This window comes from Maylandia zebra, linkage group LG1 (genome assembly GCF_041146795.1).
Source record: "Maylandia zebra isolate NMK-2024a linkage group LG1, Mzebra_GT3a, whole genome shotgun sequence".
NCBI lineage: Eukaryota > Metazoa > Chordata > Actinopteri > Cichliformes > Cichlidae > Maylandia > Maylandia zebra.
In genome coordinates this window covers 11,465,517-11,537,605 of record NC_135167.1, presented here as the reverse complement: position 1 = coordinate 11,537,605, position 72,089 = coordinate 11,465,517, and the positions used below count along the sequence as shown (strand labels likewise).

General features: G+C 39.9%; 1 protein-coding gene across 4 annotated transcripts; it reads left to right on the top strand.

Moving 5' to 3' along the window:
- Positions 1–16,810: 16,810 nt before the first annotated feature.
- insyn1 (inhibitory synaptic factor 1) lies at positions 16,811–63,812 on the top strand. Of its 4 annotated transcripts, XM_076879251.1 has the most exons (4): positions 16,811–17,285; positions 17,809–18,495; positions 19,041–19,416; positions 62,868–63,812. In XM_076879251.1, exons 3-4 carry the CDS (start codon positions 19,273–19,275, stop codon positions 63,684–63,686), a joined length of 963 nt encoding a protein of 320 aa, XP_076735366.1. In that variant the 5' UTR covers positions 16,811–17,285; positions 17,809–18,495; positions 19,041–19,272; the 3' UTR covers positions 63,687–63,812. The 4 variants fall into 4 exon arrangements, with proteins under 4 accessions (XP_076735366.1, XP_076735393.1, XP_004539677.1 ...); XM_076879278.1 differs by lacking the exon at positions 17,809–18,495; XM_004539620.5 differs by having other exon boundaries at positions 17,809–19,416.
- The last annotated feature ends 8,277 nt before the right edge of the window (positions 63,813–72,089 follow it).

Here is a 72,089-nt window from a genome sequence, read left to right as displayed (position 1 = left end):
ATGTGGTTGTTGCAAGTGACACGATAACAACCAAGAGACTGCCGGTGGTTCCATGTCAGCTTGTTATCAAAAAAGCTACTGTAAATTTTTGGATGAGTATTATAGATAAGAACAAGAAAAAGTCCATCCATTTTGCTTGAAGATTCTACTTTCCTTTCCTGGCTGCTACATCTTTCAGCTTTAACAGTAACATTCAGCCCCTGTTTTCTCCTTCTTATTGTCTATATTATTCATGCTCTTATTAGCACAGTGCATGCAGGCATCAATGTCTGCTCCATGCATTTAGATATTTAAAATTTCAAATCCCAAAAGACAACACACAGTGGGTATTAATCTTTTTGTTTTTTTCCTTTGGTTACCCACTGAGATGTTGTGTGTGAGCTTTGCATGTGTGTGACAGAGAGCGAGCAGTTGCATTAGAGAAACTAGGTAGAGAAGAGCATGAGAGGTATTTGTTTTACAAAACTGCCAACTGAGAGTTTGTTAACTGCATGTTTTAAATAAAAATACATTTGAAGAGATTAAACTTGTTGCCAAGTTAGTAAAATATTTAAAGGTGTCACTAATGTAGTTTTAATGATGTTATTGATGTTAATGACGAAGGTGATATACACAAAATCGGTGCTATACATTTGTGGCACTGTACAGAATGCATGCAAAATATCTATTAGAAAGATAGATTAATCCTCTATAAATTATTTTGCAGGAAATTACATTCCCACCGGAGCATCAACACACACATAACACCACAGAGCCCAAAAAGCAAAACAATATTAATACCTAATCAAGTTAAAATCATATAAATGGGAAAAACATCAGTAATTAACACTCGCAAATATGCAAACATAATCATTGTCATCATCATCATTATTATTATTATTGTTGTTATTGTTATTATTATTATGCAATAAACAGTCTTATAGCAGCTGGTATTGTCCACACACACAGACATACACACAGTTTTGTCTGTGTGTGTATGGGCTCATGTGTTTGTTATTCTATACTATTCTATATTTAAAAGAAGCCACACACCATAAAAGCATGCGGCTCAGGATGACTAATCTCCTCTCACTATCTAAAGCCATGCAGCCCTCCAATGCATGGCCGGGGCTATGTTTCCTAGTCTCTGACATACAAGCAAGTGGCCTGTCTGCTAAACTACCCCAGCTCCCCAAATGGAGTTCTCATTTTCAAGGGGAACGGCTGCATGGCATAACGCACTTTGTCTTGGGAATTACTTTTTCTCTGCCTGTGTGGCTCCCCTGGATGGACATGGCTGGCTGGCTCTAGGGGAGACAGATGGAGGCTGCTGGCTAGCCTGACACATGTTGAGCGGCTGTGATGAGTCGGTGAAGAGGGGCGGCAGGATAGAGGGGCACAGCACTCTGTCTATGTGATGTGTTGATGAGAGCAGGGAGAATTGGAGGGTGGAGGCCTCACTTGGCCTGAAATCAGCTGCCGACAGACTGAAGCTTCACCAACCTGTATAGTGAACGTTATTTGGATCAGACTAACTGCAGTTTTTATCACTACTGGGGAGATTACCCAACTCTCAGGATTTTAACTGATATTATTATAATGAATATATAATGAAAATATTTATAAAACACTGTTTCTTTTTTAGTGATGTCTTTGGCAAATTCAACTTAATTTGATCTAATGACTACCTATACAAGCATGTTACTTGATGGTGGATTACTTCTACTTTCCGTGCTTCTTGTCAACTGTATGTAATAAAGAACTGCAGTAGGTGCCGACTCTTCTGACACATTCAGTAGGCACCGAATTGTTGAACCCAGCTGTGATGATGTTGTTGTTCATGGAGATGCTGTTACAAGAGTCTTAAACATTAATCTCCTGTTACCAGTGGCTATAAGACTGACGTAAACATGTTGTAATTTCAGCTGGAAATTAGTTAATGACACTGACAAGGACACCACAGACAACACCAGAAAGATCAGAGAGGCCGTTTACATCAAGCATGATCACTATTATTCATTAACAACTACTTCCACTCCATTCAGTGAACATGGACCATTATATATTGTTATTATAAGCTTAAAGTTCAAATTCTAGCAAACCGCAGGTGTGAGCCCCTTGATTGCAAGACAAGAAAAGCCAGATAAAGAAATGAGAAATGTCACAGCAACATGACAATTCTGTAACAATCTGTAATCTTGTTGTTGAAACAATTGGAGATATTTCATATGCCCCACAGGTGAGTCAGATCAACATTATTCAGAAATATTTTAGCTTTTTTAAGCTATGTTTACAGCTTTGTAAAGCTTTTACAAGAAAACTGCAACCATGTAAGTCAAGCCAAGGCAAAGATAATACTGATGTAAAGGAGCATATAGGCATTACTTTGCTTGTGAACATCATTAAGAAAAAACTTTCAAACAAAAGATTTTCCATGAAACCATAATGAGGCGGAGTGCGTGAGTAAAAAGTGAATTTGAGATGATAATGAATCCACTGATCCACTGTTCTACTGATTAATGTAATTCATGGCTGCCTGCAACCTAACAGTGCAAATGTTTATTAGAGGATCACACTTTTGGTGGTGTCTGGTGTTTCCTGCTAGATTCCAGACCATGGCAATGAGAGAAAAACTTGGGGTGCCTTAGGCCATGAAACAAAACTGGCAGTAGACATCAGGGTTGAGCTGAATAATTTAGCCTCACAATACATTTTCATATTCACATTCATTTTCACTGGCACGTTCACTTGAGAAGCTACCTCCTCTACTGCCTGACTGCATCTTTCCTTTCAGACCCAAAATAGCTGAATTAACTGACTCCTCTTGAGGAATAGAGAAGGCACCACCTAAAGGTTTGGTGTGATGTACTGTGAGGACTTTGTTGATGCTGATTAGGAAAACTGTCTCAGGGGTTGATCTGTTAGAGCAAAGCCATTAGTAATGACACCAGGTGCACATTTAATTTACAGCATTTCCCTGTGCACTTGTGCTTTGCTGAATAGTGCCAGCAAATTATTATTGCTGATATAAGACAAAGAACAACACAAAGTCAGAAATTCTGTAGCAGTTAAATGGTAATTATGGTATTTCAAGAGATCAGTGAGGCAGATAACACAATTCTACTGAAAAAGAAAACCCTCAAAAAGCCAATAAACACAATAACACTGGACGAAAGTATAGTTTAATTATCAATTAATATTTTCTGTCTCTGTACAATTACTAACAAAAAGACCTTTTAAAGTTTGATGCTAATTGTGTAAGCTTCAGATATTCATACTTGCAGTGGTGAGAAGTAATGAAGTGCAAATACTTTCTCTTATATTGGTAAGTACTTTTAAATTTTATTTAACTTTTTACTTTGAATCCCTAAATTTTAATATAAATATTTGTACTTTCAACTCCTCACATTTTCAATCAGGTTTGTTACTTTAGGTTTACAACATTTAAGGGGAGGTATTATTTCCCAACACCTCACCCCTTCAAACATCAAACCGATTTAAGCCTAAACAGTAACACATGAAATCAATCACGTGGAAAAAGATGAAGGAAGCAAAACCATATAATTTATGCATAATTTATAGAGCTACAGTCAGAGTGAGCTGGTGGCTTTTTTATTTTTTTTGGCACAACACCAGAAGGAGTGCAGATGTCCATAAGTTGTGGTTATGGTACTTCAGCATTTAAGGTCCTGCTACAGAAGAGGAGCATAAAGGGACTAATGTTTTTAAGTGGCAAGTAATTTCAAATGCAGCGTTTCCATCAGCTTCATAAACATCAGCAAACACACAAACTGTTTGTGTGCAGTTTGTTGCACACTGTGTCTACTAGCTAAATGTACAGCTGCCGTGTTTACTAGGAAGAGAAAAGAATGAGATATGACTTCACTAAGAGATGGAGTAAGATGTAAGTAAGACAGGAGAGGAAGAAGAGAGGTTATAGTTAAATGAAAGGACTGCCCTGCTCAGTGGTATTTGATCAAATGGAAATGTAAAGCGTACACACGTACACGATTTGTTAAATCGGATATTGGATTTATATATGATGAGAAGTTATGTTTTTTTAATATTGGGAACAAACTGAGGCATACAAACTTTGTGTTATTCAAATGCTGAATGTCAATGCTCTTCAGTTTAGTGCAAGATAAATATTATAGGTTAGCTTTCTGTACTTGGAGGAATTTACAGCAAAGCACTGTGTTGGACTGGTGCACAGCTGCTGTGGTGTTCATGATAAGAGTTAGGTTAGAAATGATTTGAATTTAAACTGCCGATGCTTAGATTCATTCATTGTATCTATCTTAATAGCATCTAGTATAAAGACAGCATAAACAGTATACTGTCAGTGTAGTGGAAATTAGCCAGGACAACTCATGAAACATCTGCTTACGTCGTGTTGAATTCAGTTGAGAAAATCCAGAAAGAGCGGTAAACCTCAGAGCACCTCAGTGCCCTAATATTATTTTATTAATATATTAATTTAGCAAAGGGTTCAGTTAGCTTTGCACAAAACACACATATCTATACTTCTACTAACTACAGATGCAGTGGTCCAACTAGTCAAATCTGTTTATTGGCATAAAAAAATCTGAAAACTCGAGCTTGATCGAGAAAAAAAAATATCATCTTGTAAGATTAGACAGTCAGAATGGCAGCATTAAGAACAGGTGAGTCTGAAAAATATTTTTGACGCACATAATATTTGCACATCCAGTCTGTAACTCTTAGATAAGACAAAGACTGAACTATTTCCAAATAGTTCACAATGACAAGAGGTAGGTTTGGAGGAGTAAAAGTAAGGTTTTGGAATCTTAATCAGACCTCATTTCATTCTGTCCCTTAATGCAAAGGATAAAAGATCAACACTGTTCAACACCTTTTTCCTACTTTTTATCAACAAAGATAAACCACGTTTGCCACAGCAGCAGTGCAATTCTATTACACAGGTAATGTCTGAATACCTGGAGGGCAGAGATGATTCAGTATGTTGGACAACAAATCAAACAGATCAAACAGATACGACACAAGAAAAATGACAGCAGTTCTCTCTCCTTCTGTTGAAGCTTTTCCCCCATAATATCCTACTTCAGAGCACTCTGTTTAATTAAGCTTGCGTGAACAGGTGACAAACACCTAGTGAGGATAGTGAGGATTATTTTCTCTTTGAGTGAGGTAGATTTACACAAGAATAATATTTGTCTTCTCAAGTCTTTTGCAGCAGTGAGACAAAACATACTTGTCAAATACGCAAACAGGTGTGCAAAAAGAAAAGTAAGACGAGGAAAAGGGAGAGAAGGAGGGGCAACAAGGAAAATGTGGAGACAGCAGAGATGACCCACATTGGTGCGAGTTGTTATGAATTCACAATGATGCTGCTGGGCTTGTTAGCACACGGCTGGGGAGCCAGGGGTGATGGGAGATGCACAGTCGGCTACCTCGGCTAACCCCTCTGCAATTCTATTACACTTGTTTATAGCTCTTGGCAAACCGAACACAAAAGATACTTTAGCTTCTCAGAGAAGGGCAGGGTTAAAGGGGGATGACTACTTAGCATTTCACAAGGAGACACAGAGGGCATCCTGAGCAAAGTGAACACGCGGGGGAAGTGAAGAAAGACTAGAAAGGAAGATACAGATAGAACTGGGCTGACTTTTATACTGATGCATGATAATAGGACAAAACAGTGAAACAAAAATTATGGGATTAAATATTACTTTGGCTTATGTTTTCTTCTAAGCTTTCTGTAAATTTGGGCCTTTATTACGTATGCTGTGAATGTTTTGGTAAACATGTCATTGGTTTCCATGAACACAATGTTTTTGAATGACAAATGGTCATCCAGTTTCTGTGGACGTATGAGAGATACCAGCTGTCACAACTAATGTAAGTGTTTCTGGGCAGCAAACTGGGGATGAGAGTAGCACCTGCAAATTAGCAACTCTTTTCATACACATATGAACACACACAAAAAAGTGGTTTTTGTCTGTTTACATCTGCAGGTGTCAACAGTTTTTCCCTATTAGTTAAACTGTGGAGGTTTCTTTACATTGCAAATGAAAGAAAATGACAAAACATACTTTGCTAGATTAAACAGCAATTTCAATGAATGAATGTAAATTGCATAACTTTATATTCAAGGTATTTTGTATGACCTGTAGTTTTGAATTCCTCTCCTTTAGATATCCCATTCATCTTTTGGATCACAGACAAAAGACAGACAATGGTTTGACAAGACATAAACACATGTGACAATGTAAAGTTTTAACACCATCAGAAGTGCAAGATGAAGAAATTTGCTACTGTTTTGCTAAATTGCTCAATTGTACATTTCTTAGAAGCTCATTCAAAACTCACTTTACAATTAGTAAAAGTAAGTAAAATAAATCAAAGACAATCTGCCAACACAAGAAAAGATGAACCAAGAAACCTACCGGTTATCTGCCTTAACCCTTTAATACACTATTACTAATGGTTTCAACTGTGTATGGGAAGAATTTAGTTGACTAAACTGTAACTTTTCCATGATTAAAAAACATCAAAACACCTAAACAAACAGGACCAGTCTGCACATCTCACATATAGATAGATGCAACATGGATTTTCAGTACAGCAGTAAATACATTCACAAGAGATACCTCAACCCATAGCTGGACTGGCCATCGGGCATACCGGGCATTTGCCCGGTGGGCCGATGGTGATTTTTCGTTTTTATGGGCCGATGTTTTGTTTTGTTTTTTTTCTTCCCCGTAACGATATAAACACTGAAAGGTGGTGGATTGGCCAGATGCTGGGAGGTGTGTAAAAATAACTCAATTGTTTGGTGGTGGCTATTGCAGAGCTTCCACAGATTCAGTAACATTAGCAAGTGGTGGAGGCCAGCAGATGCAACACGCTGGCAGGTGGATGATGGAAAGGCAGGAGGAGCAGAGACCCGAGGCGGTGAACTGAACTTCAGGTAAGAAGTTATGACCTGCAGTCTATCTGGGTCAGATATAAACCAAGTTTAGGTGTAGTTTATTTTCGTTATGCTGACTTATTACAGTCAGTTACAATAACTCGTACTGCGTACTAGCTAGCATGACGGAGTTTCTATACTGCTGGGCGGGTGCTATGATGTTATTGATGTTGAACTTGTTTTATCTTATTTTATTCGTAAGGTTAGTTATTAGAGTTTCCGTTTTAAAAAACGGAATCGTCTCGTATTCAGAGAAAATATTGCGCGTTTCGTGTTGAGGTGAAAAGGAACGCAGTTTGTCCCGGACTTCAGCTACAATGAAAAAGACACAAAGCTGGAGCTGCACAGCTGCCTCTTCTTCTCTCATTCTCTCCCTCTCCTGTTTCTACTTCAATCATGAAACTGATCAATGATCAGCTGATCGGCTTTTCTCTCGTTTGTTTATCGCTCACTTTGCGCCAGAAAGAAGAAACCAGTGGATGTCGCGCTAAACAACAGCAGCACGTTTAAGCTTGATCAGCTGTTGTTAGAATTTATTTAATATTAATTTCTAGTATCAGCTGATGTTTGCTGGAGCCACAGCTGTAAAGCTGCTGGTCATGATGTCGGTTTGGATATGTGGTGAGAGGGAAACATGAAGATGAAACCAGGAGATGTCCTTACTGAATCATCAGAGCTGTGATGGAGAAACAGGTTTACCTTTTAGGTGACATGAATGAGTTGAAGGGAAGTTATGAACTGTTTCTGAGAGACAAATAACACCAGGATCCTTTTCTAAGTAGCCAACAGCTGGTAACTGTGCAGGTGCGGGTCTAGCAAAGTTTTGCCAGGGGCCCAGGTAGGGCATTAACAGGGAAAAGGGGGGCACAAAGAAATACTTTTCTTTCTTATTCTCATTTAAAATGTCTTACTTTTAACAAATAATTATCTGAATCTTACAACAAACATTTTCATCTGATGTAAAATGTATAGAAATCCATTACTGCACATACTAATTTTTTTAGGGTCCCATCAAATTTTCTTCAGAAGTAACTAAGTACCGTATATGATGCCAGTATATTCCCACATTTTCTAGATAATGTACCAGTACTGTGTGTAAAATGCCATCAAAAAGTCAATTAAGTTTTATTCTTTCTCACCTGTCTTTCTATCTCCTTTCACTTTTTAAAGGTTGCCATGTTAGAAAAAATATTTTGCCCTACCATGCTGTTTATTGATGTGGCAAATGAATGGTTTATGAAAATATATCTAAATCTGTCATCAGTAATGATCATGTCTCACCTCTAGCCTTCTCTGTCTTAATTTCAGGTTTTCACCATGTGTTGTAGATAGTTCAGGAGGTTAACTCGACCAAGCAGTCTACTTTTCGGTACTGTTTAGAATACCAGAATAGGGAGGATGTTGTAGGTTTAAGTTTATTAGATTGATACATATATACCAACAAGACAGCGTACATCACTGTGACAACAGCGTTTGTTTTCATTCAAAGGCTTTATGGTTTTTCCTATAATACCTGGTGGGCCGGTCTCTAGTCAAAATGCCTGGGCCGATTTTTTGTCCCAGTCCAGCCCTGCCTCAACCAATGACAGTTACTGAAGGAAGAATACTGCAATCATGTTTTTCAGCGCATATGGCTTTCTATCCTTAAGGCAGTGAAAGCATATATAATGGAAGCCACATTATGTCTCAACGTGCTGGGCTCATTTCTATTTCCACTGCATCCTCACAGGAGGAGATAACCACAGTGACCCATAATAAGCAGGGAAGAACCATGACAGTCCCCATCCTCAATCGTGCTGTGTTCAAGTCACAGTTAACTGATGGGCTCGTCATGTGTGCTCATGCTCTTGTGGTGGAGTTAATGGGAGCGGAGCACTTTTTGTTGCCATTTCACATTAAAAGCTTCAAGTACAGTTTGAGGTACTTTTGGAATTCATTTGATTTAAAGCTCACAGGCAGATGTGGTACATTTCACTCAGCTACAGTTGCAGTTATTTACCACGTACATTTCTGTTCAAAATGTCACATAAAATCTAATACACTACTAAAGCCCACATCACAAAAAAAAAGCAATATGTAGCTGAGTTGTCATAATAGTTTATCTATAATATATATCAATACTTAATTTTCCACTTTATTTTCTGAAATTAACAGTAGCAACATTGTCATATATTTCAAGAAATAAGGAACACACATTAATTTCAAGAAACCCCATCCCGCCACACCACGCCCCCGCCCGCCCCATGGCAATGTTTACCACTTTGTAACACCCTTTCTTCTTTTAGCAACAGTCAGTAAATGTCTGAAAGCCAAGACCAGTTGTTGTTGTTTGGGAGGGAAATCCTGTCCCATTCTAGCCTGATGTACAATTATAGCTGCTTTACAGCCCCCAGGGCTCTTCTTTCTCCTAGTTTTGTTTCATGATGTGCCAAATTCTTTCAGTTGGTGAAAGTTCTGGACTGCAGGCAGGCCATTTCAGCACCTGGAGGCTTCTACTCCGAAGCCATGGCGTTTTACTAGATGCAGTATGCGGTTTAGTACTGTGTTGCTGAAATAAGGAAGGCCTTCTCTGGCAAATGTTGCTGGATCACAATTCAGTTCAATTCAATTCAATTTATACAGTGGCAAATCAAAACAACATCAGAAGAAGGCTTTTTTGCAGTGTGGTGAACCTCTGTTATAAGATAAGATAAGATAAGATAAGATAACCTTTATTAGTCCCACACGTGGGAAATTTGTTTTGTCACAGCAGGAAGTGGACAGTGCAAAAGTTATGAGGCAAAAATTAGAATACAATAAGAATAAATACAGTACACAACTGTACAGAATAGAATAAAATAAAATACTATATACAGTAGAATAAAATAAAATAAATATACAATAAGATAAAAATAGAATACAAATACTATATACAACTGAGTAAAAATACAACGATGACAGAAAGGATTATTGCACTTAGTATTATTGCATATGTATGGATGTGTGTGCTTGATCAGTTAAAGTCTTTATTATGGAGTCTGACAGCAGTGGGGAGGAAAGACCTGCGAAATCTCTCCGTCCCACACCGTGGGTGCCGCAGTCTCCCACTGAAGGAGCTGCTCAGTGCTGTCACAGTCTGCTGCATGGGGTGGGAGATGTTGTCCATCAGGGATGACAGCTTAGCCGCCATTCTCCTGTCACTCACCACCTCCACTGGGTCCAGAGGGCATCCTAGAACAGAGCTGGCCCTTCGGATCACCCTGTTCAGTCTCTTCCTGTCCCCAGCAGAGATGCTGCCGCCCCAGCAGACCACGCCATAAAAGATAGCAGAAGCCACAACAGAGTCATAGAAGGTCTTCAGGAGTGGGCCCTCCACTCCAAACGACCTGAGTCTCCGCAGCAGGTACAGCCTGCTCTGCCCTTTCCTGTAGAGGGCGTCTGAGTTATGAGTCCAGTCCAGTCTATTGTTCAGATGAACACCAAGGTACCTGTAGCTGTCCACAGCCTCAATGTCCATACCTTGGATGTTCAGTGGTTGCAGTGGAGAATGCTTGTGCCTGCGGAAGTCTACCACCAGTTCCTTGGTTTTACTGGCGTTGATCTGGAGGTAGTTCAGCTGGCACCAGTCCACAAAGTCTTGGGTCAGACCTCTGTACTCCTTGTCGTCCCCATCAGTGATGAGGCCGACTATTGCAGAGTCATCAGAGAACTTCTGCAGGAAGCACTGGGTGGAATTGTGGGAGAAGTCTGCAGTGTAGATGGTGAAGAGGAACGGAGCCAGAACCGTTCCCTGTGGGGCCCCCGTACTGCAGACGACCCTGTCCGACACACAGCCCTGAGTCCTCACATACTGTGGTCGGTCGGTGAGGTAGTCCAGGATCCAAGTAGTGAGGTGATGGTCCACTCCAGAGTTCACCAGCTTGTCCTTTAGAACCGAGGGAAGAATGGTGTTGAAGGCACTGGAGAAATCAAAGAACATGATTCTCACAGTGCTTCCAGCGGTCTCCAGGTGAGCGAGGGAACGATGTAGGAGGTGAATGACGGCATCATCCGCTCCAATGCCAGGCTGGTAGGCAAACTGAAGTGGGTCCAGTGATGAGCTTGTTAGGCGCCGAAGCTGAGCCAGGACCAACCGCTCCAGGGTCTTCATCAGGTGGGATGTCAGAGCCACCGGCCTGTAGCTGTTGAGGTCCTTGGGGCGTGAAGTCTTTGGCACTGGTACAACACAGGAGGTTTTCCAGAGCTGTGGGACTCTTCCCAACCTCAGGCTCAGGTTGAAGAGGTGCTCCATCACCCCACACAGTTGGTCCGCGCAGGACCTGACGACCCTCGAGCTGATGCCATCTGGACCCGCTGCCTTCTTGCCATTAATCCTCCTCAGTTCCCTCCTAACCTGGGTGGTTGAGAGAGACAGGCTGGAGCCTTGTGTTGAGTGTGTATTGGATGCTGTTGTTGGGGGTGGGGGGGAGTGAGCAGGGTGAATAGAGGAGGTGTGAAGTGTCTGAGGTGGAACAGCAGCAGTGGGGGTGGGTGAGTCTGCAGCCGATGTTGCAGACTGCCTCATGGCTGAGTCAAATCTGTTGAAGAAATGATTCAGTTCATTTGCCCACCTCACATCCCTCCCAGGCAGAGAGTTCTGCTGTTTGTGGCCCGAGATGGTTCTGAGGCCTCTCCAGACTTCACCAACGTTGTTTTGTTGAAGCTGGTTCTCCATCTTCTGCCTGTAGCTCTCCTTCCCATTCCTTATCAGTCCCCTCAGCTCTCTCTGCACCCTTTTCAACTCCTCTTTGTCTCTGGATTTGAAGGCCCTCCTCTTCTGCTTGAGGACGGTTTTAATTTCTGGGGTAATCCAAGGTTTGTTGTTGGAGAAACACCGTACAGTCCTGGTAGGTACAGTGTTATCCACACAGAAGTTTATATAGTCAGTAATGCATGTAGTATCTTACTTATCTTTACTTTTTAGATATTCCACCATTTTAAAAAAAAACAAAAAAAACCCCAGTAATGTTACTGACCTGTTGCCAATTAACGTGCTTAGTTGAAAATGTTCCTCCAGGTGTTTGTTTTTAGTACTACTTACATTTTAATCTTTTTGTAGCTCCAATCCCAATTTGAGACATGTTGTTGCCATCAAAATCAAAATGATCCAATTTTTTTCACTAAATAGTAAAATGTTTCACTTTAAACTTTTGATTTGTTTTCTGTTTTATTGTGAATAAAATATGGGTCTGTAATTTGCAAGCCATTGTATTCTGTTTTTATTTCCAACACAACACAACCATAGCATGCAAAAAAAAAATTTTCATTTGCTTTTAGCATGAAATTTATCATTGCTGTTAATGGCCCCACCCCAGCCAAGCCACACTGTAAATAGTGCATGGCTATAATTAAATACAATTAACAGACATAGCACAATTGAAAATTTCAACTCCAAACGTGGCTTGAATATGAAACAGGGCTATGGTTTATAATGAGACAACAGGTTTTCTCTTGCCAGGGCCCCTAGTGTAGCTGCATGCAACATCCACACTTTAAATAAGAAAAATCAATCAAACACTTAAGCTTCATTTCACTGTTTGAGAGCATTGCTCCATCACAGGGTTCTTTTGTCTACATGCACAGTTCTGTAGATGGGGGAAGAAAAACAACAAAAAAAGACACACACACACAGACACACAACACATACACCCAGAGATAGAACACACACAGGATGCCAGATGAAATATCAAAAGGTCAGTAGACAGGCAAGAGGATATGGTGGTGCCACTGTAAGACAGGCTGGGTCCTAGCTCTCTGTCCCCGAGTGTTTGTCTGTTTGAAAACAAGGACAACACTGGAAATTGTAAACAAGCCTTAATGTCTATGTTTATCCATGCATATTTTAAACGCCAGATGCGCCTTCCAATTCCTTAGATTCTCAAATCCGTCTCAGTCACCATAAAGCTAAAAATCCAAATACGGAACTATGATTTGCAGAGATTACATAGAAAAATACTTAAACCTCTTAGAGAGTGTGCAAATTATCAGTTGAAATGCTATAACTATACATACATTTAACAAAATTATGACACAAACTAAGTGCCAGGTGGCGCTTAATCCATGAGTATATGGTGAATGTGCACTGAAACGTCCATTAATCCCCAGAGTTCGTGCATCGTGGTTTCATCTGATTTATTAACACAGTGGATGTACCCTGTAACAATAATCACTTCAGGTCATCAGTCAAAAAACAAGAAACGTTCAACTTTTTTAATGTCTGTCGACCATTTTAGTCTTTAATCAAGGCAAATAAAATGCAACATGCCACAACTGCACAACAGCGCCACACAATGGTCAGGAGAGGGAAAAGCATAATGGATAAGGATTAATTAAAAGAACAATACCTTAGATTGTAGCTTATCACTTGGCAGATGAGGGAGGAGGCAGTGTTTTCTCATATGTCTCCAAGTGATTAAAAATCTCAAAAATATTACAACAAATCTATCAGAGTAGAGTAAAACACCAGCTCGGGATTTATTTGATGAATGATCAGAATGGGGGATCTCTACCAAAAGAAATTGATTGTTACTGCAGAGGTCCAACACACAAAGTAACAAACATAGTTGCTAAAAAGAGAATCGAATTCTGCTAGTTTATTTAAGCATCAAACCAGAAGGACCACTTTATTATGAATGGGCAGCTGCATAATTACATACTGTATTCTGAAATTCAATGGAATAGGAGAGGGACAATGTCAGCCACTGCTACTGTAAAAAAATGAAAGCATTAAGAGTTGTGGTCCACTAAAAAGCAAGATTTGTTTACGCACATAAGACTTATGTCTTTGCAGAAGGCATGGCTCCGTATCAGCAGTAAATAGCTGATAATTAAGGAAAAGAAAATTATTGCTAGGGAATGGAGGGTGTGCAATCAGAAGCATAGAGGGAGAACAAATACCATACAGATCAACAAGGTGATAAACAAAGTTACTTTTAAGATTTTTTCAGTATATGTATCTTTATTAAACTTAATAATATGTAAGTATATTTTCTAGTCAAAACACTTTGCCATCCAAGTTTTTGATGGCTTGATAGTTTTTTTGGCCACAACTGTTTGCACATCTGTTACCTTTTGGGGCAGTTTTCTCTGCAGATGTTTTTCATTATGCAATGCAAATCTTTTTTTCCCAGAGAGTGCTAGTGTTTTATCCAAGATGGGGTAGCCTATATGTACTTGCAGTATTATTGTGTAGAACTGTAAATATGAGACCAATTACAAGCCAGGACAAAGTTTCAAACAAATATGGAAAACTGAGGAAACAGCTAGCCTACCTCTATCCAAATGACAGTAAGTCTCTGCCAATTTCCTGGCAACCTCAAGGTGATGACAAGACTGCCAAGACTGAACCTGGCCAACAAAAAGAAACAATGCATTTGTTTTTTGTGGAAATCAAAGAAAGGAAAGACAACATATAATTTCTGTGGCACTGGTAGGTTGAATTCATTATTTTAGAATATAGCCAACCTCTGTTTCCTCCGGTTATATATTTTACTCCAAGATACTATAGTATTCCTCCTACCTAGACATCCAACTGTAATGAAGATATCAAATCCCCTCCACAGCCTGAAAAAAGCATCTTGAGTCTTTTAAATGAGAAATATTTTGACTTTACTGGTTTGGAACTTGTTTGGAAATACACAATGCAATGCAAATAAAATTTCTCCTGGCTTCATTCTTATGGTTGGAAACTATTACTATAGTTTCTCACAGATACTACCCACTCTGCTGTTTATATATGTATTTGGTGTGTACGTTTGTGGGTCTTTGCCTGCACGTATTCGTGTGTATCTCTGTGTATATGCATTTTTGTGTTTGTCAGCCTGTGCCCAACTAGAAAAAAATTACGTTCCATAAAACGTCTCTATAAACGGCATGGCACAATAAATCCAAGGCAGAAATATTAAGTGGAACCAATATTTTGCTGGACTCACTCCAGATTTCTAGTAAAACTCACAACTTGTGATGATCTTAGCATTAAAAATATATATTTTACAGGGGGGAATAATCCAACTCCATTCCAGCCAAGGCATCATTGTCATGGAGCTATCTGCGTTGTGCACCTGTGCCTTTCTACTGAGAGGTCATTAGTTTACATTCTCTCTTTTAGGCACAGCTCTATTAAATACACCATGCATACCCAAGCAAAAAAGGATTTTTGCAATGTCACGAAGAAAGAAAATGACTGGGGGGAAAAAGTGCTGCAAACTGTTGCTGTGTTCTAAGAAGGAAGCCTCCCATATGTGCAGAGAAACGAAGCAGTGAAGCTACAAAGGAAACATGCTCAAGGACACCTGTTCGTTGCAGGGAGCAGTTTGTGAGAAGCATCTTGTCTGTGCAACACTGCACCAGTCATGTGTGAATGAAAAAAGAAAAGGAACAGGATCCACTCCCTTATCGCCACATGGAACCACAATGTACTTTTGAACGTGACGACATATTAAAAATTTGATGAAGTCCTAGGATGACACAGCGTGACTGTGTACTTAGGAAAGTATAATGCAGACTTTGAAGCATTTCTTTATGACATTATTTTTAAGCCAAACTACATCACTTATTGATCAAAGAAAACAACAAAAGATAATTAATACTGTAATTAGGATTACAGCATCAGCATAATGTCTGTGATGCTGGTACTAGAAACCACAGAAGACTTCAAAACAAATTCCTCTGCATGAAAGACCCAAGTACCCTGAATCAACTCGGCATTTCCCATGACAGTTATACCAAAGAATGTGAAGCCATACGAGTATACTGAACATAGCAGCCTATATATACCAGTATAGACTGAAGAAGTCACTTGGATGAGCAACAAAATGTTTCTCCCACTGAAAACGCTGCGTCCAGATGAACAGAATCAACTTTTGGGGTATACTACTGTAGGTGGAAGTGATAGGGTTGAGTTGCTTGTTTACTGTAAGGGAGGTGTGTGAAAACAGTATCGACACTATGATTATGATGACTAAACTAACGTTATATGTTAGAGGTTACATTAGCTAGCTATAAAAACAAAATAAAAAGATTGAGGGCAACATCATTGCATACAGCTAATGTGGCTTAAAAATGCTCTGTAGACACTGCAGCTATTATCACTTTTTTAAATCAGCGTCACACAGTCACAGCTGATGATTTTAATTATTTTTTTAAATATAGTTGCTCTGGTTGTATTTCCGTTCAGACCTTATGTCTGAACTCTAAAAACAATTACCAGACCTCTGTGACCACAGAGCTATATATCAGCATCTGCACAGAGCCTCTGTCTGTTCGCCACAGCTATCTGCCAAAAACTGCATTTTCAGGAAGCTGACATTTTCAATTGGCTTTTAAAATATTAGTTTCATTTTAGGTTGATTCTGGTTGTGTTATGTGTGGCTATGCATTGTGTAGAAATATAAATTTTGATAAAGAGGACAAGGGAGGGGGAAAAAAGTCAGCTTGGTCCTCCCTTCCTATTTTTGTCTCTCAGCGAGATGAGGTCATCAAACACCAACCTGCTTTGTATATTAATGATGCAACAGCCAGGGTTCTTTGGACACCCTGTCCCTGGAGACTGCTTGTCTGGCAGCAGAGGAAGACTTCATCTTGATTTAAGAGAGATAACACCCTCGACAGAACTGTGACAAAGGCTAGATAGGCAGTGTGAGAGGAGATAGTGAGGGAGTGTCGACACCAGTAGAGAGGAGAAGACAGGACAGGAGGGAGGCAGAGGAGGGACTGTGTGATACACTGTGCCTTTAAAGCACCAAGCCCCTCCTCCACAGAGCCAAGCAGAAGAGCCGAGTGGTGCTGGCAGGAGCCTGAGCCCAACGATAAACTCTGGCATCAGCTTCCCTTCATCCGGCAGTGAGCGAGGACACAGTAGGGGCAGAGGGACAGGGATGGAGAAAGAGTGACAGAAAGAGAGGGAAGTGTGAGAGAGAGGCAGAGAGAGACAAACCAGGCCGATAGACAAAGAGGGAGAGGCTGTCATAAGAATCACACAGCTCCTTTTTCACAGTAGCAGCTCAGTTGATCTGTCTGCTGCCTCCCGATGCAGGCGAATGCTGAAGGGGATGACGGGTGGTGTGTTACGGCAGCATAGCTATCTGAGTGATGGTAGCGGCCGCAGCAGCATCACAATCCGAAGCAGGGGCTCTTCTTGCCACTCTGGCTCTTAGTCATCTTCGGCGTCCGCTCTCCCTTCTCAGAGTGCTATCAGGGCCATTCATCGTTCCCATCTCATGCCTCCTGCCTCCTCCTCCTCCACAGCTTCATCCTCCACTTCTACTCCTCCTCTGATGAGCCACAGCCTCAGAGTGAAATAACCCTGCTAATAGAAGCTTCTCCCTCTGTCAAGACAGTAAGTACGGGAGGAGGGGGGAGAACTCTATGTGTGTGTGTGTGTAAGGGAGAGAGGGAGTGTGTCTGCGTGTGTAAGACAGAGAGGAAAAAGAGGGAGTGAGAACGGCAAGAAGGAGAGAAGATGTTGGTGTGTGCGACACAGGGACTTCTAAAGAACCAGCAGGTTGTGTGTAGCTTCGGTGATTCTGCTGTGCCTGGACAGTAAGCTCTGGGCATAGCAACAGCAAAGTGATGCACAGAAAAGGTGAGTAGGTGTGCGTCCCAGCGGATGTGTGTGAGCGTGTGTGAGCGTGTGTGAGCGTGTGTGAGCATGTGGAGGTGAGGCAAGTGCTGCTGAAGTACGAGATGCATTCTAACAGAAGCAAGAAATAATCAACGCAGTTAATCCCTGACCATATCTGAGTCTTATTCACCCGACTGATGCTGCTTTTCATGCTGCTATGATTTAGAGCAAGCTTTAAAAAAGAAAAGAAGACGAGACATGAACGAATAAGTGATTGCTTTCCTTCCTGTATGACCAGGTGCCATGTGTGATTGGCCAGCATACCCTGTGGCAGTGGCATCGCCCTGGATTTGGCGAGAAGCTCTCCCCCCTGCTTGTTCTCTGGGGCTCCTTTGGGAAGCTTTCATGGGATTTATCTTGTCCTGCTGGATGGCACGGAGCTCTCTGCCTCTCTGAAAAGAGTCCACAGAGAAAACATACATTACACGGATAAGAAGTAAAATAATTATCCAATCACAGCACAAGCAGGCAGACCGGGTTCCCTTAGCAACAACTGAAGGAGACGAGAGAATCCTTTTCTCTTTCTGCTCCTTTGGTTTTTGGGCACACCCCTGTGGACAGCTGTGGGTCAGTCTTTTGAGAAAGGACTTCAAAAACATTTTTACATAAGACAAGCTATCACCGAAATTCCAGAGGAAGGTGCTCATTTGCCTTCAAGTCAGCTTGTTACTGTGTCTCATTGGCACAATGAGTTTTTTGTTATGCCTCCACAAATTCGCATCGCAAGTCACACTGCACTGGCTTAGAAATCACTTCATTTTGATCCCACGCCACCTGGAATGAGCCCTGCATTTTGGAGGAGATTTGACACTGTGTGAAAAGACCCACTTTTACATTTCTCCCTGTCATGGACAAGAAATGAAGGACAACATGATTAGGTCATCAACTGCAAAGAAAATGGATGAGAAGCAGAGTTTATTTTGATGTGAGTTTCTACTGAGAGTCTTTTTTTTCCTCAGAGGAGGTTACACCACACTTGACAGAGGAATAATCTCTTTTTTAAACAGGAGCTGTCCTTTCTGTCTTTTAAACAGTAGCCCTCACTAATGGACTATTTTTAGAAGGCAAATCTTGGCCCGCTACCAATAAAATAGAACACGATCATTTTGAGAATCGAGCCACTGCTGGGAGTTTTCTTTTTCTATTTCAAAAAGGTTATCGTGAACCCTTTTCCTGTTTTCACTTTTGTATGTTAGCCTGCCATTATGCCACTGTGTTTTACATGTAAAAAAGAGTGTTCAGGACAAATGGAAGAAAGAAAAAGTCTTTTCCCTGTATAGACAGGCATTTTAAATAGCATCTCCTTGAGAACAATTTCAAATATATACACTGACACATGAGATGAGTTGGCTCAACATGATTATGTAAGAGTTTCATACCAGCTTTAGCCCATGAATTTTCCCTCTTCTTTTTCGATGGATTTACAGCATTTGACTTTTCCCATGCTCCTTTTCTCTTCATTTTTGGAAGTGTCTTCAAGAAGGCATGGATGCCAGAGTGTGACCCTGTGCCGAGAGTGCTGGCGAGGCAAGGTGTTTTGGCTGCCGAGGTGCTTTTAAGATGTTGAGGTCTCCCTGCGTGGCCGGGGCCCCTGTTCGGATCAGTAGCACTGAGGCTCCTTGTAGCCAAAGACATGGACCCCGACTCGGCTCCCCCACGCCCTCAGCCTGTTGGCCACTGGCTCCACGTCACCCTGTAAAGGATGTCCCTCAGCAGAGCTCCGGCCCGGGACACCTCTGAGACCCCCAGCCCGAGAGAACGCATCCGCAGCCACATGAAGATGGTGATTGATCAGCTGGAAGGAATTCTCAAAGAGCTCAAGGATGTGGCCAAGGAACTCCGGGAGGTGAGCATCAAAATAAGTTTATAAATATCACGCTTTTTCATTTAGAGAGGACTATAGTAAGGAAGACAAGCAGGCAGGGAGATAATGGGTGCCAGGTGGGCGTGCTTCTCTTGTAAGCTGCATTAAATTAAGTGTAAAATTCTTTTTCTAGCATAGAGATATTGATTAAGATTTGACAGTGATGAGATCTAACTTTTCTGTGTGTTTGTAACAAAAGAATGTTGTTTATTACAACCACACCAAGGCTTTTCTGCTCTTACAATAAGCCCACAAGAACACAGTTGCTTATGGGCAATTACAAATGCCCTTCATGTGTTCACTGGCGTCTTGTGGGAGGTACAGTAGATGTGAAAAGCTGCTGAAAAGCAGCAAAGCCAGGCTGAAAGGAAATACAGACACAGGCTTAGATAAGATACATGACTTAGCGCTGCAATAGTTACATAACCATTTTGTTAAGAATCAGCTGGATTCTTACTGTATTTTTGAAACTGCCATGGTAACACTGTAATATGTGCATTTTAGTGTGTGTGCGTGTGTATACGCCACAAGGTCTGAACAAGGATCTTCAAAGAGACACTGTGAGTGTTGTTATATGCACGTACAACCACGTAGACTTAAAAAAAATCTGCGTGATGTTTGATAATCAGTAGTACATCTGTTTATGTGGGAAATCTCTGTAGGATCCTGCAGTGTCCTCAAAGATGTGAGCTCTTCTTGGAAAGCTCTTCTGCAGAAAGAGATGAAGGCAGATATAGACAGAGACAAATGAAACCTCAGTAAACAGTTTTGTCCGACCCATTCCATATCCTCCAAGCTCATGACATGATTAGCCTCCCACCTGCTTCTGGGATCGACACGTGTGTCTAAATGTGTTAAAAAGGCAAAATGGTGGATGTTGGTGCATATAATCACCCGAAGAAGGAGGGGGTGTGGGTGGCTATCATAACTGAGTTCATCACCCCACAGGAACCTTTCCCCCCCACATTCTCCCTGACTCCCAGCTCTGTCCTACTCACTACGCTCTACTTTATGTACTTGCACAGTTGGAGGTGCAAGGGCACCGCTTGCAGTGCACCTTCTCTCTGGTGAACAACAGAAGTCGGCCCATGAGCAGAAGTGATTGATGGTTATGGGACAACTGCAAGTGGAATAATGCTGGCTGGAGCTATTTATAAACAAAAACACAGGCTGTGCCTCTGCCAGCTCCAGTGCATATTACCATTCTTATCCCAGACCCCATTAGAGAAGGCTCTGCAAAGTGGCTCAAATGTCATTTTTTATTGGAAGAGCACATTCCCACATATTAAAATGGTTAAGGAATCATATTAACTGAAGTAGCAACTGTGATACTGGTATAAATATCCTACAATTAACTGACCTTTGGGGTGGGAGTCTGTATCAAAGGGAAATGGAGAAATAGAATCAGTGTTGTGCTATCAGATGCATGGAAGCCTAATGTTCCACAAAATCTCTCATTCTTGGCCACATGAAAGGAACACTATAATAGACAACAACTGTCATATAAATAAATGATGAATTGCAGTGTGAATGTAGTGAAATAAATAACTCAGTGGAGGAGCGGTAATGACTGATTATCACCCACAAGGTCTTTGGGGAGCTGAAGAAAGAGCTCTGAGGAGTTAAAGCTGACATTCTAAAGGAAAAAGCTGCCCAGATATTGGGAACCTACGAGTGTGTTACTAAACTTACTTCACGGTACCGCTTTCAAAGCTCAAGATCACATATGTACCATGTCACTGTGCCAGCTGGTCAAAAGCTGAAACCAAGAAGCGATTAAAACATCTAATTTTAACACATTATTAGTCACGTTGCCAAAAAAGAAAAAAAAAAAAAAAGAAATCTACCTACATTTAATTTTCTTTTCCTCCATATTGCCTGCAGTGTTCATTTAGATCATTTAGTCAATGACGTTAAATGTCACATGAATTAAAACACTTACTTTTGGGAGGTTTTCTAATTATACTGTCTGGATTTTAGAGCATTATGTACCTACAGTTAAATAATGTATCCTCTGCGTTTTTAGTCGATTACGGTAAAGTAAAAAAGGAGAACACTTTCAATACTCTATATAAAATAAGATTTAAAAAGCACCGAGGAAAATCCAAGAAAAATTCTAAGGGGAATCTCTTCGAGAACAATATAGGTTTTCTTTTAAAAATAAGTATCACTGCAGAATTGTAGCCTTCCACCAAGAGACGTCATCACCATCTAGGTTCTCAACTCAATATAACACTAGATAATTGGCACGAATAAACATCCATTAAATTGCTGTTTAAACACTAAACCCAGTCAATGTGCTGTTATACACGAGGAAAATAAGGCACAGTTTAAAAATGACTCAGTGCTTTTCTCCACCTTCACTCAGTCTTCCCACGAGTGACTACCATTTCTCATAAAGCGAGAAAAAGACTTAACATGGGGTAACTTTTGGGTCTTACTGGTTTTGACTTTCAGACCTCACCATCCCCATCAATAAGGATTCTTTCAACAGAGGATGTGCTCAACATCTTAAATGACAGCAAATATAGGTTCGCAATTGTTGATACAGTTTGAGCACCCATACAGCCTAAACAAACTCACCAAGTTTAATGTAAATCCGTATTATGCAAATTTACAGTATAGTAAGTGCATGCCATTCAGTTTTTTTTTTTTATTTGTTATGAAAACAAAATATTTCTGGAAACAAATTTCACAAAGATGGAGCTATTTCAGGAAACTTTCAGGAAAGACTCAATGATTGCTAAATTAAAAAGCAATCTCAAGCAAATTTTCATATAAAGGCATGCTTCTGCAAAATCTTCACACAATATACAGAATTCTTCTCCACGCTAGTCATTTGGCTCAAACATTAACACTACAATCACCTTTAAGTCATACAAATTAAATAACATGGCAGCCAGTGAAAAAGCACCAGCTGCACACAGAACAATACATATAGTTCCTCAGATCTTGTGTTAAACATTTTAGCAAACCATGCCATATGGTTATATACTCACATAAATATAACCGATTATGATAATACTACTAAAACTACCCATAAGCACATTCCAATATAACCGTGAACTTATCCAGTATAAATTCTGAATAATCCTAGTGTACATAAAAATGTGATTATGGTACAAATCTTGAAATTGGAAGTGTGTAAAACATCAAGGTTTTCCTTTCCATGCTGCAGCAATGTCTCAGGCAGCAAATCTTCCTCACATGTTGAAGAAAAATGTAACACGGAGCACGAGTAGTTTTTCAAGATTGCTCCCTTCAAAAGCCTATTACTGTCAACTGCAGCCTGTCTTACTTGTGAATCCCATTAAGGCTCCATGACAGGTAAAATGAAAAGGACCTAAAGGAAGGACATTGGAAGGTAATATACTGATAAACAACTCCATTTGTAGTAATAATACTGGCAGGAGTGGCGAGACTAGAGGAAATAATTCATTTGGATATCATGTCAACCTTGGACTTTTTGCGAAAATGGCAGCAAACAGAATGCAAAGTAACCTCTGAAAGTTATTGAGTTCTAACTTTTGCTCAAATAAAAATTTTAAAAGAAAAAAAAAGGCAAATATAGGAATGCAAATGTTAGAGTGCACCCGTGAGGGTTATTGGGAAAAATGGGGAAATTGGAGATTAAAATTAAAAGAATTTAATGAAGTGCTACAGAAATAAAAATGAGGCAGAGGAAAAGTGTATTGTATTTGTTTTAAATGCACTTATGTTGGTACATGTATTTTGACTTTTGTTGCCATGACGTCTGCCATGAGTCACTCTTGGGAATTCGATTTTTGGATAAATAAAGGACTAATAAAAAAGCACCAGTGGCATCAACTAACGTAAAAGGTTTTGGCAAATTATATTGAAGCTCAAGATATTTAAACACAGGAAGCTAATCAGGAAGAGAGCAGAGAATATAAGCTAGAAAAACAGGCAATTATCAGAAGGATAACACATCCAGAGAACTGGCCTCGATCAGTCAGCCTTTTCAGAATCAGAATCAGAAGACTTTATTTATCCCCAAGGGACAATTAACAAACAACAGAGCAGCATAGCGTTGAAGATAAGGACAATAAGAACAGGCAATAAGAGTGATGGTAGCTTTTGGTAGCTTTATGCATATGTTCATGTAATGCTTAAGAGCGACTAACTACCCTGAAGGAGGAGGACAGAGGCAGCAACAAAAGGCAAGCGTCAGGTGAAATCTGTGTACTCCAAATGTCAGCTTTTTTTCCCCCCCAGTGATGATGTATTAAGTAACAGTTCCATTAATGGGACTGGTCAATAAGCCGTTTCAGAATCTTATAATAAGGATTTCAGTGTGTCATTAAAGGCTCCAAGTGACCAAAAACAAACAAAAACAACAACAAAAAGCAGTCATCACCGTTTTTCCTTGTGATTAGCACCAGCATCTTTTACTTTTTAATTTTTGCTGGTTTTTTAACAAGAGAACTTGTGCTCAACAAGCTAAGTTCGCCTCTAAATGGCAGATGCATGCGGCACAAATGGGTGGTCTATTTAATTTCTATTCATCACCCAATACCATCTGCATGATCCCTCTGGCCTGGCTGTCAAATCAAGACATCTGTGCTAAAATGGAGTCTGTCAAAGAAAACTGCCATGTAAATTATCTGATCGGGAAGGCTACTATATTGTTTTCATGTGCGAGGCATACGTAAATGCCATGTTATTAAAGCCTGGTGTGGATAGTGAGGTAACCAAGCACCTGGCCTCAGCCTCAGAGCCATCTGCCAAGCCAACAAGCCAGTTGTGTCTCCTGATCAAGTCTGAAACCAGTTATGACACATGTCGAAGTGGGGGTGGGGGCACAGTGCCCCTCTGCTGAAGCTACCATGCTCAGCGCTGAATGAAATCTGTTCCAAACCCAGAGGCAGCCCAAGGGAGACTCAAACCAAAATCAAAGGGCCTTTTTTTCTCTTTTTTTAGAAGAAGAAGAAGCCATATCCTCTTCTCACTCTGTTCCCTCCCCTGCTGCTGCTGCTGCTGCTGCTGAGCAGAGCAGGGAGCAGAAAACTGCTTAGCAAGAACACTTCAACATTTAACCATAAGAGCGGCTCTTGCAATCACTAGCACTTTAACTCAGTGAGTAGAACAATATAGAGGACAGTGGTAAACACACTCTCATACCATAACATTGTTGAGCCTATTACTAGAGAATATTTGCAAAATTTAAGGGCATAGCAATGGCATTAGGAAATCCCTGTGTGGAAAATGGGCCACTGCAGAGTGATGTGATAAAATAGATGAGTTCCATTTATTTCCAAATTTTAGATCTGACCCCAATTGACACGTGTCTAATGAAATATCTTTACAACAAATTAAAAAATATAGCCGTAATGATAAATGAAATCTTGGGAAAATTCAGGATAATAACTAAAATGTTTTTCTAAGACATCCATGCCATCGTGCTGGACTTACTACAGAGCAAAAACCAAAAAAAACAGTCTATTTCTATTAATACTCATGATAGCTAATCAACTTGGCACGTGGATGGGATTCATTTTGTTTGTCCAAACAGACGCCTACAATAAGAAATTACAATGTAATAAGTCACAAAGCTGTGTTCTGATGTATCATTTTCCACAAAACAACCATTTTGACTTGGCTTACTGCATTGTGGATTTTACTACCCAGTTAACCACAGCCCAGTGATCTCCACTGAGGATGGCCCAGCCTGTTCTCCACTACAGAATCCATTTACTTTAGATTGAGGCAGGGTTGGGCCAAGTCTCTGACATGTGAACATGCCGACCAGCTGCTCCTTGCAGGTCAACGATACTCAGTTGCCAACAGTAAAAGCTTAAAAACACACAGAGAGAAAAGTGCCCTTCAACCTGACATACCTGGGCCAAAGTGTTTCATCTTATTAAAAGCCATTTGGAAGAAATGACAAGTACCCGCCTGCTGTGTCTGTCAATTTGTTCTTCCTTGACTGACCTCTTTTGTGTGTGCAAATTAAATTCCTAAATTAAACTTGGTGACGTGCCTCCAGCAGAGTTCTCCTTGCTCAGGAAAACAAGAAAAAGCAGGTACCTTTTTTTCGGGCTGAATTCAGAACACCCTGCCATCTCCACATCTGTGTTGCTGCCTTGAGCTGAGCTCCCCATGAGTTTGTCCATTCCTGGAAGGAAGCAAGGGTTCAATTATTCTCAGGACTGAAGAAATTGCTCTTTTGGATTCAGTGAAAAACCAGATCATCTGCTGACTGTGTTACAACCCGGCTCAAAATGACCGTAACAAGAGCGGGGTGTCCCGCGACTTCCCACGCCCAAACAGACACAGCATCGGACTTTTAACAATAATTTATTCACAGCAGTGGCACTCAGTACACGGTAGTGGAAGTGTATGATTTCAGGGTGAGCTAAGGCCAACACAACAAACAAAACCCAACCTAGGCTTCGGTTCCCCTTTGACCTGTTCAAGGAAAAGAAAACAAAGAAGTGACACAGTCTGACCTCCCTGGTCAAAGTACACAGGAGAAAAGAAGGTTTCCCAAAATAATCGGCAGCTCACCCCTACTTGATCCGCACTTCACACACATGCCCGACTTTAACTAAGTGGCTGCGGCTGCGGCTGCGGCTGCGGCTGCTCCGTCTGGACCTGAGGCAAGTGCACGGGAAGTTTTCCACACCCCCCACACCGCAGCTCTTCAGTCGTCCTTTTATAGTTACGTCCACGGCAGGAACCAGTTACATCAGGCCATTCCTTAGGTCCACCAATCACAGCCGAGCCCCTGCACAGGTGAATTTGCATACACACATTAAGAAACAAACCAACAACACGCGCACGTAACAATTGGCTGATTTTAAATGAATTCGGATATGTCCACAGTTGTTAGCAAGTGACAAAAAGATCACTGCTTTAATAAAAGGACATTACCTTTTGTTTTTAGTTTAATTGCACGATCACAATATTTAAAAGTAAGCGGTTTTGAGAACTGCAACGGGATCAAAGAAGGAAAGGACTAGTGGTAAACAATGTGTTAAGACTTAAACGGCATCTAACCTTGAAAGCTGTGGAAAGAATAAAAACTGCACCACGCAAAGCATTCCCCAGAGACTCTTTTACCTAGCTCTGCTGTGGAGCTCCAGCATTCTTTCGGATGCAGGCCCAGCATATTGACTAGCCCACCGTGCCTATGAGACCCACTGGATTAGTTGGCCCTTTGAGCTCTGCCTCCCTCCATGAACCCTGCACTCAGCACAGACTGTAATGAGGGCTTTAGGTTTGACCTCTGCTGAGATAAACACTCCAAAAATTGTGCTTGTTGTGTTCAGTGATTTTTATCAGCTAACACACCTACTGTGGGCTAGTTACAGTGAAAATTTTTACCATGCATGTTTGTACTTTGTGATTCAGCCACAAACCCTTTTGCTTGTCCCAAGGCAAGGATAGAGCCGAACAGGATGAAAAAAGGGTGTTACAGGCAAAGCAAAGAAATACTGAGGGGAAAAAAGAGAGAGAAAGGGAGAGATGAAGGGCGGATGGAGATAACGGTTTCTCCTGCTGCACAGAATTGCGATAGACTGGGTGGAACAGCTTAGATCAATTGTTGCAATTGTGCTCGTTCGTGGGCGTGTTTAGGATTGTTTTGGCCTATCTCTGTGCTGTGAATAAAACCAGTAGACTGTAGTTAATGGTGTGAAAAATGGCATCCATCGAAGTGCACAAGCAGCCTCCAAGAATAGCTACATCATTTCATTGTGTCAAAGCATACTGTATGCAGAGGGACAGCTTTCTCTCCATTAGGCCATCAGATTGCGTTTTACTAAGGTGTGGATATGTGATTTTATAACTGTTGAGATACACATAATGTAAAATAAACCGATTACTATTATGATCAGATTTTGAAGAGGCGCTATATTTTTCTCTATTTCCATTGCCTGTAAAAACGCTCAGGGCAGCATGGACCAACCCACTCACCAGCGGTGCAGCTTAATCCAGCTACAATCTTTGGAACTGTGTTATACTGAGGGATCATCAGGAGGCTTTTTTTGTCATTCCTTTTATTTTTAGCCATAGTCTGTGATGCATCGTAAATCAACCCAGTTTCGAATGAGATTGTTCAGTTTTCACTAGCAGAAATAGCTCAAGTTAGATGGCACACTACTAAGCAACTGGACCATTTCTAAAGCCTTTCAAGGGCTCAAGTCTTTACACATCCGTCCTGACACATAACACCAAACAGGTTCTCTCAGATAACACACAACAGGTGTTTTAGTGCTGTTGATATTCAGCATTTCTGATATTTCCACCATAGGAAAATTATTGTGCATCTGGTATTTTGTTATGCATGTTAGAAAATCCTGCCAGAAACTGTGTGACAAGTTACAACAGTATGACTCACTTCTAATTCTGGCTTGGCATGTGTAATGTTGCACACTGTCTTAGTATAATTAAAAATGTGTTGTTTACAATATAGAGCCAGAATGCAGCTGTGACAATGCAATTGGGTGTTTTATTTTTAATCAGTATCAGCTATTAGTTTGTAAAGCTATCTAACTTGATTTTTTCATGTGTACAAATATCAGAGGGACAGCTCAGGTTGAGCAATTTGGAAACCAAGTTCTGGAGACAAGACTGAGGTGGTTTGGTCATGTACAGAAGAGGGAGAGACGCCAGGGAGAAGGAAAAGAGGAAGACCACAGAAAAGAGTCATGGATTTAGAGAGAGAGGTACCTGCAATGGTTGGTATGATAGAGGAGGATGCTAGGGTTACATGGCTGCTGTGGCAACAAGGTAAGTCAAGAAGAAGATCCCTACTTGACTTACTAATTAGTCCAAAAGTAGCATTTTGTACAGTGGAAAGTTTACTGAGCAAAGTTTTTAATTGTAAAGTGCTCGAGCAACAGCCCACTTAACTGTATCACTCAGAATGAATCATAATAAAAAGGATTCTAAAATTTGGCAGTAATCTGTCACAATTAAACAAATAAGGTCTTGCACAAAAAATAATTATATAAAGGAACATTTATCATATTCAGGGACAAGCCAGTGTTGTCTTTACTTCTTTCGCTCTTTTATATAGTTGATGAATTTACACTTTGTGAGTTTAAGAAGGATGAAAGTCCTCTGGTAAGGTAAAGCCAGGTTTTATTCTCCATTATCCCATAAACACCTTTATGTGATAACTTGTACAGTTTTTAGTATCACAAAACACAAATGGTCAATTATTCTGTAAGAAAGTTATTGAGTTATACATTAATTTTGAATCTGGCCGTTTTATTACCATTCAAACATAAGTTTCTGACAATATGTACTCAAGTGTATTTTTTTCCACTATCTTTTTGTTTTTTATATTGCATATTTTTAATTTCATTACTATTACACAAAATAACTTTGGATATGTGATGAATATAGGTACAGAACCTGTAGAGAATTTTCTGGGGATAAATGACGGCAGAAAAATTACTGCTTCAGTACTATGATAACAGAGTGTATAAAAGAGGCATGTCTCCTATCGAAGGCTCAATTTGGCTCTTGAAAAGCATTTTGCCAAGGCAACATGAGAACACTATGGGAGTAAAAAGTCACTGAGGACACCATGTGCTTTTCCTCAACAAAACTACCAGACCCATTTCTAGCAACTGAGTATTTAGAATAGAAACAATTCCTCACTAAACTATACAATTTAAAAATGCTACGTTACTGTGCAATGCAGGCCTTATGTTCTTTTGAACATACACAAAGATCTGTTTCTTTTACTGATACAAATCACAGCAGATGTGGTGTACTATATACAGTAAAACAGATTACAAATACTATTAAAAAACTAGTTTAAATTCTTAATTCAGTGTCTGCTCAACAGGGAAATTAAATTACATCTTGAAAAATGTTCTCAGAGAAACACCCTTATCCTTTTTAATGTTTAAACACCTCAGCTACTTTATTTCCCCCAACGGCTAACTAGAAATGCAAATGTTCTTGAGGGATAAGCTTATGCCTAGTGTCATCCTGTTTGGTTCTTTCATGAAGTTCCTACCTAAAATGGTTGGTTTTAGTCGATGTTTGTCTCACTTTGGAAATGCTTTGTTTAAATTTGAAGTAGAAGAGCTTGTTAGGGGCTTTTCACAGTCTGAGAGTAGGTTTTTCTTTAGATCAGGATTTTAGTGGCCAGTTAAGTTTGTCTGGTAAGGTTGAAATTTAATTTAAGACTCGTAACATTTACTTCAAGTAGATTTTTTTTTATATTGTTTCCACTGTTTTGGAAATTCAGCATAAAACTGACACAACTGTGTGTGGTGGCAAATAGGATTAGCTGAATTTGCACTCGGTTCTGTGATTGCAAGATCACAGGCTCTGGGAATAATAGGAAATACAAAGGTAACACACCTTGCAATGTGTGCATCGGAACTCTACAAATACCATAACATTAAATTCTCTTACTGGGATTATTTTGAATCCCCTAATTAATGCCAACTAGCCCAGGATCCATTTAACATCTAAATGTCATTAATTACTTCACGTTGTAAAGAGTTGATCTGTCTGAATATTTAAGCAGGTGGCCTACAATGTCTGATGCTATGCTAATCTCCATTGTGGACCTATGCAGAACCTTCTTATCAAATAAATCTCAATTTTTTTGTTTTCATTTAGTATGCAAGTCAAGTTTTATATTTCACAATGAGAAAGAATGCAGATGTCTACTGACCTTAAGTGATGTGCAGTTTTTGGGATGATATCATTACCTTCCAGCTACACAGTGCTCCAAGTACTACAGAGCCAACCATATTAATCATCACAAAAACAGTGAATCCTGCAAAGTTGCCTCATAGACATCTTTACTAAATCTATGAATCACAAAATCTAAGCATTCATATAGAAAACAAGCCAAGCAAAACAGAATGACACACAGATCTTCATCAAGGCGTAGCACCTGTCCACTCAGGGAGCCTTTTTGCATGCTGAGAGCTGAATGAATTAACAAGTACTTAAGAGAGTCCGTGTGTATGACTCTACATTCCTACATTAATGCATTTTTTTTCCCTCTCTACTTCTTTGTGTACTACATCTTTAACGGTTTTGGCGAGGTGGCTAGTTGTTGGCTTGCATACCGGGTAGCTGGTATTAGGTTTTGTTGCGGATGGTATCCAAAGGGAAGCCATCTATCCAACATAGATTGAGGCTTGTGCCAGTAAGTGTTGGTGGAGCAGGTGCTGAGGCTGCAGGTGAATAAGTTGGCCATGAGAATGAGTTAGACTTCCAGAATAAATTCAGCTCTTCTGTGATAGAAGAAACACTTTGTTCTCTGAAAAGCAAGATGTAATGGCAGGTCATTACATCTCGGCTGTCTCATAATGTTGGTAATGTTAACACATACTACAGTCATTCTAAAGAACAGCACCTTCAAATCTCTTTAAATTCAATGCCTTCAAAAGCAGCTCTGTGTTTTTGGAGCCGTCCTCTGACTCTGTTTCTCTCATTGCTTTGCACTGGCAGCTCACACTGACAGAAGCACGGCATGGATGGCTGCCACCACTGTCATTGTCAATAGCATGACAACACACTATCTAATGCAGGGCAGGCAAAAATGAAACACGCACAGCAGAGAGGACAGGCTAATTATTCAGACACACAGCTAAGAGCAGAAGGGGACATAACTTGTCAACAAACTGTTTGGGTGATTAATTTTTTTTGTCATCTGCGCAGTCACCTGTGTAGTTGGCGGTTTATGGTGATAAGATGACGAAGAATACGGACTTTTATGCAATGCAGCAAGGTGTAAGAGGGTAAAAATATAATGAGTCTTAAGTCTGCTGTTATTTTTAAGGATATTGTCTGGCGAGGGGACTGCAGGTTTGTGTGGGCTGTGAGGACCATAAGTTACAAGGTTCTGATTAGAGAGATAAACACTGGAAAAATACTCATTATGATTATGCAAAAATAGATTAAAAATAACAATTATGTGTCTGCTCTATTTTCATAATTGTGCTATGCCAATGATATATTTTCATACATTTTTCATGTGAAAAAACCCCATATATATTAATTCCTAGAAAGAGGTTAAAGTAACAGGAAGATTAAAAGAAATATAATTTTTCCGTGCTTTATATCCAGAACCCAATTTTAATAAAATCGTGCAAATACTGAACCTCAGCCTTTTTACATGGCATCAAGCAAACTCACATTTGTAATTATCCACAGACCCAATGTCTGCATTATGTCAAATGTTTGACTATAAATAAAAACGTATACACTAAAGGACAACAAAACCCCTTTTTGAGAAAGGTGGGCACAGTAATCATTTGTTGTAAGCATTTTTATTCTTTTATGTCATGGACTCTTTTTTGATACAATAATGCTCATTAATGCATTTTTATAGAAAATATCTTCTGTCTCTTGCCCTGAGCAGGATTCAAATGATCCGGCGCTTCATTTCAGTGTGAAATAAGTGACAGCTGTGTTGTAGTGTCACATAAAGAAACTGTTTATGGCCACTTGTGTCTCCAGTGATCACTTTTTTTTATTCAAATCTCTGGGAAGCCCTTTCTGTTGTAAAATGACTCTATTATATACAAAAACTTTCAGCCTCATTAGCTAGATTTGTAATTATCAATTGCATGACCATCCAGCTATCTAAATTATTACTTAAACCATTAATGCATTTTAACATCTCTGAAATAAGGATTTGGAGAATATTAGGCATATAATCACTCAATGAGGTATCTTAATTTAAATAACTTACAAAGAAAGGAATAAATGCTAACGTTAATGAGAAGATGCTGATTAGTAGTACATAGAATACATAGAATGTCCCCAAACTAAATGTTACTAAATGTTTTACATGACAAAATGAATTCAATAAGATCTTGTGCTCTCGGGTAGTCAGGTAATTTAAAAATATTTTCCCAGATATTATATATTAAACTGAAAAAATTGTTGCTGAGTGCATGGGCTGATGTAACCCATGCACTTATGCATGCTCCAATAGAAAAACAGTGAACCCTTAATAACAACAGCTGCATTTTAAGGTCTTCTGGATGACTAAGTGTACTGATTTTAAGATAAAAAAAACAAACAGAAAAGCCACTTTAAGATTTTATTGATGTGATGTTCATCTTGATACCTGTCATTAAAGCTTGACTGGCTGACTGACTGATTAGCAGGATTGTACTGACCTCGTGTAATTAGTACTTTCATTTATTCTTTCAGCTTACACTGAAAATACATCACACAATATAATCAAACCCTCCACCCTGCTACGGTAGTCCATGGTTAACTGTGGTCATTTCATTAGAGAATTCATTATGCATGACAAATTCATATTCATAAACACCAACTCCGGTGTAAAGCCATACATAACACATACAATACATTCACTTTGACACAGTAAAATCTATATTTGCATGCTGTGTGTGGTAAGGAATGTAAAAAAAAGAAGAGCCTGACAAGTAGACCCTCTCTGCTACCCTCAGTTCAACTATGAGTCACAGTTTTGAGGCTTCTAGTCAGACATACAAATACAGATGGAAATCAGATGGTTGGTAGAGATACTAAGAATGACCTTTTGGCTGGAAGAAGATATGGACGGGTTTTGTTAAGTGTTAAGTTACTAAACCACACTTGCTGCTATGGTGACATATGATGACAATGAAGAAATGTTATATCCTATATTTAATCCATTCTGCGGTCTTTCTTGAAAATAAAAATGGTAGATTTATAGTTTAGTCATTAAAACAGTATGATTATCAATGTGTGGACCAGTGTAAAAAAATCCTTACAATCCATGTGATCAAGGACTAAACCTGACGCTCTATTCGCGTCCATCGCGTTCGGTGTGAACACACCGTAAGGGTCAATCATGACTGGAATGACTGTCATACATTTTTTTGTACTACCACATAAATCGTAAAGCTCATTCTGCTGCTTGAGGTTTATTACCAATTCTGTGTGCATCTGTGAATTCCCAAAAGGCAAACTACGTGACTAATTGTCCTAATGTTTAGAGGCCGTCCTTGTTTGGCTTTAGAGCCATTGATATGGATTGTAAGGAGGTGGTGAGGAATGATCAAGCAGAGTTGAGCTGCACTGATGACCTCAGGAGCGGCTGCTAAGGTCATAGCTGAAATTATAACTTCTAGAATCAGCTGTTCATTTTTGCAAAGAGGGCAGCTTGATGGAGTGGTTTGCCCAAAGTCAGGACTTTCAAAGTCAGGTGAGGGTGAAGACACAGGTCACCCGTTGGTGGTTTTGATTGGGGAGGCATCTGTCAGCACAAAACAAAGAAGACGAGGATACAGAACAGCACAGCATCCGACGTCCAAAACAGACTGTATAGGGGTCTGTCTGTGGAGAGAAAATATTTACAGACTAAAAATCAAGAGATGAAGTAGAGAAGGCGGCAGTGTGAAATCGAAGAGGAGAGAGGTGGAGCCACAGACAGACGGGGGAAAAAGAAAAGAGAGACAGACACAGTGAAGGCTTATCTCTTGGCCTGCAGACAACAGTTCTTTTTCAGAGCCGCAGCTCTGAAAAAGGGTGGGGGTGTCTCTTTGGGGTGCATGAGCCAGAGGGTCAGCAGTTCATCCCATAATTCTATGATTGCAAGTCAGTTGCAGATGCTCAAAAAATAATAAGAATAAAAATAAACAGCTATCCATTTAACACGTCATTCCAGCTTCTGACAACTAGAGGTTGTTAATCAAAGCATATTTGCCAGGGTTCACAAAGGAGAAAGAAAAAAATCTCTTTACCCATCTGTGCGCTTGCTTGTTTGTAGACGTTACTTATATTTTAACTGATACTGGAATTCACAAGTCCTTTGCCCCCAAGAAGCATCGGATCCATCTGTCTTGCGTCACTAATGCTTTGCACAGTCATTTGTAACAACCATAAATAGCAGTGGTCTACATTTAGTCAATGACATCTGCTATGACCTAAATGGAGGAAATATTAAATGGGCTGCCAGTGGCTAAATTTATGATAGCGCACACACACTTTAAAGGGATCTGTGTTTTCTGTACGTTTAAATTACGAAGGACAATGCAAACACTAAAAAAAGCGTTTAAAGTCACAATGACTTTTACTGGAGATTATTTTTTCCTTTTAATATGTGATATTTATAAAATATTAGTGCACATAGTACATACAGCACTTAACATACAAATTTGTTCTGATGTATTTGCCCTCTCATTCTGTTTAAGATAAAGCCCCAACTTTGCTGAGCTGTCACTATGATGCTCTAAAATGTATTAAAGAAAGATAACTTGGTGCTAATTCTTAACTCTTTAATAACTTGTTACAAAGTGTTTTTTACTTTATTGTCAGTGAAGTTCAGGGAAAGGCATCTAACCATCAGGCCTCATATGTACACTGAACAAAAATATAAACGCAACACTTTTGTTTTTGCTCCCATTCCCCATGGGATGGACGTAGAGACCTAAAATTCATTCCAGATACACAATATAACCATCCCTCCCAAACATTGGTCACAAATCAGTCCAAATGTGTGGTAGTGGGCACATCTGCTATATTGAGATAATCCATCCCACCTCACAGGTGTGCCACATCAGGATGCTGATCTGACATCATGAGTAGTGCACAGGTGTACCTCAGACTGCCCACAACAAAAGGCCACCCTGGAATGTGCAGTTTTTTGCGCTATTGGGGGTCTGGGGACCCAGAACCGGTCAGTATCTGGTGTGACCACCATTTGCCTCATGCAGTGCAACACATCGTCGCATGGAGTCTATCAGATTGTCAATTGTGGCCTGTGGAATGTTGGTCCACTCCACTTCAATGGCTGTGTGAGGTTGTTGGATATTCGTGGGAACTGGTACAAGCACATCCCGAACATGCTCAATGGGTGACATGTCCGGTGAGTATGCTGGCCATGCAAGAACTGGAACATTCTCAGCTGCCATCTGCCCTGAACAATGTGAACCATGATTCATCCGTGAAGCGCACACCTCTCCAACGTGCCAGACGCCATCGAATGTGAGCATTTGCCCACAGAAGTCTGTTACGGCGACGAGCTGGAGTCAGGTCAAGACCCCGATGAGGACGACGGGCATGCAGTTGAGCGTCCCTGAGACGGTTTCTGACAGTTTGTGCAGAAATTGTTTGGTTGTGCAAACCAATTGTTCCAGCAGCTGTCTGGGTGGCTGGTCTCAGACGATCTTGGAGGTGAACCTGCTGGATGTGGAGGTCCTGGGCTGGTGTGGTTACACGAGGTCTGCGGTTGTGAGGCCGGTTGTATGTGCTGCCATATTCTCTGAAACGCCTGTGGAGACGGCTTATGGTTGAGAAATGAACATTCAATGCACGGGCGACAGATCTGGTTGACATTCCTGCTGTCAGCATGCCAATTGCACGCTCCCTCATTGCTTGTGGCATCTGTGGCATTTTGCTGTGAGACAAAACTGCACATTCCAGGGTGGCCTTTTGTTGTGGGCAGTCTGAGGTACACCTGTGCACTACTCATGATGTCAGATCAGCATCCTGATGTGGCACACCTGTGAGGTGGGATGGATTATCTCAATATAGCAGATGTGCCCACTACCACACATTTGGACTGATTTGTGACCACTGTTTGGGAGGGATGGTTATATTGTGTATCTGGAATGAATTTTAGGTCTCTACGTCCATCCCATGGGGAATGGGAGCAGTAACAAAGGTGTTGCGTTTATATTTTTGTTCAGTGTAAATAAAAGAGTAAGAGACATGTTAAAGATTGTAATTTTAAAACCTTTTCTTAATGCTCTGCTTTGAAACAAGCTGGAGACAGGATGACCTTTGAACATAACATAGCTGTGAATGTAAATCTCACACAAAGCTCTTTAACTCCACTAATTGATGCCTGGAGCAAAAAGATTTGTTTTTTTTAAATTGCTACTTTGACGTAACCACATGAAGGCTTTGTGGCACTCCTGTACAAGTACACCTCTGAGAAATGTGCACTCTGTCAACATCCCTATCCTCCTTTGACCAGATGCAGCCCATCCAGACACCTGGAGGGGGGCGACACCATTACCTCTCCTCAGCCTAATTGCAGGGACATAGCATTGGCAGTTGGGCAAGGATTCTGAAGCCAACTTCTGCAGGAGAAGTAGCAGGGGCTTGATGGGCTGAAATTCATTCTGACAGTCACTGCCTGATTGACAGATTGCTAAAGGTTGACTGCGGCCTCTATGCGCCACAGGTAGATGGGCCTTTGCCCCGCCACCATGGGGCTCCAGGGAGATTGGCTTTGGGATTGGGAAGCAGGGAACAGCTCAGGAAACATTTAGTGTTGGATTTGAATCTGGCTATAACTGTTGGTGGTCAGGCAATTAGATATACACAGTGCAAAACACAGCCTCATGCTGTTCTCAGCCCACTCCTGCCTGCCTGCCTAAGCCTATACATATGTATGAGTTTGTGCTCACAAAGTGGAAAGGAGTACCAAACCAGCCATAAACTATGGCTTTTCTCATTTCTGAAGCTGTCTTAATAGATAAGATAATCATGGTGGATGGATGATAGATAATGTAGAGGTGGTTACTATTACTGACACGGGTTAACAGTTTTTAATACATGTTTTTTGGCTTAATACTATTCATCGTACATTTCTTTCATACATATCATCTGACCTGTCATGCTGTTTGCTGCAAAAATTGCAATCTGAGTAATTACTTAAAATTGATTGCATCAGATTTTATGCACTTGGACACAAAAAAAAGGGATAAAGATCAATAAATGCTACTTTCACTTCACAAATATACATCTTTTTCTTTTTTTAAAAATCAGTGAGCCTAGTAGAGGCGGAGGATACACTATTGATCTCTAACTCTCGGACACGAGTGGATATCCTTGAGGAATAAACTTTGTTTCACAGCTAAACTAAGCTACATAGCCTATCAAAACACATCATCTGTATGTGGGGCTTCAAAATGCGTTCTACCACATCCCTGAACAAAATTACAATTAAATAAATAATATATGCAGGCATTGTGAACAGTTTATTTAAATAAGATATACAAAGGTTGAAAATTATTAGATTTTTTTTTTTACTAACCTCTGATCCAAAAAGATCAATGTACTGGATTTTATTTTGCACTCTCAATATGCATGTAACTCACTTTGATAGACAAAGGGAAAAGCAGCAGATAATTTCAGTTTGATAATCTTAAAAAAGAAAAAGAGGAAAGACAAAAACAAACAAATGGAGGCTGCCTCGGGTATCATCTCATTGAGGGGCATCGAACCACTAAAAGCGAAAACAAGCTTCAAGGAAAGGACGGAAAAAGGAGCGCTGGCACTGCTAACAACATTGTCACACAGCCCACCCACCCACTTCTTACCCTCCTTTCACACCAGATTGTCAAAATAACTGTCAGAAGTGTTTCATTGCTCAGAACTGCTGGAGAAAATGTTGGCCTTTGCGAGTGGTGGTGTGTGCTCACAATATTGAGGGCAATAAAGAAAGAAATAATCTGACATAGCAGTTCAATTTAGCAACATCATTACTTTGATGAAAGGTGCACCACACCGCATCTAAGCAACTTCTTATAGTGACACTTCGTTTTAAAGCAGAAGAGAATTTTTCTCATGACAAACCTGCTATAAACTTTTGCGGCAGCCAGTGGCTGTATTTTCCATCTATTTTATACTTTATTGGATTTCCTGCCTTCATCTGCTATTGCTGTATTTAGTGTTGATGATTTCCATTGTGAGAGGAAAAATGGGCCATCGAATTCTCTTAATTCACCACATACACTCTGGCCCCTGTCATTTAATTGATAGATGGAAGCTCTTTCTTTTTTCACTTTCTCCCACTCCCCACATAGCTCTCCATTTATCGCCACTTTCATTACTCGGAGCAGAACGGTAAGTTTCTGAGATCAGTGCTGGATATCTGGAGGCTAATGAGTTGGGTGGACTGCAGTGATTGCATGAGGATATGCCTTTGCTATCTGGCAGTAGTGACATGTTCAGGGTGACAATAGAAAGATGAGTGACTAAAAGCTATGGCTGCTCTGACATTACATAGAATACTCTGATTTCTTTTTTCTCGCATTTATTCCATTTGTCCTATTTGCGTACTGTTAGGACTTTATCAATAGATACTCCTCACTGACATTCTTATTGGTACTAGTCTAGACATCTCACACTAAGCTTAAACTATTTGGGGTGGGGTTTTTCATGTCAGCCTGCTCTTGATTCAATAAGCCTAACAAGCCATTGCGTTTGTGTAAAACAGAGTAGCATTTTGGTAACTATTTAAGCGCTATTGGGCAGGTGTTGTGAAAAAATTATTTTTACTGGCCTTTTACTCTCAAAGATTTTTGTAAAAGGAGTAGTTGTTAAGACGTGAAGAATATTATTGTTGACTTTTTCTGAATTTTTCTGATTCATCATCTCTTCGATGCCTGTGATGTGTCAGAGAGAGGAAAATGATACCTGCAGAAAATGTCATCAATTAGAACCTTTCCGCTGGAAAACAAATGTCTTCTTGAATATGTAACATTCTAACCCTAACAGATACCCGTTACTGTTGTCTAGGTGTTTATCAGCAATTTAGTGCAGACAAGTCTGGTACTGGAACCAATTTAAAATTGGTTATATACAATACCTATCACTAAGTGCTGACTTATTAATGGTTGCAGTTGTAAACACAAGTTTACCAATCACAATCGTCTGCATACTGGAGGTCTTGAGATACATTTTCAAGTTACTTACTAATCAGTGTATCTCAATAATGACATGCAGCTTGAGAGAGTACGTATTTATTAATGAGCCATCTCTGAGCAAAATCCCAGCAATACAACAGTAGGATATGCTGGTGTAAGTGTGGGCCTGAAGCACCCTGCCAACAGCACTGAGGCATGTCATTAGAAGCACCCAATCCAGTCTAGATACAGGACTGTTGCTCAAGTACTGGAATTATGACCACAGGCAAAAAACACAAACACTGGTCCTCCAGCAGGTGTGGGAACAATGCAGGTCTGGTCAGCTCTGTTCTCTTAAAGATGGTGAGGCCAGTTCCTTAAATTTTTCTGGTTAAATTTAGACCATTGTCCTCTGCTGCAGACAGAATACTAATAAGGCCAGTGCAAAGCCAAAGAGAGCTGCAAGAGACTCCGCTCCTGTATTCCTCCCTCTTTTTTACTGCATTAAAGCTTTCAGGCTTTCAGAACATCGTACAACTAAAGTAACCCGAACCATAAGTTTAACTGTAGCCCTGAGATATATTGACTCCTTCTCACACAATTATGAGCAGCTTTTGAAACACCTTAGGCATTTTAGCGACACATTAAAGTCACTTAATGGGATGCCGATTTTCACCACTGGACTATCCAAATAAAGTGTAGCCCATTAAATGAATATTTCATATGCATTTTGATGGGATCTATCAGACACTCTGCAAACATTACCTATTATTCATTGCTCCACTAGCATACTCTGATTTCCTTTCATTTTGCATTAGATGCAGTGAACACTTCTGAAGCCCAGCCATTTGTTTGACTATGTAAATAATTGAGCAGATACAGTATAGTCACATACATCATTGAAGAGTTGCAGATGGAAAAAAATCAGCATTTTGTTTTTCCCGATCAATCATATTTCTGGATTCAGAATTTTTTGTAATCTAACATTTACAGACACTGCTGATGTAGACAAACTTTTGACATAATAAAACTGTTGTGTTGTGATTAATGGTAACCCTTTGTGCATATTAAAAGACTTGTCAATCAAACATAGCATGTTTTAATCTTTGATTTTTAATAACATAAAAGTAACACATGGATAATTCATTCTACTCTAAGTGCTTGGATGGGAACCCTCGCTAGTTATTCGTGCAGCCTGAAGCCCACAGGACTGTTCATTTCTGACCAAGGCCTCAGTTCAACACCAATAACAAGACTACTCCAACAACTACAGGAAAAGCTAGAGTAACATTAGTGCCTGACCGAACACACCAACCCCCCATCTTGTTCTCTCTTCCTTCCTTTTTTTTTTTTTTGCTCTGGTAATGAGAGCAGATGCCAAATGAAACCACTAAGCTAAGCAGAGCAGTGCTGAAATAAGAAATAGCTGTAACCAGGACACACTGGGTGAATATTTAGAGCAATGTACATATTTTAGCATGCCCTTTCATGTGATTCCAGGTTAAAGTGGATCATGACTGTGCCTTCACTGATTTAACTCCAGGTTTGAGGGCAAGTGCAAGTATAAGTACAGTAGGACAGTGCCAAGTAAGCACTGTTGACACTATGTGTTATTCTTTTCAAAGATGGGACGTGGGTTATGAAAGGGCATGGTTTCTGCCTTCTGCAGTCTCTCTCATGCTCTGCTTTTCTTATTATCATGCTCTTTCAGTCCTTGAACTCCCTTGAGTCAACAGAGACACTCCATCTGGGGTCTGAAGTCAGGGAGCTGGTACAGTAGGATAGTGCCTACGTGTCAGCATGCTTGCTTCGGCCTTGGCTAGTGAAAGAAGGGTAAGGAAGGGTAGAATAAGGGCGAGACAAGAGAGCTGCAGACAGTGAAGGAGGGAAAATTCAGGGTGCTTCATCATCTTCAGCGACAACTGCACACAGAGGGAAGCAAAGTACATGTCCACTTACAATCTGCAACCTTATCCAGCAGCAGGCTGCCAGCTAGCGGTCACCTCGCAGACGTCTGGCCAAACCCATCTATTAACCCAGAACAGCTGGCCACTTCCCAGCTTGCAAGACTGTGCCTTTAATTGTGCTTGTGGTCTAAGGAGAGAAGACTGGGTGGTCTGCAACGATTATATTCTTATTCCAATAATATACTGCCCAAGAGACTCAATCTGACAATCATCCACAGACCACACGTGGAATACCTCTCATTCCACAAAAACAAAGAAAATAGACGAAAGTGTGTACTGTGAAATTTGATGTGTGCTTTACTGTTAACAACCTTAACTGCCTAACCTCCCACCCCATCCCTAATACCGCCGTCTCAACTGCTGAATCCTGCCGATGCTGCAAAATGAGCAGGCATCTACATAATACAACAAAACTAATTTCCTCATCTCCTGCTGTTCTTGAGTCCTGGGAAGATGAAAATATTCATTGCTGTTGTCCTGAACACAGCATAATCATCTAGGATTTACGCTTCTAGCTTGTATCAAATTAATTGTGCATGGAGTGAGGAGGGTCGAGAGAATATCTCATAGAAATGGATTTCACCACGTCATCACACTATAGTCTTTGTTTTCTTGTCTTTGATCACAGCAGAGTGCACATGGTCGCTGCCTTTACTAAAACACGGAAAAGCAAAGCAAAGATATGATGCGGCATTGTATATGAGCTCGTTTCCAGGCTTGTCACCACAGAATAAATAGGGGTGGTATGTACAGTATTTACATTGAAACAGATAAAAAGGAAACACATGACGAGACCACTGCCTTAGGATTATCTAGTGGCTTTGAAGTCTTCTGCTGATGCAGTGGTTACTTTTGCCTGAACACTTAAACCCCTAGATGAAACTTAGCAGGAATTATTAATGGAGGGCTACTTGCCTTAAATGACAGAAACAGACTGAAAAATGTGCATGTTGGTTTGATGTTACAAACAAATTTGTATGATTCAGAATCTTTATTCGCAATTGCCAATTGTTTGTTTCAAATTCAAATTCAAATTTTATTTGTCATGTACACAGTCATACACAGTACGATATGTAGTGAAATGCTTGGACAACTGCTCGTGACCTAAAGAAAACAAAAAAGGAAAAGGCTATGAATAAGAAAGGAAATAAATATGAAAAATTAAAAAGGGTAAATTTAACTAGGAAGGAATAAAATATAAATTAAGGTTAAAAATGAAATAATTGTACAACACAAATTAGAATGAAGGGTAAATTTAACTGGGAAGAATAAGATAAAGATAAATATATAAATTAAAGTTGAAAATAAAATAACTGTACAACAAAATACACAATACACAATATAGAACTATATAAGAATGTATGAAGAAATCTAAATATAAATAAATATATACACAATAACAGCAGCTGTACAAGTATTAACCGGAAATGAAGAATATAGTGACCAGTGTTGTGCAAAACCAAAGTCCAGAAAGTCCAGTGTGTGTGTAAGAACTGTATGTGTGGGTCAGTACTGTGTGGTGGTGTGATTGAGAGACCGTATCGCCTGCGGGAAGAAGCTCCTCCTCAGTCTCTCTGTGTTGGTCTTCAGGGAGCGGAATCGCTTTCCTGACCTCAACAGAGAGAACAGTCTGTTGTTGGGATGGCTGAGGTCCTTCACGATCTTCCTGGCCTTGGTCCAGCACCGCCTGCTGTAGATTGAGTGCAGGTCAGGGAGCTCGGAGCGGATGGTGCGCTCAGCTGACCGCACAACCCTCTGTAGAGCTCGTCTGTCCTGCATGGTGCTGTTCCCGAACCAGTTTCCCGCCAGGATGCTCTCTATGGTGCACGAGTAAAAGTTCCTGAGAACCTTGGAGGGCAGTTGGAAGTCTCTCAAGCGTCTGAGGTGGTAGAGACGCTGTCGGGCCTTTTTCACCACGGTGTTGATGTGACAGGACCATGACAGGTCCTGCGTGATGTGAACTCCGAGGTATTTTTCTGGGATGAAGAAATCAAAGTCTGAAAAAATATAGTTTAAGAAATATTGCTTTTCCTGCCAGTTTGCTAATTTATTTTGGAGCATAGACAGTAGGTATTACTCCTCATAAGGCATTTCTACAGTGACTGCACTTATTTATGGCCAACTTCATGTCTGCACCTTAGTTAAAGCCAGTCTCTGCAGGGCTTTTAAAATCCAAATTCCAAAAGAAGTTGGGATGCTGTTAAAATGAAAATAAAAACAGAATGATTTTTAAATGTCATAAACCCATATTTATTTACAATACAAAAAGAAAACGTGAAAGGTTCAACAAGAACTCTTTGCATGAAAAAAATCTTATTTTGAATTTGATATAAGAAAAGCATTTTGGAGTCATCATCTAAAAAAAATCAAAATCCAGAGAAATCTCTGCACATAAAGGCCAAAAAACAATAAAACAGGCATGATTCTGTCATGGGAATCATTGCATAAGTTCGGGAACACTTGAAACACCAGATATCCCTGTTTGTGAAAACAGTTCACCTGCATCCACAAATGCAGGTGAAAGCTCTATCATGAAAAGAACCCATACGCCAGCATCATCCAGAAACACTGCCATCCTCTCTGTGGGAAAGCTCAATTAAATTGAACTGAAGCAAAGTGGAAAACTGCTCTTTGGTCAGATGAGTTAAACTCAGAAATTCTTTTTGGAAAACATGGAAAAGGTGGTGAAGGACCCTCTCACTCAGACAGAATCTCTCATGGTACAGGGGTGCATTAGTGTCTATAAAATTGGCAGCCTTCATATGAGAAAAAGCACCATCAATGCTGAAAGATGTATACAGCTATTAGAGCAATATATGCTCCCATCCAGGTGGCATCTTTTTCATGGAAGGTTTCAGTGAAATAATGCTAAATCACACAACCCATGGCTTTTGCATTAGAAGAGTCCAGGAGCTGAATTGACCTCCCTGCAGTCCAGACCTTTTACCAATTTAATCAATTTGGAGCAACAAAAAGAAAATAAAAGAAAATACAAAGAAGACTGTTGAGCAGTTAGAATCCTACATCAGAATGGGACAACTTTCCTTCTTAAAAAGTCCAACAACTGTTCTCTTTAGTTCCTAGACAATTACAGACTGTTGTTAAAACAAGGAGGGATGCTACACAGTGGTAAGCATGCCAATGTCCCAAGTTTTCTGAGATGTTTTGCTGTCATCAAATTTAAAATGGCCTTATTTTTTTCTTAAAATTGCACATTTTCTTATTGTCAACATTTGATTTGTTTTCTATATTCTACCGTAAATAAAATATGGGTTTATAAGATTTGCAAATCATTGCATTCAGTTTTTATTTAAATTTCTGCTCCCAAACTTTTTGAGAACTGTGGCTGTGCAATAGTGAACCTGATACTGAACAGTGACTTCACACAGATTATAAGGAAAATATCTCACTACTATAAAATGATAGCAGCTTTTTGACTAGAATTGCATGGCGCGAACAGTTTTCTATGTGCCATCATAATCTGCAGATCTGGTCATTTCTCAGCCATATAATAAAGTGTGCGGTTCCACTTAAGGTGCTTCTTCTATCTAGTATATGAAAAATGTGCAACTGAAAATGTCAATTTTACCACCACTTATTAATTTGCATTGATTATATCCGACAAGTGATGTTCACTGCAGATTTTAGGATTTGCAGCCTAAGGGAGCAGAAGCTTTACATTGGTGTCAACCACTCAAGTCCTCCAAACTGACTAACGAAATTACTGCCCTTCAGAACAACAACTATTTCCTGATCTGACACCCGTATTAACAAGATGACATTATTTGTCATCGCTGTTGTCAATCTCCATTTGGAAAACAAATACATATTACGATCTACCAAGATGATAGTTACATTTTGGCTAGGTTTAGTTTGATTTAAAATGAATACTTCATTAAGGTTAGACCTACGTTATCATTTTTATTACAGAGTAATGAGAGAATTGTGGTTTTTACTGATTTTAAAGGGAAAAAAAGAGGCACTCTCTTGTATTAAGGTTTAAAACGCTCATGAGAACCGTTAATGCATTATAAACTTTATTTATTAAGATAATCTACTATATCATGCTCAGATTAGGACATATTATTACATTCATTTCGGAAAAGAAATGCTCAAACAAAGAAAAGGCAGTGTCAGTGGAGTGGCCCAAAGTGAAGAAGGAACAAGTCATAATGAAGGGATAGATAGTGTGGAAATCAAAGATTGGAAAGAGAAGATTGTGCCACATTCATAAGCCCAGAAAAAGGGAGGGGTTGACAGTAAACCCTGTAAATCCATTTGGTTTTTCAGACATGGATGGAGAACAGAACTGACAATAGCTTGAGGGGCTAGTGCTCCATGGAGTGAATACCAGAGCGGAGGAGAGCAAAAATAAATAAAGAATGTGTCACCTAGTGGGAGGAGGCACCAAGGCAAGATCTGTCAGAACTCTGCTGCTGTCTGCAGATTAGATCTGGGGCTATTTAAAGAGGGAGAGCACGCCAGAGCCCCCAACACCAATGTCCACACTGCACCTCCCACCAGTATAACATTACTGGCAGCCATCACCTTTTGAGAAAAAATACGATTCATAAGCGATGACTACAAAGGGCCAAGGGATGGGGACATTTTTTTCTGTCGTGACTGACCTGATCACATCACGTGTTCTCTGAGTCCGTGCAGATAAATCCAAGGTCACGTAAGAGGGGAATTTGCATGATGATGTCATAGATGCAGTCAGGGCTGCCATATGCATTTTTTTTGGGTTATATCTGGTCTATTAAAAAACAACATCTCAATAACCCTGAGGTCAGATTGACATGCTGCCATTCAAATAATCACCATTTCCCATCAGGATCAAAGTAACATGAGCCAGTCTGGCAGTCAGTCTGACTTGGCGTGCACTGTACATATATATCCGTTGTGCCTTTATGACAGTGTTTTTTTATTTTATAGGGGAAAAAAAGAGCTAGTGATTGATGCATGTGTTTGTGTGGGTGTATGAGTATCTGCCAGAAGATATGAGTTTAGCTATGAGTATGAGAATGCGTGTGTATATACTGTAGTCTTGTTTTTGTTTTGTTTTTGTTTGTTTGTTTGTTTGTTTGTTTGTTTGTTTGTTTGTTTGTTTGTTTTTGGGGGGGGGGGGTGTTGTGTGTGTGTGTGTTCTGTGAGTGCATGCTGTTTGTGTGTTTTCTGTCCTCCCACAGTAGATTGATTAGATAGAATGCTGCTGGCGAGGCCCTGCTGTGTGTTTGGTCACATCACTCTGACTCTGTGATGTTTCTCTCCTCAAATAAAGCAACATTAGCCCAGTCATGTTTGCCTCCCAAACATGAGCCAAGGATGATGAAGCTATGTGCACTACCAAACTGCAAGGCCTCATTTACCCTGTGATACCTTCTCCCTTTCCTGCTCCCTCTCATTCTTGCACTGCTGTCTCTTCCTCCAGGCTGCAGCAGACTGACTCTGTGCTACAGACTGAGTCATTCTCAGCCAGCCAGTTATCTCTCCATCCAGCCCTCAGATTTCACCACTCCTTTTGTTGTCATCAATCAAAGCTCGGCTGCAAGAAAGAGAGCGAGAAACCCATGAAAGGTGTCAAAACAGTGGCCAACTACGGACTTGCACTTGTAGGTTGGCGCCGCATTTATGCATGAACACAAAATCCATGGATTATTAATGAAGCCCCTTTTCAAATGTTTCCAGGAACCTTGTAGAACGGTGTGTGTGAAAAGCGAGGAGAATGTATCAGAAGGTGCTTTGGCGAACACCGATTGTTGTATCATGCAGAGTTGCAAACAGTAGATTTGGAGGATGGGATTTGCTGGCAAGCAAAGCATATAGGAGAGGGGGTCATGGACAAGTGCAGGTGAAGACAACAAAGCGACAAAATCTCAGTCAGAACGATCCTCAAAAATGTTTTCCACAGATGGCTCAACAAGGCCCTCATACCATACCTCTACCAACTAATTACATGCTGCGCCTGACTTCGCACTCTCTCTTCCCTTGCCAAAGCCAAGTTTATTGAAAAGATGAATATGCTTTACGTAGAACAATACATCTCCATTCTTCACTCTTTCCAATTTGTGTCAACACAACAGTACAATGGGCCCAGTGTTTATGGACTAGAAATTCAACGCATGAAACGGAGATGAAGTGAGAGGAGAAAAGAATGGGAAATTGCCTCTCCTGTCGTTCACCTTCACTGTACATTGGTTATTTGTCTGCTGTAATTGCCCCTTTTAATGTCCCTGGAGAATGCAGGTAAAGGGAACCCCGCTGCACTGTGTGTTTGTGTTGGTTTTATTAATACCACAGCAAAACCAGGGGCAGTATGAACGACTGATATAGCTACTGTGACATCACAAGTTGCTTTAAGCTTTAAGCTTTAAGATGAGGTCACCATCTTGGTTGCAAAAAACTGCATGTGATAAGGTGAGGTGGGTTTGACTGTGAAACAATTGTGGTTGGCCAGTTGATAGCCAATGGACAAGTTGAACAATACCGCTGTTAAGTCTCCATTTTCAAACATTATTAAAGATTTACAAAATCATATTTATTTTTTTATTCAATGAGGCTCAAAATGAGTGACTAAGACCAAGAACTCAGCAGGAGAGTTTACAGAGGTCAATACAGACAGCATTTTCCCCCTCAGACTTCAGAAGATATTTGGGTTGGGTAGCCGTGGATTTCTTGCCCCTAAACTGTCTACTATGCCGTATTTGAGCTTGACAGGCCAAAAAGGGCACGAGGGCAGACTTCTGGCTTAGTATAAAACAAATGAGTCATGCATATATTAATTTTAAATGTATTCTTTAAATTATTTATTTATTTAAATATGCAATAAAATACTGTCCTAGTTAAATATTTTCTTTCCTCTCACTTTTGTGAGATGTGTTTACCAGGCTCCTTTTGCCCAAAGGGGTTGTGTGACCGAGGTAACGCTTCTCCAAACACCATCGTGTTTCCCTGCCAACTCGGCAACATATAATTATCAAGAGACACACACACAGAAAGAGATAGACACATTAAATCACAAATCAAGAGAATTGTTAAGCAGAAAATAGGCTGTGATATTTCTCCAAGGGGGACATATATGTATTCTTGCCTCATTTCAGGCACGTAATCAATATGTTTTTGGGCTTATGGGTAGTATTTCAATATGTAATTAAAGGAACTGATCCATGCACATTGACTAATTGTTCTCTTGACGAGATGCTTGATGAAATCTATCCAAAACTGAGAGAGAGAGAAAGAAAGAAAGAGGCTTTTACTTAATGGGGAACAATGACAAAACATCTGGATTTTGATGACTAATTCATAGGCTGTATTTTACATTGGAAGTTGTTTAAAGTTCAGTATTGCTCTCAGATGATAAAACCTTGGATTAGGAAAAAAATAAAGGGGAGGATATGTGAAATGTGCAGATAAAAACATGATAAAGAGTGCATGGAGGCAGAGAGAACATCTATTAGTCAGGATGAATTTTGCAGTTTTTATTTGCTTAAGTTTAATTATATTTAACATTTCATCATTCCAATCAAAGTAGTACATTGCTGTGAGTGTCCTTAAAGCATTCAAAACGTAGTCACTGTGGACCATATCAAAATACTGCAAATGTCTAACAAGCTTGCAAGTGTACGTCTGTTTTGCTCTCAGTATTCTGTGCTCGTTTGGGGATGCACGTTCAATAACATAATACCAATAATCAGAATGCAACCTACAACGCTTACAGAAACACTAATTGCTTTATTGATAATTCTGATACTTCAATGATGGTTGACAGCTGACTTCCAAAATCATCGCAAATTCTGCTAAAGAAAATCCAGAATACACAAACATTATATCATACACGGTACCTTCAGTTTAGGCGTTTCTGTCATTTTCACAGTTTGTCTCGCGACTTAGAGCCAAGCTAAATATAGGAGAAGAGTTCAGATAATGACAAAGAAGGTCACTGCTGGACTTGCTATCTCTGCGAAGTCTGGCAAGAAGCCGGCTGCTTGTTCATTTCCATTGTTAGCGACAGCAGACTGTTAAGAAGATGTTATCCACACATTAAGGGGGAGATGTGTTGACATCTGTCACCCTGATGATTGATTGCCTGAAGGAATATCTACAGTTTGCTAGATTTTAGTTGCTGTTTTACAAGATGCATTCTTTGGGTGGGTGGACAGGAGAGTTCCTATAAATAGGAAACCCGGTGGTGGCAAGGGAGTGATGGAGGCAGGTATATGTGGCAGCCAGATGGTGCCTTGTGGGAAATGTCTCCCAGTGATTTTGTTTGCAAATAGGTCTCTGTAAAGTCACCAGCTCTTTTCCTCCAACTTGCCTGCTGTTATAGGCAGAGCTTTAGGAACTGCCATATCTGATAAAGGTGCTGCCAACTCAAAGATGTCCTGCCGCTTGCCAAAGAGAGAGTGAAAGTGACGCACTGTGACAGGTTTTGTCACTCTCTGAGGCGACCGCCCTACAGATTGTCACAGATAGAAATGGCAGAACCCTGGAAGCAATGACAAATTGTTTTGAGAGAAAGAGGTAGGAGAGCAAGCCACGCCAATATCTGTGGCCTACTTCATAACCACGGTGGGGAAGGAGGGGCGCTATCATCGTTCAGTCAAAGCATGTGTAAGTGCATGGTCTTAGCTTGTTTGATTTCCAGCATAATGATGCTGCTGTTACACACCTGCAAGAGAAACACTGGGCTCTACCTTTGATGGTAAAAGTATTAAATGGATGTTCACAAGAACAATTCTATTATAAAAAAAAATTATAGTCAAAACTCTCTCTAGGTCATCAAGAGAGCAATCATTGATTTGTTCCACTGGACATTGCGAACACAGTAACAGAAGCCAGGGTGATTTCACAGAGATATGGGCACATTTTCTGGTTCATAAGTGGTAGCACCTCAACAAGTAAAACTCATTTGGGTCTAAGAGCTCAAACAAACATTTTACGAGTACACAAATTTAATCTGCAGTGTCTTTCTTAATAGAGCAGGCACATGTTGTTATATCTTGAAGCCTTCAGTGCAGAGGGTTCTCTGCTTCAATCTGTAATTCAGGGGAAACTAGCACAATTATTAAAGAGACATTTCTTTTGAAAGATCACGTATTTACTGTGGAAATGTATTTGTACTAAATAAGATGTGTCTTTTTTAGATGTGTGTTTTTGGAACTATTTTAAAGTTGAGGATTATGTCAATAACACCTTTAGATAATATATATCACTGTAAATAGGATAGCATAGCGGTTATTGTGGGAAGGTAAGATACCACGCTTATTTTAAACACCTCACTCCTCCAGACAGTGAGTCACAGTTAAAGGGCTGCGGATGAAAATGCTTTGTTGATAAGAGGTCAGAAGAGACTTTCTTTCCCCAGGTAAACAGTGTAGCCCCCAAAAAAGAGTTGCTCTACAACAGGAGTTAAAAATGTGGTCATAAGATGATTTGATTTATTATGATAGAGATTAGCAGGTTAGCGTTTGTCATTCTGGCAAAGATTGTCATTGTCCATATTGTATGAGTTTGCTTTCAAACAGCTGCAAAGTTTTCAGGAGCTACAAATTATTCATCCTTGGCTGGCATAGCAGTTGCACCTGAACATGGTCACACTCTTTTAGTAGGACAATGTACTATCTGACTAAGCATGTATCATTTCAAGGAAACTCCAGGTAAGCTTGAAGGAGGATGAATGAAAATGCTTCTCCACAGAAATGTGTTTCTGCCCACTAATGCACACCGCATCATCCTCTGTGGTATGGTTCTGAGTAATAATGCTGCCACAAACACTGGATAGCCAATCTTCACTAAAGGCCAAAGAAGATGGAGCAGAAGTGAAACAGCAATTGAATATTCCTGAGGTCCATCATTGCTTCCATAAAGGCTCAGAGAGAAGGTTAAAATAAAAATAAATTGCATTAGTTTTTTGGGGGTTTTTTCTCCTCTGTGCCTCAGTGTTTTCACAAAGGCCTGTAGATCTAGCTATATTTGTTGGGTAATGATATATGTGTTCACACTATAAAAGAAAATGGGAGCACACCTCCATTAAGATAAGCGCTGCAGGCCAAGGAAACCTAGAAATGCCACTGGCATATTGATTGCATGCCCTGTATTAATAGTAGGGTTAGCTGCTGCTCTCTCAGCCCCGAACAGTTCAGCCATTGTCAGACAACATTTAGCTGCAATGGAAACTAAGCTTATGTTAAAACAAAATGAAATGTAGAACAAGTGAACTGAAAGTCACAGTGAACTGAAACATGCAGCAAGTAGTCTGTTGATTTATCGTACTTTAGCCCAATGTTTGTTCAAGACTTCATCATGGCAGATGCATTATGTAAAAATATATAGATAGTAGGGGTGCAACGATACACAAAATTCACGGTTCGGTTCGGTTCGATACTTTGGTGTCATGGTTCGATATTTTTTCGATACAAAAAAAATGTTCATGCCTTTTTAATTTGTCATTTATTAAAATTATAAATATATATTTTAACTCAAAAGTACAGTTTTTAAATTTAACCCTAACCCTTGTGCGTGTTTTTTATTTTGACAGCGAATGCGCACCTGCGGACCACTTATGTGCAGCCCTGGTTATTTAGCTCATCATATTGCAGCCAAAGAAATTCGTTTGTCCATGAAACCATAAAGCTGCACTTTCTTTTTGCCTTATAGTCTGATTTGTCATAACTTCTCCTGCTGCTTTTACACATGCACTCACATAAGCTCAGCGAGTCTCTGCGCGATCAACCTCTCACATGTTTAAGCTTGCTGCGGGAGATTTCACTTGTCATGTTTGCATAGTAAGCTAACAATTAATAAGACGATGTCAGAGGAATTGGTGCACAAATTATCATCACTCACAGATCAGTGCTGTCGCTCTCTATACACAGTTCGCACGATTGCAAATTGAAAGCAAAAAAAACAAGCGCAAATTCAAACGCGATTTCAATATGTCACATATTGACAGTGGCTCACCGATGCCAATGACATAATTACCCAGCTACATTTCTGAAAGAATGCAAAAGCATTGACATATATTTTTCCATCCTACGGGCAGGGCAGAGATAGATTTTGGTAGCCCGACTGAAAAAAAATCGCTAGCCCCGGGACGTCGGGCTAGCGATATTGCGAGCCCTGTATCTGATTGAGGAATCACTCATCTTTGGAAAAGAGAGTTTATTACAGAGAAATGGCTCTTTCCAAAATAAAAGCTATACTATCCGCTTCTTCTGGGCTATATTCTCAGCAGCATAAGGAGAATCATGTGCTAACAGCTGTCTAAATGACTCGGCTAAAGTTAGTAGCATGCTTGCTTGTTTTTGTATGCTTCCACTTGTCTTTGCACTAGGATGATGTCGGCGTAAATGTGCAGTCATATTCGTTGTGTTCCCACTAGTGCTGTCAGCGTTAATCTCGTTGAAATGACCTTAACGCCACAACACGGCAAATCTCCGTTAACGAGCTACCACCGATCGCCCCGTGCATGGGGCTAGACGGCCAACACGTTAACGAGCTAACTGCGCTAACACACTAGTTCCCACCCATGTAATTGAGCATTGCATGGCACATCCAACATACTGTTTTACTTTAGTCCATGACTCGCTTACCTTCAGGGTCATACGTCACATGAAAACCAAAATAATTCCAAACGCCAGATCTGAATGAGGGTGGGGGAGGTCCATGTTGCAAGGAGAGCTTAACTTCTCTCTCGCTAGCTTGCCCTGCGCTCTTCCTTCTGACGATGCTGTCTGTGTTGAGCGCTCAGTGGATCTGCGCTCGACAGTGCAGCCTAGGCGGAGTAGTCGAACGCAGATTCACTGAGCGCTCAACACAGACAGCATCGTCAGAAGGAAAGTTGATAAAATAAATTACAAATGTTGTATTGTTCGATACATATGCGTACCGAACCGAAAGCACTGTATCGAACGGTTCAATATCGATACGAATATCGTTGCACCCCTGATAGATAGTGTTACTGGTTATTTATTTATGAATGTTTGACATTTATAATCAATCGGACAGAAAAACATTACCATTTTTACTTTATTGACACTGATTATCAGCAATGGGCTTGTTTTAAACTTCCATGCAAACATACAATAGAAAATGTTCTGTGGCCATACAATGACAAGCTGTTAAAAATCACTTAAATCACAAACAAAGATTATTAACAAACACTGACCCTAACAAATCACTTATTTATCTAGTATGAGGCAACTAATTTTGCACCAATAACGTAGCAACAAAGAGGTGGAGGAACATAATCTCCTGCGCTCAGTGCATGTTAGTAGACCTTTCTACTTGGTAAGGCGTCCTTTTTATGTTGTTTTGATGTTGCTGCTTGATTTTATTTACTGTTTTAGACAGGATTGAAAAAAGGAAGAGAACATCTATGCACTGTCAGACACCACTGTTTCTCAGCTTCTTTTACTTTCTCAGTACTTAGTGTGTAATATATATTGTAGGGGTTCAAATGTTGCTTGTAATGAATTTGGAATAGTTCAGAAAGCATTTCATGATATGAAAATGGTATTTCTGTGCAGTTTTCAGTAGGTTTGTCCAAAGTATTAATACATTCTTCAAAATATGTACTATCACAATGAACTGTCAATGCACATACTGCAGACTAGACTCCACCAAATGCTTCCGCTAGTTGCACTCCGTATGACAGGAAGAGCAAACAGTGGATCGAAATCATTACTATATGGTGGTAAAGCAGGGCTGTAAGCAACTGGTTAAAAAGCCCGGCTTTTCCCAGACTTTTCTCAGAATTACATCATTACAAGCAGAAAATACTTTTATAAATTTATGAGGTTCCTGAAGAGTTACAGGCTTAAGTTACCTTCATTTTTGTTATGTTAAAGTTTTAAGCAGTTATTTTATACTTTCTAGGGAAAACACTACCCCATCTACGTTTGTGCTTAAATTTGACTTGTGCTGTATTGCTACTATTGCGCTATAATGCTGCTGCTCCCAGCACCTTATTTCAAGAGATTGACACTTAAAATTAGGTAGTATGTTAATGGCCGTAGCTTATTGGAAAAGAAGGATGGAAATGTCCTCAATTTGCATACATTTATAAATGCTGCTGCCTGCAAGTTGTAATCACCTGTACTTGAAATATTGTGATATGATAAAGGCTTTATAGACCACCCATTGTCTTGGCAGAAGATGAGACATTTTGCAATAAAGTTCAGTTGCTGGCATACATGATACACGGGTGATTAACAGCAAGCTGTGTGGGTGGAGTCATTGAGATTTACACATCCACATATCAGATCTTTCAAAAGCTGACCACACATACAGCTGCCTGTTCTACTTCTCCACTAACTGAGCTGATAGATTTGACCACAGATTCTTTTAAGGAAAGAGAAAAAAAACATGTTGTCTCCTGTTTAAAAAAACCCTTTGTCTTCAAGTTAGTTTTTTAGCAACTTGGTGTGCTGGGTTTGCAATTCCATTTACACTCCTAGAGTTGGGGGAAAAAAAGTAACTCCTGCTTCATTACTGATGTGTTGTTAGGCAATATTTTCAGCCACAACCCAGGAAAGACGACTGCATTGTAAGGACTTTTAATTACAGAAAGAGAGCAGGTGATCAATGGCAATGTGTGAATCTGCATGTCAGTGGTAATGTGAGAGGTGCAAATGGTGTTTTATTGTAGAACATATTTTTAAAGGTATGAATATGTCCTCACAGATGGATAGAAAAGCAGGAGTAAAGCAGACAGAAGAATAAAAAAATAAGTTAAAAGTAAAAATAAAACTGCATGAAGATTATGATTATTTTCCCTGTCAGTCTTTCACCTTCTGTTTGGCTTTTCAATCTGTCCGCCCCTTCATGCATCTGTTTCCTGTTTCTTTTCATAAAATCATTTTGATTCTGAGGTGTTTTACAAGTGATTATTAGAATTTACAAATTTAGAAGATGGAGACTAACATGCAGATATACATCTTTGTTTGCCTGACTATTTTGGCCAATGCTGATCAAAACCATTTCAAACGATGTAAAGCTTGGACTACCACTGTTGCTGCTTATATATGTCGGTGCTCTCCACTAAAATACAGCACAAATAAATAACTCAAACCCCAAGATGCACCCAACTTCAATTATTTCAACATATTAATTCAGTCAGTAATGAGATGGGTATATATTTAATATTCCATCAACATTAACTGTTTGCTCGATTATGCACATCGCCTGATGCAAATGAGCTTTGACAGCCCAGAAAATGTGTTTATATTCTGCTGTGATATGTTAATATAGTAACATGTTTACACCAATTTACTGCCATAGTAGGAATTACATGAGAAATTGTTACTGTAACAAATCAGATCAACTGTAAGTACGCTAAATCTAAATTTATTTAAAACATTGAAATTATGATTAGTCATTGGCATAAAATGGGATAAGCATGCAGCTATAGAATGGACTGTGTATTTCCCCATCTCCCCCTCGTCGGGATACACTTATTATCTGCTTATTGGCTGGCATGGAGACAGACTTGCAGTTTGTGGTATTCTACCCTCTGCCCAAGAGATTCCCCCCATTTTCCAGTGCAGGTCAAATACATTTACCCTTCAACCCAACCCACAAAAACACATATAAACTACTATCGCTTTACACCTTCACTGGCCTTTGACAGAAAGACACCATGTTGCTAATAAAAACTCTGAGTCATTAAAATGGGTCAGTGTGGCCTGACTGCACTCACATGATCCATTTTTCCTTGCATGTGACCAGCATGACCTGACGGTACACAGGCCTAATCCACCTGCTATCTCAAGGAAGCAGACAGACTGAGGAGCCCCGTAGCGTGGCCCTACCATCTTTTTCTGGTCATTACCGGCACTAGGCCTCTCAACACGGATAGAAGCAATGAAGGAGAACCTCAATAAATGATCAGTGTGCTCTGCCAGCACCAACACATGCTGCATCTGCTACCTCCCTATTGCTGGAAGACAATCTTCCCATTTTCCTCCCTCACTGATTGTACAACCCATAGCCGCTCGAAGTATGATATGATAAACCTTCCAAATTTGCCATAGAGTTCGAATACAAGACAGTCCAGTCTAACAGTCTAATGACCTAAATTTGGCCAAGAAAGTGGTTGATTGCCCAGGCCTACAGGGACTTCAGAAGCCCACCTCTTCTAAAGCCCCACAGGGATAAATGAGGCCCATTATGTGCTGAAGTTTGTAATGATGCTTTTGATTAGTGAGTTGTCAGGAGGTACTGGCCGTACGCTCATCACAGCGTTGTTTAGCACTTTAAGGCCTCCATAAAGATGAGTGTTTTTTGAGAAAAGATGAAAAAGCAGCAGGCATGTGCCTAATGAAGTCTCAAGCTTATAGCCCCTCTCATGACAGGATAATTACACCAAATGCTTCCAGCGAACACTTCAAAGGACATTTATCCCTGTGCCAACACTAAGCAATACATCTGAGCAATCAAGATGGCCTGACCCTAATCAGGTCCCCCTAGCTTGTCTGCAATGTCTTCTGCCCAGTGACTCATTGGTCTGCAGAGTGAACTGTATTCAAATCCCGACCATGCTCAATATACTTGGCTAGTACAAAGTACTATGGAATTTTGTACAACGGAAATGCATGAGAAGCTAACCGATCTCAAGTAGGTCTTCTTTAATTTTTGTAACATGTCCCACAGAACGGTCCAAGATCAGTGGCACAATGATTCAGTTACACACTGGGTGATAATAGGTTTTCTGGGGTAAGATGTCAATACAGATTTTAGGGGGAAAATTCTGATGTGATAAATAAGCTGAAATTAGGTCTGTCAAGATACTTAATGTATTATATATCATACCGTAAATCAGCGACACCATTGACTCTGCTGTGATTAGAGGGATGCACCAAACTGCACTGATTTGGATCAGATAACTATCTGCTCCAGATTCAAAACCATAAATAAGATACTGTAACAATGTGATGAACTGTTCAAATCACTGTTGTTCTTTAGCACACCTAGCAGGACAGCTGAGGAAACATGGGGGAAGCTAACGGCAAAGCAGCACAATGGAAGTATTTCACACCTGTTATATCAACAGATTTTCTTTGTATGTTTGAAAACATTTTTATTCAACTGTAAATAAAATAAAAACTGGGGGATCTGACAAGACAAAAAAACAAAACTGAGACTAGACAATGCTTTGGATCTTGTCTCTCATCCACTTTTTATGTTACACAAGATTTTTCAAGACCTTGCTTGCGTGTGCATATTATCTGACATGAAGAGTAACGGATATTCATTTGTCATCTGAATCACGTTTGCAAACCCTCTGTTAAGCAGCCCCGTCTCCTTTCATGCATATGATTAGGGGGGAATGATGCAGCATCTATTCCTCTGCATTAACCTAAGTTCACACAGTCTGGAAAAATATATTCTGAAGGGCAGCTGAAAAAATGTTAAGCTTTATTAAAGTGATTCATAAATTAGTTTGTAGTTTGCTCCGTTTTGAAACAGAGACACTGTGGTTAAGTTGTTATCAATGGTACTGCATTACTCTGCCCCGATGCGCAACCCTAATCACACTCCAAGCAAACAATGTCATGTGTAAATTTCTTCCCGAAGCTTTTACTCAATGAAGTCTAAACTCTCAAGCCAAGCAACATTCTGTGCAGATATGAAATACTTGCATGTTCTTCACATACAGCAGGGTAATGTTCAGTACATTACAAATTTTAAAATGCTCCCAGAATTCCATTTTATCCAGTAGTGAATAAAGATGTCTGGAAGAGACTGCACAAGTTTACAAGTCACTGGACAATTTTGCTAGTGAATCTGGTAAATATGTCCTTTCAGAGTAAGTCGGGGATGATAAATTAGGTTCTGGGGGATAAGATAAACCATATCACAAAAATATGAGTGGCTTGGATGCCTCCCTCTTCTCGGCTTGAGGAGAATTCAATTGAGGGGAAATAAGGAGAGGATACAGAGTAAGAAGGAGCTGCAAAACTGCTGGAGTTAACTGCATTAAAACAATATTTGTGAAGCCTTTACTTACAAAGCCAGCATGCAAGGCCATTTTGATAATTGCTGAGACTTCCTAACTGGCATTAACCGCTTTCAGTGCTGAAAGTGCTGCACAGTGGAGGGCTGGAAATCTATTGTGACATGTTGAGAAAGAAATAACACTTAGATTTGTTTGAATAGCGCCTCTGAACATTTGAGATTTTCCCATGAAAAAAAAGCAAAGCTATGCTAGACGCTGGATGCTGCATAATTAACGAACAAGCACTGCAAACTTCTCTCAGTCTGCTCTGAAAATGACTCCTGGAAGAACGGGTGGCACAGGAACAGATGGAGAGAGGCCACTTGAACACAGCGTAATGAAGTGATCCACAGAAAATTCACTCATACTGCGTGCATTTCAAATGAACCCAGTGAGGGTGTTATGTCTCATTTATTTTGGTAACTCACACCTGATTTATTTTTTACATATGTACAAACTGCATTGCTACTGATAGCATATTTCAGAGCTGTTTTCTACTTTCTGGTAAACACTAAAATATGTAATGCATATGGAAAACCAGATACCCTTTCTACTGGCATCATTAGAAACATGTTAAAGATGCACTTTTATGTAAGACTTGCAAAGAATTGTAATTCCCATCTGTTTACTAGACAGCTAACAAAAATCTTTCCACACAGAAAACCATCAATGCGCATCAAAACAAGCAATTCCAGTTAAACATCTGCTTAAAGACCAACTGAGTGATTAGAACATGTGGTAAATATACCCTCCTCATCAGAGGCAATTTCACACCTAAATTTTCACATTTGCTGATTTTGACCTCTGTCTGAAATTTTCAACAACATATTAAACATCAGATCTGGGAAAAAATGTTACAGTACTAATGTTCTGGTACAATTTTAATTAGCTGTAAGAGAGAAAAGACACTCACTTTGGGAGAAAGAAATCAGGTGCCCAGCTACAATAAATAAATCAAGAGACCAGGTGGTGCTGAATATTACAGAAAAATCACCACTCCTGAGGGGGGGCTTCATTAATAGTTTTTACACAAATCTGTGCTAGATAATCCTTGCCTGTCTTTTCCGTCACTCTGCCTTTCTGTTACAGACAAGGCTGGAGGGTGCCCTCTTTCAGTCTGACCCTCAATTACCCAGACCATCATTTCAGACAGGTGTTGAGGTACAGTAATAAAACCTCACCTGATGCTACTGAGGCAGCCTCTCTTTTAAAGCACCTCAAAGACCTTTGAAATGACTCAACTCTCTGTTGATCAGGTGATATGCTCTCAATTGACTTGTGACTGCTGGCTGATAGTGTGCAATGAAACAGAAAAAAAAATTACAATGCCATTTATTACTCAGTTTGTGTGTGCGATTCTTCCTGGGCAACCGTTAATCTAAAATAAACAAATCATGTTCTGCTTACCATTCCCACACAGAAAATCATAGTTATTGTTATAGTCATCATACTTTTTAATAGCTTCTATAAGACAGCATTTACAGTAAAGCAAGTAAGTGAAGTTGTCAGCAGAGGCATGGAGAGAAAATTATAGACTGAAGTTAAAGTCTAATCCCCAGCACTTTATATCCATGCTTATACTACACATTACTGCTTAACTGTGTTGCAAATGGAGTCTTTTCAGTCACAAGGATATGCCATCACCGCATCATAAACTTTGTAGTATGAATGTGCCGTGAAGTCTGTTGGGGATACACAGCCTGACTCCAGAGGTTTATCACAACTTTAAGCTTCCAGAATTTTTACATTTTTGGAGGAAATAAAAACAAAAGAGAACTCAATATAAGCACCTTATGAGCTAACAACTATTTACCTTGTAGGCCTATGTTTCAGACAATAAAAACCATACGCACGGGGGGGGGGGGGGTTATAGCTTGTTTGTGTACATGATCTCTGGAATGCTTTCATTTATTTATTTATTTTTCCAGTATATGATTAATAACCCACGTGCAGTGATGTCCACATGAGATAAAGTTCCGTGTTACACGTTTCATAATTACTTCGTAATGCATTCTCATAATGCATCTGCTATTTCCAACACATTGTGCACAGTGTTAATAACTTGTTCCTTATGTGTTCATTCATCCTTTGTGCTAAAATAATCTTCTCATCCAATTCCATCCATAGATCCTTCATCACACACTCTGGAGGAAAAAAAGCAGAGACTAGACTTCTTTGTTGTTGCATTGAGCATGTGCAGCATTGTGACAAAAAGAATCAGCAGATCCTTCAGGCTGAAACTGTTATCAAGCTAAATTAGCCCACTACATACTGCAGGGAGAGGTCACGCTAAACAGTTGAAGCATGCAGGAATGCCTTTTAAAATAGAAAATAAGCAGGTTCAGGGTCACTGCAGAGGTACAGCAAACACTATGTATTTGGCAACTAGAATCTCGATTTGTGCATTACCTGTTACCTTTCTCTGAACTTACCACGGTATGCTGTAAGTGCTCCATCTGTTTAAACGCAAATTAGAAGATATATAAAAATGACTTGTTGCTCATGGCAATAACTACTAACCAAACAATAATAAATTCGGGTTTAATAGCAGGGTTGAGAAATACATCTGATAGCTATTCTTTTAACACACTGATTAAATTAGGTTTTGCAATCAAGTAAACAAAGCTATTCAGACTCCTCTGGCCCTGAAAACATCTTACATTAACAGCTCCATGAGTAAAAGTCTGCAAATCACACAGCAAACAGGTGGAGTAATTCAAGGATTAGAGGATTCATACAGCCTAGTTCCCTCCGGGCAGCATGCCAGTGGAAAAGCACAGTCCAGGTACTCATGAGGTGCATGATGCCATAACTGGCAGATCTGCAGAGAAGCTCATTGACAGATGAGCCAATGCTGTGCGTGCAGAGGTATGCAGCCAGATTCAAAATGCAGGTGCTTTGACTTATCAGCACCAAGAAAAATTCAGGATTGAGATAAAACAGCAGCAAGGAGAATCTAACCATGCTTGAGCCAAATTTAGGATGGAAGATTGATTCAGTTTTATTCTTAAGCTTTTTATTGAGCACACGAGCAGCAAGTTTGAATTTACAGCTTTTAAAGTTGGACAAAGAATGAATTACAATAGCAATTCCACATACAGAGATAAGACTTGGAGTTTTTGATACAAGCATACTCATTTTGTAGTCATAAGAGTCAGAAAGAAGCAAGCACTGCAAATAATTATGGGGGGGCGAAAACAGATCATATTCAACAAATCTCAGGGTGAAACTACACTTTCTCTGCTGTTCGGCAGCAATTACAGGGCAAATCGAGGTGTACACATTCTAAAAAAAAGTTTTCTGAGTTCAAAACACTGTGCTTAATTGCTGAATAGTTTGGGGAAATGTATCATTTACAAGCTACATGAATGCTGAGTGTTTTCATTTCACAATAGATTGTTGTTGAGAGCAGAACATGCTGATTAAAGGTGCTAAAATGTCAAGTATAGAGGGCTCGGATTTTAGGTGCTGTCAGCAAACCAGCATGATTTCCACTGAAGTGCTTTCTATTCATCAAACACTCAATGACAAAGCTGATGACAAAGGCATTGAGGTTAATTTTGAGGTAACAATAAATGAAATGCTTTTGTGGTACATTTCTGTGCAGCAGGTGAACATTTGAGTTTATTTTGTTTGACATGGGCATTACAATAGCACTACAATTAACATCAAAGTGCAGGCATCAAAAGCACTGGATTAGGGGTTCATACTGTAAAGCTATAGGTCTAAGAAGGTTTATCTCATTTTAAAATGAATCAGCTACTGGATTTAGGATACACAGCTTGGTCTGAGAGGATTCTTTGGTGCACGTGGTGCCTTTTCTGTCTCAAGTCTCTTTCATGCTACAGGCTCATTCCAAAGGATTGTTTAATTTTGTCTTAATATAACATGAAGCAAATTTTTTAACACCTGTCTGAGGAAAAGCTTGGTGGAAATAAAGACAATTTCCAAACTATGAACAAACAATTATAGATTTATGGATCAAAAGAGAGTAATGGCAAGCTGTAAAGGCAAACTGAGTAAATGTTGGCTTTTGTTAAACTTCCCAGTGGGGGGCAATTCAGGGGCATGCGAAACATCTAGAGATTTCATATAATTGGAGTCGGTCTATTCATGTACTGTGTCTGCAAAAAGTAAGACCATTATCCCCTCGTTGCATTTTTTTCCTACAAGTGCAAAAATATTTCTTTTTCAATATGCATTCATGACATAAATATGCAAAAATGGCAAAAGTGCACATGCTATGTGTTCTAATTATGTTAGCATATAAAAGTCCAGCCAAAACAGAACAGGTGATACGTGCACTTTTTGCTATGTATATAAAGCTTAATATACATTATTACGCATCATTTTTTCAGAAATGTAACTTTTAGCTTTTATCCTAATTATTTTGCCTTCGTAAGCTTACCTTTGGACACAGAGGCCTTTGGAGGTAAATGATAACAAGGACATATTGGAGGTAAAATGCACTTTATGCTACTTACTATAGGACTAAACATAAAGTAAAGGTCAAGTTGAATTTTTGTAAGCGCTTGGTCGTAAACTAACAAGAAGTAGAATTAGATCTTGATTCCAAAACAGGAGTTAGGAAAGTAAATGCAATTCAATCTAAGAGAGACATAATTGCACCAGATATTGCTTAAACTAATCCATTAGCTTTAGAGAAGTTTATCATTAACTTGAGGTCATGAGGTAAAAGTCACTACAGTTGGCTATTGATTCATTCTCTGGAAATCTTGGCACAACATAAAAATTTAGTAGCAATTCTTAAATATATGAACCATTGTTCAGAGATTTATGATTGGATCTTTGTGGCTGTTAAGGTTAAAAAATCTTTTACCTAAAACTGTTTATTCTCTTTCACAGGTGGTGGGTCAAATCGATAAACTAACGTCTGACTTTGACTTTGACCTGGAGCCAGATGACTGGACCGTGGCCACAGCCAGCAGCACGTCCAGCAGTGAGCGGGGCTTGGGAGAGGCCTTCCGATTGGACTTCCTCAATGCAGATGTCCTTTCTGACAGCTGGGAGTTCTGCAGTTATCTGGAGGCTGCTGGTGCAGCCGCTCGCAGATCTTGCGGGCAACCAGGAGATCCACAGCAGGAGATGGGTCGTGGGACCAACCTCACCCAAACACAAACCCCCACCCCACCCCCCACCACTGCGTCTGTCTACTCTCAGATGAATGGCGGGCTGCCCATCCCCAATGGGCCACGCATTATTACTCCAGATTCATCGAGCGAGGAGGCCAGCAGCTCCACGCACAGCCACAAGACTTCCCGTACCTCTGGCACAAGAGAAAGAGTCCGCTTCAGTGACAAAATTCTGTACCATGCATTGTGCTGTGACGATGATGAAGAGGAGGAGCAAGAGGAGTTACAAGAGGATAAGAGTGGCTATGCTACACCAGATAGCGATACTGAGCCCAGCCTCCTGGCCAGCTCAGTTGCCCCCAAACGTTCTTCCTCTGAGCACTCACTCCTCCATAACTGTCTGGACCCTTCTTATGTCTCCTCACCTGTGAAGGGGACGACAGGAGCTCACACACTACCCAGGAAAGGTCTCTTAAACCCCGGCTGCCGCAAAAAACTGTTACGAAATAGCAGCACACAAACTGTCTCTGACAAGAGCACCCAAACTGTACTGCCCTATATTCCAACCAAACAGAAAACAAAGGACCACTGAGAAAGCCCGAAGTTTATCGTAAAATCTCATGAAGGACTGTGCATTATTTAATATTAAATACATAGCTCATAGATTAATACACAAATAAATTAATTACTAAATAAATAAATGATATATGGGAAATCACTTGACTACATAAAGTCATTCTGAGGCTCAGGGAAAACACGATGAATTGAAGTCAAACAGATCAAAAGGGTGAAAAGTTAGAGGCAGATCAAAAGGTTCTAATTTTAAAACACATACTGAGTGGACTCAACATGTTGGATTATTTCAAATGATTTCAGAGATTAAAAAAACAATCATTTTTCCCACAACATTTAAGTGCTTAAAATCACAAGAATAAAAATATGAAAAGTTTATTTCCCACTCCTCACACCACACTATAACTTAAAAATTGCTATAATGTGGATACAGAAGGTTGCTCATTCTGTACTCTGAATCTGTATAAACACTGTCATTTTTCATGTTCCAGGGTTTTAAATGTTAATGGGATGGTTGATTCCAGCAGGGATATGTATCTGGATGCACATGTCAAGCCTCTTCTTCTCACTGATGTCAACAAATGATTCTGAGTGAAGAGCCGGAGAACAACACTATTTATCTGCCCTTGATTTTATAAACACCAAATCCGGCGCTCTTCTCGATCTGCTGGAGAAGCTGCAACACATAACATAAAACTGACAGAAAGGGGGGGAAAGAAAAGAAAAACAGATATATACATTGTCATTTCAAAAGGTGCAGTTTACAAAGGTGCCATTTTCAATTTTTCTCTTCCTACCGGTGACGTCATTAGGCTTAGGATTTGAGCTGAATAGCAGTCCACAAAAAAGTGCTAAAGGTTTTTGTCTCTTCATTCAGTTGCCCAGTGGGGAACTGAACTCAATAGAGCAGCATTTTATTCACAGGGCTGACGCCAATAAGCATTCCTGATCAATATGTTCGAGGGAGGTTGCAGTGAGAAGTCTCTCTGCTGAGCATGCATGCCACTCTCCTGGGATCTCTGAACAAAAACTCACAGTCAGATCTATTTACTTACACTAAGCGAAACAAAAATTAGAACTGTTGCCCTAAAGAACTGACATTTCAAAAACTGTGTGTCCAAGAGTGAGAGTTGATGGTGAAAAAACAGAGACCGTTAACGTTCAAAGATTTTCTTCTACAAAGCAATAATCTACCCTGGGGAACAGCTTTGTGAGTATGGTCCCTGACTTGGAGTTTCAAAAGAAAAAGTTAAATGTTGCAGTCTTTATAGGAAAACCCTCTTTGTCTCCCATGAAGCTGACCTTTTTGCCTCTGATGACCATAACCTTTCACGGTAGGAAGACTCTGCTTGCAGTATACTATTCTACCATACACTCTCTTATTCCACTTAATAAAAAAAAACAAACATGAAATATTGCAAAAAATATGAAGTAAATAAGCTTTGTATTCAAAGGATTACCCTAAAGACTTTATAAAGAATTATTCCACATTCCCAAGTTGGTGTTGTTTATTAGCATAAACAAACAAAGCTATGCCACCACACAGGAAAGACATCAATTACAGGAAAACAAACTAAGCCCTTATTTTGATGCCTACACACCTGCCAGATATTACAATGCGTTTCCACTCTACAGGTTTTATAAGTCATATCTGCAATGAAATCACTTTTTCAAATATAGACCTGTTTGGCACAGGCGTAGAATACATTATCATTGGGGACAGATTTTAGAGTTTTGGGCAAAACATTAGCAACGTCTCTTTTGCCAACAGGCTCATTATTCATCTCTAATAGGACAGAGCTTTGTCCTCGGTTCTCTGTAGGACAAGGGTGGGAGGCATCCAAAGGTTATGAAAACCTGAGCACACTGATGCCAAATCATCTGCCTACCAGGAAGTTCATTTCATGATGCCACCAGACACAAAAACAGATGTGTGTTTGTGAATGTGTGTGTGCATGTGCGTCTCTGTCTGTATCGTCATTGCCTTTATGTCTACACACTCTCTGAGGAGATGCATGGTATTTTCTGAATTACACCTAACATACAATTTTATATTTCCCTGTCATAGCAATTAATGGGGATCAATACAAATAGACACAGCACATCCCTCTGGAAGTCATTTGGCCAGACTAGTCCATAAGACAAGATTAGACAAAATCTCCTTAACAAGGCTGAAGTGAGTCATGCCATCTGTATTATGACATTAGCAGTGGGCATGCATTAGTTCAAATCCCTAATCAATTTTCTAATGATAGCCAGCGGGACACTGTTGAATGACTGACAAATAATGTGGGGAACAAAAGACTTTAAAAGGTCATTATGGCAGAAATATACATGGGCCACAGTTTCCTTACCCACCCTTCATATATAATTACTAGGGGTGCACCCCTATTGAACCGTTCGATACAGTGCTTTCGGTTCGGTACGCATATGTATCGAACAATACAAGATAATTTTATTTACTTTATCAGCTTTTCTTCTGACGATGCTGCCTGTGTTATCTGCGTTCGACTACTCCGCCGAGGCTGCACTGTCGAGTGCAGATCCACTGAGCACAGCACAAGCTAGCAAGACAGAAGCTAAGCTCGTTGCAACATGGCAACTGCCTCAACGCTACCCGACATTGAACCTCCCCCACCCTCATTCAGATCTGGCCTTTGGAACTATCTTGGTTTTCATGTGAAGCATGACCTTGATGGTAAGTGCGTCATGGACAAAAGTAAAACAGTATTTCGGATGTGCCACGCAATGCTCAATTGGTGGGAACTAGTGCATTAGCACAGTTAGCTTGTTAACGTGTTGACGCCGTCCAGCCCCACGCACGGGGCGATCCGCGGTAACTCGTTAACGGAGATTTGCCGCGTTATGGCGTTAATGTCATTTTAACGAGATTAACGCTGACAGCACTAGTGGGAACACAACGAATATGACTGCACATTTACGCTGACATCATCTTAGTGCAAAGACAAGTGAAAGCAGACAAAAACAAAAAGCACGCATGCTACAAACTTTATCCGAGTCATTTAGACAGCCGTTAGCACATGATTGTCCTTATGGGGACCTGATATGTTTAATATGCTGCTGAGAATATAGCCCAGAAGAAGCAGATAGTATAGCTTTTATTTTGGAAAGAGCCATTTCTCTGTAATAAATTCTCTTTTCCAAAGATGAGTGATTTCTCGATCAGATGGATTTTTTAAAATTATTATTATTTTGTTGTTTCAGCAACATTAAATTTAAAACTGTACTTTCAAGTTAAAAATCTATATTTATAATTTTAATAAATGACAAATTAAAAAGGCATGAACATTTTTTTGTATCGAAAAAACATCAAACCGTGACACCAAAGTATCGAACCGAACCGAACCGTGGATTTTGTGTATCGTTGCACCCCTAATAATTACCACACTTTACTCTCACTGGCCTTTGTCTCCATCAGTGAGCACAGGAAAACAGATGACAGATCTGTGTTTTCTCTGCTGATTGGTAAGGGTCCGTGAAGCGGAGAGCTCAATGCAGTCTCACTGATTACTATGGATTGGCTAACAGCCGGGGCTACCTAAGGTTGATTTGTTTCATCTTTGTGCCATTGATATCCTGCCACAAGAGCAAACTATTTCTATTGTATCTCCCTCTTTTTTTTTTTCTTTACCTGCAATCTCCTTCCATTGCACACACCATTTTCTATTTGTGGCAATTAGTCACATCAAGCATCTTCTAGTGATTGACAAAGAGATGGGATGGTAATTTTGCATCTCAGTTTCTGGTCAAACTAGTAGAAAGTTTTTTTGTCAATGAGTAGAGGATTATGGTCTCCAACCAATATTTAAAACACTTGGATATCAAAGTCAGGCTAAGAACACAACACTCCTGACGAACAGTTTGCACATAGTTACATGGCTCAGTTTTCTACATATATAGGGGAATGCTGCTCTTATGCACACAGAAGTACCAGTAGCAATAGGCTGCAGGATCTATAGTGCCATGGTCAACCAAAAACCAATACCACCATCTGAAGGATGGCCAAACAAAGCCATGTTAACCATCAAGTACCATCTGATTGGAATCAGGGAATGATTAATGAATAGCCATTCAGGAGTAATAGATAAGATACACCTTCACAGGTGATGAAGGACAGGGCCTGTGGCCATGAGGGAGGATCTGGGTGATTCTTGGGACGAAACAGTGCCTTCAGATGACTTGGCACACTGTAATTAAAGTTAATGAGAGTCACTTTTGCATACACCATGCCATTATGATTTATCAGGATGATATATATGTAATAAAAAACAATGGAAGGTCAAAGGAGCCCAATTATTATTCTAGGTCAAAGAGACGATAACTATATGGCCTTGATCAAGTAAAGATACCCAATAAATTCTAGAGTTTGTACTAGACTATGGGTAGGAAACACTATATTAATGTGCACCCTAGAAACAAACTTGACAGGAAATCAAATTACATATTGCCGCTATCACTCTTAATTTTGGGTGGCAAATTGTCCTTTTATCATCTGCGATATGGAAAAAAGTAAAATTACTTGTCTAATGCAACAGTTATTTTTACAGGATGGAGTTACAACATTGCGTCAGTTAACTGAGGTTTGTGGGCATTTGTTTACAGTATGTACCGGTCCCTTTAGATCCCACCACGGCATTTCAATTTGGTTGAGGTCTGGACTTTTAATGGGCCACTGCAACACCTTGATTCTCTTTTTTTTTTTTTTAACCATTCTGTCGTAGATTTTGTGCTGTGCTCATCTTCCTGTTGCACAATCCAATTTGACTAAGTTGTAGTTGTGGGACAGATGGCCTCATGTTTCATTCTAGAATACTTTGCTATACAGAGGAGTTCATGGTCAACCCACTGATTGCAAGGCACCCAAGGCCCTGTGGCTGAAAAACAAGCCCAAAAGATCATCTCCCCTCCACCTACTGACAGTTGAAATGAGGTATGTTTGCTAATCTGCTGTGGTTTGGTTTTTGAAAGAGAGGTGCAGCCAAACATCTCTTGCACGTCCACAGGACATTGAGGACATTTTGTTCTCACCACCATGGGTATGTTAGCAAATCTGAATTGTTGGAACCAATAACCTGTGGAATTTCCATACAATTTGCTAACTATCCGCATGCTGGCCTTACCCAATTTCTCTATATAAGGAAATGCATACATGCATACCTCCTGGTAAAGCTGAGAAACTGGTGATGATGTTGTAAGAAAGAAGACTGCACATCTAAGGCAAGTAATAAGGAGACAGTCTGGCGGTAGAAAATTCAATAATATTGTCTGAGGTCCAAGGAGGAAGTCAGAAGAGGCACAAGTTTCCAAAGTATCTCCACAGGAATGGAAACAAAACAAAATGAATAAATAGAAACTTTCAGACTAAAAATAACAGGAGTTCTGAATATCATTTCCCCTTAGACACTCAATCTCAAGTTTTAAAAAATTGAATCAAAGATGATATGAAAAACACTAACAGACTAAAAGAAAAAGAAGAATATAGGTAAAGGACAAGGGTCATGTAGTCTGTTATCTCTGTTAGCTCCACATGAGAAACTACATGCAATTAAAAAAAAGAAAAGAAAAACGAAAAAAAAAATCCAGATTCTCAAGCATCAATGCGATGAAGCCAAAAAATTATACCATAGATAACAACATCTAGCAATGACAGTCATTTTTACATGTAAGATACAATGAAATGAGATATGGAATAACAGAATATGTTTAAACTGACTGAGGCTGCAATGTAAATGCTGCACACTAGTCAAGCAAGATAAAGAGATGGTAAAGAGAGAGCTTATCGTTAAAGAGAAGTGTTTGATGTTCCACCAGATAAGCTTCAGGAAGTTGCTGGGGAGAGGGTCATTTGGGCTTCTGGGCTTATGCTGCTGCCCTCACAACCTGGTCCCGGATAAGCGGATAAAAATGGACAGAGGGAGGTTAAAGCCTACTCCTTTCCGTTTAGTATTTTGTTTTCCCTACGTGCATTTTTTATTGTAATTCTGAGCATTTCGCGTGTTATGATTCCTTGCAAAACTGTAAATGATGACCAAAAAGCAAAATTAAGCATAATTACGCAAAAATATTTAAAAACACATTTTTCTGTGGAACACTCGTGCAGACAATTTACGCATAGAGTTGTGCATACCCACCGTTAGTAATTCCTAAAGTTTTGTGGTTTGTTCAAATGCAACTTTGAAAACTGAAGTTATCGTTCAGTTTTCCAGAGAAAAGGCTTTTTCCCCACCTGAATAGTCCAGACAATTAAACTGCTTTTATAACAGACACACATATTTTAAATGTGTTTAGTCAGTTATTAAAGACTAAATCAAGTGCATTTAATTAACAGTATCTGGCAGCTACTTAACCTCCTAATTCCTATCCGGTTGTTCAGTCTGACGTCACTAGCCGTGTCTGGGTCTAAACTCCGCTGCAGGTCCATATATCAAACGATCACTGTGGCATTACTGAGAGTTGAAAAACTGTCTAAAGTCTTTCATCTTTAATAAAATGATCAGCGTTCTGCTCTACCAGGTGTAACAATTGAGTTTAACATCCAGGCATCCATGAAAATGGAATTTATGACATTTAACAGAGTTAGAAGTTAGCAGGAAGTTAGCTCGCTAGCTTCTATCTAAATACAATATAGCATGTCCTGACTGCAGGGTTTTGGAAACAAATTAAAACGTACAGCTCTGCTATCACTTCCAACATAAATGAAGACAGAAAACTAAACAGCAGTGACGTTTGTAGGGTTACTGAAGTTGGGCTAGCTGGTGTATAATGATGTGCTACGTGACCGCTAGCGACACAGCTATGTTAGCATAATATAAACAAGCTAACTTTTTTTCCACTCGATAAAAGTTAACATGAGTGTTCTCGGTGGTCAGGAACAAATGTAATCGCATGGCAGGATGCTGTAAAAGGACCAAACTTCAGCCAGGAGAACAACTGACATAATCCATCCATAATACGAGGTTAGTCATTCATATATTGCTGCATGGGCTGGGCTGTAGTTACATCCTAAGGTTTTAAAAACTGAGCTTAAATAAATGATTAGCGGTAATAAAAGCCGAGGGAGGTCAACAGTGATCACTGACTGTTTTAGGAGCTTTTTGAGATCAAATAGAAGAAAATACATAACATTAAACATGTTAACAACACAAAAGCCATATTAAACGCAGACTACTTTAGACCCGGAAGTAGGATTCGTCGCGTCATCACTGAACAACCGGATTGAAGCTTAAAGGGTGTATTTAGTTTTCCTGTTACTGCACAGAGTCAAAAGCCAACGAAAAATGATCATTCCTACAACTGCTCCATCTGGGGAAAGAGAAATACCAAACAGATGGATATAATTTCATTATGTAATGCACTTGATAATAATTGATCAGCACACCCAGGCTAAAGACAGAAAGTTACCATTTTCATCACATTACCTGACTGATAATTGGAATATCTTCCAATGTGAATTTAAAATGTGGCATGACCGAGCAAGGCAGGAGTGCAGAATCATTGCGGAGGCAATTTTTTGAAAGCCAGTTGAAAGAAGAAAAAAAAAAGACAGAGAGAAATGATTGTGGCTGAAAAACTAAGAGCCCTCAAATTGAACCACCATAGAAATATAACCTTGTTGCATACTGCATTAAATTGCACACAAATGATGTGTGTAATGACATGCTCAGCTGAGCGAGGAATACATCAAGAGACAATTGAATTGGTCCAGAAAAATATATAATTACAGGAAACATTACTGACACACTGCGGGAATGGGAGATGCATGTTACAGGGAACCCCCATGAACACAAAACAGATATTACCAAGTTCTTACTAAACTACGGGAAGGAAAGAATAATTTAGAGAAATCCATTGTTAATTGAGTGTCAGTCTGAAATACTACCTAAGTGCAGGTCTGTGCATATAGATCTAATTCTGACAGCGCATGGAAGTCAAGTAAAAGCAGCAGCAGCCTTTTCTAGACAGCTCTGGTTTGGCAGTCTGTCAGCATTTCCATGAGATCTTACAGGTAAAGGCCAAGAAGGCAGGGAATTGCTGACAGTTTAGCACTGCAAGACCAACAAATAAGAGTCAAATGATGATAAGACAGGTGCAATGTATACGGCAAGTCCCCAAGTGCCCCTTATTTCACCTTACAAAGGGCTTTCCCAGTCTCTCATATTTAGTACTTTCTCCACAGTCCACACCCTATACTCTCTCTCCTTCTCTCTCACACTAACACACGCAATTACGTCCCTCTGTTCATTCTCTCCGCTATCCTCCACTCCTCTGGCTGTAATGAGCTCTCCGCTCTAGCCCAGGAGGCTCTAACTGAGGTCTTCATCAAAAACGCAGATATTTTAAAGGTGGCAAGGACAGGTAAGAGTCATTCTTTTGCTGTTCCATTGTGGAGCAGAAGGGAGGG

What these genes read in the sequence shown, in the direction of transcription:
- insyn1 (XM_076879278.1), top strand. Translation starts at nt 19,273, where the DNA reads ATGTCCCTCAGCAGAGCTCCGGCCCGGGACACCTCTGAGACCCCCAGC. An exon ending in TGGCCAAGGAACTCCGGGAG is followed by an intron (nt 19,417 to 62,867) that starts GTGAGCATCAAA and finishes TCTCTTTCACAG; the next exon opens with GTGGTGGGTCAAATCGATAA.